This window comes from Thunnus thynnus, chromosome 8 (assembly GCF_963924715.1).
Source record: "Thunnus thynnus chromosome 8, fThuThy2.1, whole genome shotgun sequence".
Lineage (NCBI taxonomy): Eukaryota > Metazoa > Chordata > Actinopteri > Scombriformes > Scombridae > Thunnus > Thunnus thynnus.
In genome coordinates, this window is record NC_089524.1 from 8011387 (window position 1) to 8082287 (window position 70901).

The 70901-nt window shown below is 38.9% G+C and overlaps 2 protein-coding genes across 6 annotated transcripts; one reads left to right on the top strand and one right to left on the bottom strand.

The window, feature by feature from the left end:
• Nucleotides 1-32066: 32066 nt before the first annotated feature.
• On the top strand, nucleotides 32067-35780 carry dnajc19 (DnaJ (Hsp40) homolog, subfamily C, member 19). Its single transcript, XM_067596316.1, has 6 exons — nucleotides 32067-32202; nucleotides 33354-33405; nucleotides 34388-34461; nucleotides 34762-34841; nucleotides 35032-35102; nucleotides 35363-35780. The coding sequence occupies exons 1-6, from the start codon at nucleotides 32200-32202 to the stop codon at nucleotides 35431-35433; spliced, it is 351 nt and encodes a 116-aa protein (XP_067452417.1). The 5' UTR covers nucleotides 32067-32199; the 3' UTR covers nucleotides 35434-35780.
• A 545-nt stretch (nucleotides 35781-36325) lies between these two features.
• On the bottom strand, nucleotides 36326-48916 carry fxr1 (FMR1 autosomal homolog 1). Of its 5 annotated transcripts, XM_067596311.1 has the most exons (19): nucleotides 48768-48916; nucleotides 46096-46148; nucleotides 45892-45985; nucleotides 45715-45786; nucleotides 45401-45549; nucleotides 45073-45166; nucleotides 44744-44860; nucleotides 44280-44450; nucleotides 43956-44034; nucleotides 43620-43729; nucleotides 43361-43447; nucleotides 42102-42233; nucleotides 41666-41900; nucleotides 41368-41461; nucleotides 41081-41208; nucleotides 40790-40999; nucleotides 40476-40553; nucleotides 39611-39693; nucleotides 36326-37877 (listed from the first exon to the last, which is right to left on the bottom strand). In XM_067596311.1, the coding sequence occupies exons 1-19, from the start codon at nucleotides 48816-48818 to the stop codon at nucleotides 37689-37691; spliced, it is 2226 nt and encodes a 741-aa protein (XP_067452412.1). In that variant the 5' UTR covers nucleotides 48819-48916; the 3' UTR covers nucleotides 36326-37688. The 5 variants fall into 5 exon arrangements, with proteins under 5 accessions (XP_067452412.1, XP_067452415.1, XP_067452414.1 ...); XM_067596314.1 differs by lacking the exon at nucleotides 42102-42233 and having other exon boundaries at nucleotides 48768-48915; XM_067596313.1 differs by lacking the exon at nucleotides 42102-42233 and having other exon boundaries at nucleotides 43361-43453; nucleotides 48768-48915.
• Between the last annotated feature and the right edge of the window lie 21985 nt (nucleotides 48917-70901).

Below are 70901 nucleotides of genomic sequence, written 5' to 3' on the forward strand. Positions count from 1 at the left end.
CAAAACATCAAATAAGAAAATATCCTTTGAAAGAATGGTGTTCAGTGCTCCAGTAGAGTTTCATAGACTTGAAGAATCTATACTAATGAGCACTGAAGCTGTTCTGGAGGCTCGAGGTGGCCGAACAACTGCTAAGGCTACGTTCACAATACACGCTGAAATGGCCCAAATCTGATTTGGTGACTCAGAAGTGTGAACAAACCAAATCAGTTTGTTTTCATATCAGATCTGAGCCACTTGCATATGTGCTCTTAGATCTTTATGTTATGCAGACGTTGCCTGTCGTCATCATTTAGTGTCGGCACCTCACGGTCTGGTAAAATAAACACGGAGGAGAGCGACAACAGCAACTGGGGTTGATGGAGAGATGAAGAAGTTTCATATTTGTTGGATATTTATGGAGAAGCTTCTATTCAAGCTAAAGAACTCACTGTAACCGAACGCTTGCACAGCCACGTCATCCATGTTTATGATTTGACTGTCCCACAAATTACGTTATTGTTGTTATTCTTGAAGCACGCAGGTTACATTTCAGTTGAATCTCTGGCAGTTTAGGACAACGGTGTTCACGCCAGAGCGAGACAAACGTCACTTACAAACATGAACCATCAACACTTCATGATTGTTTCTCCTGTACTTTGCCACTGATCTGTATGTAAGTGGAGTATTTGTATGATACGTTCCCTTGTGTTTTCTTCTTGGTGTGAATGTAAATCTGTTGTCTACATGTCATCCTCTGGTTTAAAACTGAACATTATGTGTTTTGTTGTAGTCCATCGCCGGATAAAAATGATTTAAATCCAACTCGGTGAAATAAATTTAAAGCTTTATATTTTTAAAGAACCTAAAATCACAAAAGTTTCCCAAACCACTGCTGAAATGAGTGTTGTTACAGAGATCTAAGTTTCAAGGTTAATTTGACAGGACCATGGACGCAAATCAACACTATCACTGACGGAGAAATTAAGGAGTTGTACTGGATATCTATTCATACATCTGTTCCTATGTGCGCCAATCATGTCAATTTGTGTGTTTATATGTTTTTTCACAGCACTTGCCTGCAGCATCCCGGCTCAAGGCCAAACGCTGAATAGCACATATGAGACTTCTTCGTCAAGCCTCGCCGCTAGCCAATAGCAACACAACTCCACTGACCTTGTCTGCAAGGCCGCTACGCTCGCTGAGGCCCCTTCAAAAACTTCCCCATCTCCATCAAGTGGGCTTTAAAATCTGCTTTACTAAGAGGACCTGCTTCACTGGCAACATCATTTTTGGAGATGATAAAAAAAAGGGAAAATTTCTTTCAGTGTTGGAGTGGATTTATTAAATGAGACTAGTAAGGGAAAATTCAACATAATCAGTATGTTATTGGTTGTAGTACAGTCGTTTAAAAATCAGCCACGATCATTAAAGCAACGGATACAAAAAGGGATTGAACACAGAGCTGTGGTGTTGGTCTAAACAGTGAGGTTATCTGTAAAAGTAGAGAGTTAGATCTTTCCAAAATGTAGGTTCTGTCAAACATTTAGCTCTGTCAACCCTAAAAAAACTTTAAAGCTGGGACATCAAATGTAACGCCCCTCATTGCCAAACTTTCACCTTGTAAATTCAGGTGGAATCGAATAATCAAACTTGACAAAGAGGAAGATATTTGACATTACACAAAAACATGGCGGCACCCAGAGAACAAACTTTCTGTCAATGGAAAACAATAACATTACATTTTAAAATATTAAAAAGCAATTCTAAAACTACTTTCAGACACTGGTTAATCATAGAACTTCTACTGTAAGTAAGTATGTGCACCCAAAAACACTTGCAACTTCATTGACATCACAGTTGACTTGAGTTTGTTAATGATCAATTGAGAACAAATAAGTCTCTAAAAGAATAACTGAAGCCTTTTCATACAAAAATCAAAAGCCAACTGGTTAAACAGAAGATTTTTCTTCTACAGAAAAAATTATTTAAAAAGAAAATTTATAATGCTGCTTAAAACACAACCCTATGCTGGCTGTTTATTGACGTTCAACAGTATGTAGGTCTAATATTTTTGTTTTCCTTGCTTTTGTCAGTTGTCAACTTCTTCTGTAAATTAGATATCTATGTAACATTTAATCTCCACATGTCAAAGTTCATTTGGTGGTACATTTCTGTTCTGTCTCAGGATTCACCTACAAGACTCATCCGATGTGATGTGGAAACATCAAGTTTTCACAATCATAGACATAAAAAAGTGTGCGTCATAGTTCATAGTTGGTTATACACCATGGGGCATCTCTCCTGATTGGCTCCTAACAATCGTCCGAAGAGTCGATCACATTGGACGGCAGTAGAAGAGGTGGTACCAGCGTCTGGTTCAAAGTCTGTTTAGTTTTCTACATTAAGTGCCAAAGCTGAGATCGTCCGAGCAGGGAACAGAAACTAGAACAAGAAAAGTCACTTTTATAGTTCAGTAATTTCGAGACTCAATGTGTAAAAGTTTTAGACGGTCATGTTGTTATCTTGTGTTTCTCTTTGCAAAAACATTTTCAACTGATGAATCGACTTTTGGCTGAAAGCACACTGACAAAAACTTCACTGAAGCATCTTCAGCCATTGAAACCAGCATTTTTTCTCTTTAGGGCCTAATTTAATCTTCCAGGTGTCCACCTCTGGGTGCCGAGCCATGTGTTTGAAACCCACTTTCGTACTGTATAAGGGTGACGGCCTTGGACTCGCAAGGCCACTGGGTCTATCTGATAATTGACTGTCAAATAAAGGGCTGTTCCTCTCTGGAGTCCTCTCTGACACCCACATCAATCTGTCTTCACTTAGAGGAGGCCTAGCCGAGCCCTGCGCACCCCCCCTCCTTCCCTGCACCCTGCCATTCATCCATCTACCACTTCATCCCTCGCACCCCTCCCTCTTCCCTCTACACCCAATTATCTGTCCATCTATCTATCTATCTATTGGCCCTGACCATTTATCCCTCAGCCTCTCTCCCTCCTTCGCTCTATCCCATCAACACCACTTCTCTTGACGTGCTAACAGCTGTTTGACAGTAATGGCTCTAAAAGCAGAGCAGGGTGCCAGTCGATGTGTGTGTGTGTGTATGTGTGTGTGTCTTCGCATGTGTGTGTGTATAAGACAAGCGGGAGGCCTTGGGGCCTCAAGAGGCTTGCACACACGCCGCCATCAACGACAACTTGAGGCTCATACACACATGCAGACACCTGCGCGCTCATACACGCATACACACGTGTTCCAAATCAATATTAGGTGTAGCTCTATTCAACCTCACAGCTGGCATGTCATTGCGAGTACTATTTCTTAGTAGAAATGATGAAAAATGCACTCTCATATAAAAGGCAAAAAAAAAAAAAAAACTATTTATTGCACTGTCAACGTGTTTTGCTGAACTATCACTGTAATTGCACTCAGATGAAGGACGAGAGCTGAAAAACAGAAATACATGAAGCCTGTGCGTTTAGAAGTAGTTTTTGGTCAGTAGTAATGAACTGCTTTGTGCAAAAACAGTATAAACTTTTCTAAAAAAAAAACGATTTCTTGCAAGTAAAATTAAAAACGTCACCGTCTTTCTTCATGACGTGAAATGCAATAACATCACATTATTTACATCTCCTTGCATGTGTTTGTGTTTTTATGTATGCATGTGTGTGTGTGTGTGTGTGTGTGTGTGTGTATTCTTGCATGTGTGTGTGTGTGTGTGTGTGTGTGTGTTCACCCCCAGTCATTTGTCCCTCCCTTCCCCTCGCTGTGCATTGTGATGCTGTCAGCTTGCTGTTTGATGGATGGCAGACGATTACATGAGGCCTCGTCCACTGGCTCATCATCTGCACCATTAGTTATAGATCCACACACACACACACACACACACATACACACTTCTGCTCCTGCTTATCCACCAGGCATCTTTAAGGCAACACACACACACACACACACAAAGAGACAGCAATGCTTTTGTTTGATAATTCAATATTTGTTCACTTTTCTTTGTGTCTTTTTTGCCTGTTCTTCATTTTAATCCCAAACTCTCACTTAATGCAGTACTATATATCTCATCTTTAACATCTGATTTTATTTCTACAGAACTAAAACCAAAAATAAAAGTGCAAATATGAACGAGAGCCATAAAGAAGTAAAAGCAAAGACAAGATAACCAACTTTACAAAGGAACATAGAGGAGGACTAAAGGTATATTAAAACAGGTTTTTTTAAAGTAAAGCGTATAAATATACATCAGAGGATATGGCTCATTTCCCTTTCTGTTCTCCCCTTTTCCTTGATTCTCCATCCAATTCACCACTCAGATTAAATGTATGCCCATTATGGATAATCCGCCGTCCACATTGTTGTTTGAGTGTCGAGTGCAGCAGCACTCAGTTTCCCAGAGCGGAGTTTCAATAACACGCGACAATAAACTATGAAAGAGAGAGAACATGAGAGACAGTGTCATGGTGTATGTCTCTGTGTGTGTGTGTGTGTGTGTGTGTGTGTGTGTGTGTGTGTGTGTAAATGAGGGTAAAATGAGAAACAGAAAGGACGTGAAAACTCCTTCTTGATCAAAATTTCACTAATATGTGATTTCAGATAATGGTGGAGGAGGGCAGAGTGTGATGGTTTAATCAGACACTGAAAAGACACAAATAAACTGCAACAAGAAACACCACAGATCAATGAGACAAATATATAAACAATCAGGAAATGAAGCATTTCACTATATGCAAAGTTTAGATGTTATTATGTGATTCAGCTTTTTATTACAGTATATTACATACGTCATGTGATGGTTATTTATGCTTCAAATATTATTTTAGACAATTTAAGGTTAAGAAAACATCTTTTTATTCTAAATTTCCGACTGTTTTGTCATGAAACATCATGTTAAATATGACAGATACATCTACTTTAAAGAAAAAAAAAGAAGGAAGTTGATAAAATGAGATGATTTTGTTGAACAAAAATGAATGAATTATCTGTGTCATAGTTCTATTTGATTCATGGTTTGTATTATTTATGAAAATAAATCAGCATTTTGATGTTTCTTTGTTGCTGCAATGTGCTCTTATCACATTAAACCTGTAGGGGATTTTAACATCATAGGACTGTGTCGGTTATGAAGGCTGTGGACAACATGCAGTGACTACTGTTCATCAGTGTCAGCATGGCAGTGAGCTGAGATGTGTGAATCAAGGTGATGCTACAGTTAAAACAACAGAAGCAAGAAGTAAGAACAAGTACAGTAAACCTCAGTGTTTCATTGCCAGACAATAACTCCATCTAACTGCTACATAGGAAGGATATTGTTGAGTTTAAAGTGCATGAGACAAAAGTTGAAATCAAGTTTGTCTGTGAGAATGAACTCATTTGGCCACAGATGAATGTAATCACATCTAGATTTTAGCTGCATTTACCTGCTTTGTCCTTTCTTGAAAGAAACATTAGGTGTCCTTTGACACCAGAGGTCGTCACGAGGTCGAAATCATAATGAAGGTTTAATGATTTCTTGAATTGCATGACCTCTTTTTTTCCATTTGCTATCTATCGACACACTGATGTGACTGAACAGACTATGACCATCATAGTTGTCAAGGTAAAGAAAACTAAAAACTTGAATAAACAGTGTCCGTGGTTGGGTAATGTGTTTGTTTTTTTCTTTTGTAATGAGCAAAACAGTATCTATGCAAAGAATCTGCAGAGGACTGAATGCACTAGAGTCGAGCGATGACATAAATAGTGATCATTTTATAGTCATCTACGTCTTCTGTTCTTTTTGCTCCTGCCAGTTCAGAAGGGAGACAATAGCGGGATACTGGCCTCATTTAAAAACAAAATATGAAGAGTCTACCCATGAAACAACAGTCAAACAGCTTCTGTGACATCAAGAATGCCAGCAAAACTGTGAAATGTCTTGTAAATGCAGTCTAACATACGTGAGTGGCTGTATGGAGTCTTTATGAAATACAGTCATACTACGGCACCTTTCAAGAGGCTGAAGAAATACAAGTTTAATTTTCTAATAGAATATGCAGGAGATGTGAAGCTGTGATACCATGCACATGAAAAAAAATAAATTTTCAATTCAAATTCCCCACCGAGCACACAGCAGACATTCTTTTATTCCTACAACAAAGCTCCAACATTGATGACAATTTCTGATTCAGTATCTCAGTGACAAAAAGTCTTGTTGGAGTATCCAGAAGGATTCTCTGTTCATGATGAACACGATAGGATTTAACTCAGTTTGTAAAATCCTGATATCTTTGTGATAATTCACTGACTGACTGTAAAGGCTCCAGGATCTCCTCAAGCTATTTGCTGTAAATTAGAAGCACTTCTACACATAAAGAGGATTACGGACTATATACCTGGAAGTCTGCCTGATTCTTCTTCTACAGATAAAAGATAAAACATCTTCTATACTTGTTGAACCATGTAATGTATAAAGAATATAAAGAAAGATAGAAACTGCATGTCTTGAAGAGGAAAAAGCAGCTATGGCTGAAATAACTGAAGGTTTAATCTCCGCTGCATCAACTATTCAACTAATCAGTTATTCAATCACCAGATAATTAATCTGCAACTGTTTAGATAATTGATTCATTGTTTAAGTCATTTGTTTAAAGCAAAAATTAATTCTTTGGTTCAAGCTTCTCCAACGTGAGAATTTGCTGATAGTGATTGTTTTGCAACAAATTATTATCTTCATTAATGATGAATCTGTTATGTATTTTCTTGATTAATCATTTTGTCTATAAAATGTCAGAAAATAGTGAAAAATGCCCGTTAATGAAAAGCTTAAAATCTTCAAATTCGAGAAGCAATTTTTATCATTTTTGCTTTAAAAAAATAAAATAAAACAATTGTTTGATTATAAAAATATTTGCCAAGTAATTTCCTGTTGATTGAAGGTGAAATATGAAGGTAAAATACAACACTGACACTTTATAGATTAAATGATTAATCATAAAAATAATGCATATAATCAATAAGAATCGATAATGAAAACAGCACTAGTTTAATTTGTTATTAGTACAATCAAGAGACCTCTGTCAAGACTAAAATGATAGATTTCAGCCATTACTACAACTCTCTGACAGAATAAATCTTTTCCTTCAGTACAGCTAACTTTAATATTTCCCTCTCCTCCTTTTAGGCGCAAGACAACTTCTGATTTCTGATCAACTACTGGAGCTGTGAGCTGCCCTGCTGGATCTAACCGGGAGGTTTAACAGCTTGACTGTCCCTTGTTCCTCTCCTCTCCGTCCACTAATGCAGCTCTTAACACTCTCATCACCCCTCGCTATAACCCTCATTAGCTTATCAGGACAAGACAAAAGGGAATATTAACAGTGCCTAGCCTGCTCGAGGGCCAAGCTGAGGTGTCACATCTAGATACCGTGCGAGAGTCTCCCGTCCTCGTCCGCTGATACAACTCCGTAAGCCTCTCATTGCCTTATCATCTTAAGACAATACCGCTCTGATTCCTACTCTGCTACCTGAGAGTCAGTGTATTTACCCAGATATCCACTGGTCATCCATTACATACGGCACCTCACACTCAAATACACGGCCACCAAACTTCACCTTAACCCCTCTGTATCCTCATTACCTTATCTCAGGAAGACAAGGCAGAGCGGAGGTAGCTTTAGTTAGCTTAAGGTCTGATTGACTTTGCTAGCTTTTGGATTAGCAGTACAGCTAACGCAGCTCCCGGGCCAAGGTGAGGGCTGTCTTAATGCAGCAGCTTTGGGGTAGAAAGCTGCCTAATTTCAGCTTCTATCGCTGCTAGCAGGGCTTGAGGAGGCTTCCTGAGAGCCACGCGGAGCGGCGGCTAAGACAAAGTAGTGCAAGGTTAATCCCAGCAGTGGAGAAGTCAGAAGGTATTAGTGGATATTTAAATGAAGGGACCAATACACACCTGTTTAAAAGCTCAGTGTGTGTGAAAATACATTATACAGTAGGTTTTCAAATATGCAAACACACACACACACACACGAACACAAAATCAAGTAACAAAGTAACTGTGCAGCACAGTATATATTTGTATTAAATCAGGATTTATTTGAGGGAGAAGGAGAGTGTAGAAATGTAACTTTGGGGAACAAGAACCAACTTCAAGAGAACAAGCTCTGCTCAGCCTGGTATCACCAAACGGCAATTTCTTAAGTCGTTTTGCATGTTATGGCTACGCTTTTTTTGCTTTTTGTGTGTCATTTCACACCATTTAGGTCATAAATTCAGTGGCCAAAAACGACCTATAGTTACCTTTGAGTGACAGGGGAAGTGACGCATTTCAGATGACAGGCATCTTACTGCCGTTGAACCAAATCCGATAGCACATCGGGACATTTTTACTGCATTGTACTGATCATTTGAACCCAAACTATGATCTTTCCCAACACTGACCAAGTGCTTTTGTGCCTAAACCTAACCAACGGCATTAAACGACTATGAAAAGCTTAAAATGCGTAGACATGATAAAATGTCCTCAAAAGTGTTATGCTATTTATACGCCATCCCATCATGTTGCAGCCCTGCCAGCGTACATTCAGAGGAAAATTACATTTTGATGGTGTTTTGCTTTGCAGTGTAATTTTCCTGTATTTTAAGGCCACTTACTAGTGTGCTACTGTTTGTGTTGTTTCTCTTAATTTTGCCAACTCTCACAGAAATGTAAAGACAAAAATCAATTTTAATAAACAGGCTGGTTACTTTAATACACACCACACACTCTTTCTCAATGTGACCTGCCAAACCCAAAAGTTGCTCACTTAAGGGAACAAAAATGTTCCATGCTCAACTGATTTGCAACAAATTGAGCATTTTGAAAATTATAGAAAATTGAGAGAAATAATGAATATGTTAAATAAGTATTCTTAGTATGTTTGTCCACGTGGCTGATAAATCATTCAGGTCAGGGAAAGGTCAACTTCTTGTTGTTGTGGCCTTCCGTCCAAACTAAGTCAACATTTTTCACCCCAAATCCAAAGAGGATAAAATTATTGCCAACAGTGTTCTTACTCTGTAGTGAAATATGATGATTGAGCCTTAACATATGACTGAGAACTTCCACGTAGCAGCAATTTCAGAAAACAATTTCAGTGTCGAAGTATGGGATGTCAATATGCAAACAGAAGAAAGTCTATTCTTTCTCGTCTTTTTCTATATGCTGGCAGACGACTCTACTGATTTTATTACGTGTCTCAATGAAACTGCTCAGGTATTACTGTCAGTCTTGGAGAAAAGGTTGCGATTATTCCCTTCAATCATCTCAGTATTATGCAGTCACACAGCAGAATGTTAAAAATCCACACAATTTTTTTTTTTTCTTGACAAACCAAACAAATGAGGAAGAAGAAACCGCTTCCTTAATGTTTGAGTGTTTCAGTTTTGGCAACAGAAAACAATCTGTTAAAATACTACTGTGTGCAGAATCCAGGTCCAATATTAACAATTCCTTTAAATCTACCTGCACTAATATGGTCATGGCTTCTACGTGCAAACCCCATCCAAAAACAGACACACATCAGCATATTCAAACATCTTTCTGATAAGCATATTGTCCTCTTTTCACTGCACAAGCCCATGCACACAGCCTACACAAACACCCCCCCCCCCCCCCCACACACACACTCCTCGTGTGGAGTAAGCAGAGGAATCAGAGTTCATAGGTTAAGTACAGAAGCTGTCCAAATCAGTAGGTCAGCTGGCAGACAGAGGAAATGACGGGCTTAGTGACTGGCTGCTGCTGCTGCTAATGACTGCCTGTACGCCGCTAGCTGGGTGGAAGGAGAGCCTGACTGACAGATGCACACACACACACACACACACGCAGGTGCACTCACACACACACCCACAGATTACAGATGAAATCAGCCCTCGGCCTCTCCTGTTCGATGAGCTTTAATTGATGGTGAGACCCGACCATCCAGTCCTGAGCGGCGTAGACCCCGCCCACCACTTTAACAGCCCATTAGTGGTTATTAAAGGGTCCTCGGGGAGCTGTACGGGTCACATCACACTGCTAACCTAGCAGAGATTAATAACCCATGAGATTTAATAGAGACGTCGCCGCTATGGTCAAATTCAAAATAATGTGTGACACTGAGCAGGGTGAAAAGTAAGATGATGTTTATTTTGATACCGCCAGTCATGCTTGATGTTTACTGGTCCAATAGCTGCATGAATGCCCATTTGATCTTTTTGTCGTATTGATGATGATACCATAGGATGACATGATAAATGATGAAATGCTGGTTAGGAAAAAAAATGGTCATTAGCTTGTAAAATATTATTAAAAAAAAACAACATTTATTACAAATAGTTCCTGATGTACACTATAAGGAAATATAGTCTGTTGTTGTTTGAAAAGAACCTAAATTATCGACATATAGTCTCATGAAAACCATTAGCTTTATTAACAGGCAGGTTTTAAGGTCTCCCTGAAGAGAAAAAGCTTTGTGTGTTATGTGACGGTTGTTAAGTCACGTTTTATTGATTATTATAGGACTGCAACTAACTAACTTGACATATCAGAAAATAGTGAAAATGCTGTTATAATTTTCAAGAGTCAAAGGTTACAGTCTTTAAACAAAGAAAGGCACTAAATCATCAAATTAGAAGAGCTGAAAACAAACAAATATTTGACATTTTTGCTTTAAAATAATAACTGAAAAGATGAAAATAGTTCCAGATTTATTTCCTGTCCATCAACTAAGTGTTGCAGCTCTAGATGCTGGTCTAGTAAAATGTTTCCGATCACTTCTTCTGGTTGGATAATTATTAAAAAACCTTTTCTGTGTTTTATGAAGGGAACCTTTTTTGTGAGTGATTTTATTGTAGAGCTTTGGACAGAAGCCAGTTCTTTGTCTACGGTAATGGTCCATGTGAGCCGGGCACCTGGTATGTGCATGAAACAAAAAAATAACATGACTTAGTAACTTTTGAACAGTACGTTAAACTAATGTTTCTTTCAAAGAACTATTACTATATTACTACTAATAAATGTATAAAAAATAAAGTCAAGAAAAATCTTGAATGCAAGAACAGTGCAGTAAGCAGGAAGCTCCTTTTTTAAAAAATAGTAAAAATTAGTGCAAGAGATACGGTATGAGCCTTCAGATGCTCATTTTGAAAGTTAAATGTATGAAAAGGACAAATTTAAAAAGCTAAAAATGTAAATAAACGTAAATAAACTTAAAATAAACTTTTTCTACATGTTCAAAATTGTTTTTCGCTCTTAAATAAAGATGCAAGAATTGTGACTGTATATGATTTTTTAAAAATGAGAAAGTGATGCATCCCTGTCTGTTCTCACTCTTTCTCTCTCTCTCACACACACACACACACACACACACACACACACACACACACACACACACACACACCTGGTTTGGGGAGCGAGGGGTTGAGCGGTTTGTTGGTAACAATCAAAGCAGCGATGCATGCCGTGTGACTAAGTGACTGTAACCCTCCAGACAGACCGGGACCCTGCCTGTTAGTGTGTGGCAACACCAAGATAGCTCATTACCCAAATCTGTTCCAATTGAATTTTAACCAGCGTATTTGTTCCAGTGCAAATTCTGACATTTCAATATGCCAACAGAGAAATCAGCTCATTTGAATGTGGCTCGCTTGTTTATTGTTGCCTGAATAGAAAAAAAAAAACAGAGGAGGAGGGAAAGTGTGTGTGAAACTTTCCTGATAGAGTGACTGAGTAAACACAAGTAATATGAGATCAGCTTCCCCAACATGGAGCGCATGAAGACGAGCTGTATGTCCATATATTAAAAAGGGAATATCTAACATAAAATACAATTATATTCCTATAGCTTTTATAGCACAGGTATGTCTTCAAATCATACTCAAACTTAAATCTGATAAGCTGCTTTTCTACTGCAGGTAACCATAGCAACAGTACATTACCAGTTAACTCACCGGTGAAACTAACACAACTCTGGGTTAAACTGACCACAAACTTGTAAGTAATAATACACTCTGAGGTGTCCTGATGTGCAAAAAATAACTAACAAGGCAGCGGTGAAGATGATCACGACGTCACACAGCGGAGTGCCGTTTCCTTGGATGAGTTCATTATTTTTAACTATACACCAGGACAGCTCAGAGTTAAAGAGTACAGTCTAGACCTGCTCCATGTGAAAAGTTCCCTGAGGTGACTTTTCTTGTGATTTAGCGCTATATAAATAAAACTGAATTGAATAGAGTATATTATCATGCTTACACCGCGGCCACTTACCGACAGAAAACAGGGTTGGCTGTGTTCACATTGTACTTACGCAATGTTTTAAAATCTTAATGTGTCCGTTTCAGTGAAAGTTAAAGCAGCATCAAGCAGAGATGTTGTTGCTCTGATTACCTGATGTACTTTATATTGTATTTATATATATATATATAAACAGCCAATGTATCTAAAATCCCTTCTGCAGTACAGACAAATTCCCTGCTGTTATGGTCAGATCTGAATTAAGTTTTTATCTCTTATTGTTGTATTCTAATGTGTTTGCTGCTGATTTACTCCTGTTCTTACCCTGTTACCATTGTACCCCTATCTCTTTTTTCATTTTACATTTTAACAGCTGTCATAATGTTTGTTTTTGCTTTGCAACACTTTTTTTGTCCTTTGTAAACAGGGCACCCATGCAAAAGAGTGATTCTACTCTTATTGGACCACCCTGTATAAATAAAGGTGGAATTAATTAATTAAATAACCGACACCTGCCTGTCAATCAGAAAAAGGTTACGTGGCCACGACATAAGCTACTTTTAAACACAGCTTTCACGTTCATTGCTCTGATAAGTGTCCATGCTGTAAGTGTGATAAGTCACTCTGAGTTGACAATGGATGTATTAAGAGGAACTGGATACCAGACTCAAAGATAGGGTCCAGTCATTCTATGAGAGTTGCTCAGCGGCGCATGAAGCCAAAGAATTGACTTCCCACTGTTACAGTAAGAAACTATCCAGATGTTGCTCACGCTTCCTGATTGTTGGGCCCATAGTGCATGCACACTAGAGACTTCCACTGGCCGAGCCAGCTAGCTTCCAGCTCTCTGCTCACTTGAATGGGGATAAAATAATTTAATTGTGCGTCTCTTCTAGACTTTCCAAATGTTATCGGACCCAGTGGATCAAATTCTGATAGTACAATGAATTATTATGTGGGGATTATGACGCTCAGAAAAATGTATTCACCTTTTTACAGCTGCTCCTTTTCCAATGATTGTGTGTGATAAAAATTGCTTTTTGGGCCAGTGTGCATCACGTGACAAACCCAAAAGTTGTAATTACACGATTTGGCCACTATGTCAAACTGGCCTCACAGCCCGACGTTGCTCCTGGGGGTTTGAAATCGACATTTATTATTTTCGTATTTTAGGACACTTTGTAGTGCATTAATGCTTGTAAACATGTTGTCCTGCTCAGTTTTCATTTGTGAATTCGACCCTGTCTCTCTGTAACCTCAGCAGGAGAGTGACACACTGTAGTGACATCTACATAAAAAATCCTGGAGCTGCTCCATAGACAATAAACAAGACTACATCTCTGTTAAACTGTATTTAAGCACAGTGGTGCTCTGAGCTGAATGCTAACATCAGCATGCTAACATGCTCACAATGAAAATAGTAGCATGTTTAGCGGGTATCATTTTTACCATTTTAGTTAAGCATGTTAGCATGCCACCATTTGTTAAGTAGTACTAAACACAAAGCACAAGTGAGCCTGATGGGAATAACATTAGTTTGGCAGGTTGTTAGTGATAACCAAACAGTTGGACAGGTCAGAGGTTCACCAACGTCATTAGAATACATTGTCTGGGAACCATACATGGATTTATAAAATTTGGTGCCAATCCATTAAGTAGATGTTGAAATATTTCCCCTGAAGAGTGAAACCTGCTGGTGGTGCTAGAGGAAAAGTCAGTGGATCACCAAAGTTATTAGAAGGTGTCCTCTAGGGAATTTGAACATGTGTACAAAATTTTGTAGCAATCCATCCAGTAACTGTTTAGATATTTCAGTCTGGACCATGGTGGACGGACCAACCAACCAACAGACCACTATGAAAGCATCCTTGATGATTTTACTGAGATATGGATACATTTCTTATTACCATCTAGAAGCCCTACATTCAGAGAGATGTACTATTAGACATAATATTTAAAACAAAAGTGCTACAAACTCAGTGACTACTTCACTGTCAGTCGGCAAACCCAGTTGATTAAGTAATTAATGCTCTTATTTCCAGCTCAGTTTGAAGTGTGTCATAGAAGAAATCACATGTTGACGCAGTATCATCATAAGCAATGTGGTTTTGTCATAAAAAAGACCACAATCCTCACTTTTAGATGAAAAAACCTCTTTACTTCTTTAGTCCACCTACTTCCCTGCATTACCTACATCCTCTTCAGTTAGGGATTTCCTGCATCCCAGAACAGTTTTCAGCAACCCTGCGAGAAGGTGTCTGCTTTAAGTTCCTGTACATTTTTTGGCTCCAATAATACACTGTAGCTTTACTGAAATGTGTTAAAGTGGCATCTACATTTCACATGTTCTTTGATAATGAAAATATGTCACCAAATAGCGAAGAGGATCAAGTAATAAAAACAACATCCTCAATACCTTGTTAATGGATCACCACTGTAGATTCTTATCCAAAGCAACGTTTGTAGAATGAGAAGGTAAAACTGATGAAGCTCTCCCATGAGTGACTTGACAACTTTTAAGAAAATATTCATGCAGTTCTGAATAGTCTGACAAATTGTCTGGGCCACACGGCACAGGAAGTAAAAACCGTACTGTAACTGTAACACTCTGTCTCATTACAGGCACACACGTCACAACAAGTCACGAGACGTTCTCGATCATGATGCTGACCTAAACAAAATATGACAACAAGCAAGCTTTGCATTATGCTGGCATCTGTGAATGATACCTCACAAGTACTGCAGAAATACTGATATCAGATAGATTTTTAAGAGTCTCACACTGTTGTAGCACCACATGTGACATGTGACATGTGACATCATTTGCCAAGTTGGAATAAATTTGATCCTGTTGACACATTTATTGTCTTTGGCTGTTTAACTGTGATGAAAATGATTCCCATCTCCAGTTGTGTAGCCAAGAAAGACAAACTCCATCACAGAGTCCTGTTGCACAAACATCTCCAAATTAAAAAAAACTATATAACTATAAAAATAAAAAAAAAACAGGTATAAAGTGTAAAAAGTGTTACACTACCAAGCAAGGAAAGCATCAAAACTATTAACACATACACATACTGTGTAAGAAAGCAAATCAAAATTTTAAAATATATCAATTTCATTCTTGATTTTAAGTAACAAGACAAATCTTCTACTGAAACTACCTTAATTTGATGCTGACGTTTCAGATTGCATATGAGATGTACAATAAGTAAAGAGGGGAGAGCAAATGACTGTAAGTTATATAAGAGATACACAGAGAAACAAGTGAGATTTAGCAACAGATAGTGTGAAAGAGATATCGATAAAAGCAGACTGAAAGAGTGTGTGTAAAAGAAACAATATATATCTGTAATATCTGTAATAACTCACCAGTCTGTGCACCGCAGGAAGAGACTTCAGGTAGCAGTCCATCCACTGTAAACCAGGAACTAGTCTGCAGGCCAGACACAGACACAACGGACATCTAAATAAACTTTAACGACATGTTGTCAGAGCTCATTTAAAACCATTACAATTCCAAAAAGTACTGCCACTGATTTATAACAACATAACTCGACCTCACATGGCGCACTCTGCATGTAACAAATTGTCGTTGCTCTGACAACATCTCAGGTGAGCTCAGCAAATGACCTGCTTCAAGGTGGCATGGAGTGTCTGTTTATTATATTTAGTTACTTTAGTTATTCTGAGTCAACAAGTCGGTTTGCTGTTATTCCAAATGGTCTGACCTGTAATCCACTACAGCGGTCTGCCCAGGTGTCACTCAGGTAGGTTTGATAATCCAGCAGATCCGTGCAGGTAAACGCTGAGCATCCTTCAGCGTTCAGGTGCTTTACTCCGAGACGTGAAAACAGAAGAGCAGAGGATGAAAACAGTCTGCTGAAATCCTCTTCCTGCCCCCTCGTAATCCTTCCAACACAATGATCCCTGCGTTTTCATCTTTTCTCCAGACTCCTACGGAGGTGTCGCACCTCTGAAAGCGAGGCCGTCCGGACCCACCTGCAACGGCACGACAGGTAAGAAGAGATCAGAAGCCCTCGGGCGTCAGTGAAACCATTCTTTCATCCCTCTTCTCTCCTCAGCAACGACAACTCTGTCTGTTCCTCGGAGTGTCTCTGCCAAGAGTAGCCGGGCACCGCCGTCCTGTTTTGCCGCTCTTTGCCAAACACACAAACACACACACATACACGCACATACAGAGGAGAGTGTTGTGTTTTTTTTTTTTTTTTCAGCAGCCGAGCTAACCCTGAGCCAGGGCCCGGTCTGCCTTTGAGATGCTCTCTAGCCCACAAACACAAGACGGCTTTCATTATCTTGCCTGTCGCAGCACAAGGCCTAGCTTCTAAAAGCTACTGATTTCTTTCTTCCCTTAGCCCCCTGCACAAAGGGAGGGCATTTTGTAAATTACTTGCTCGTTTCAGACCAACAAAAGGTACTTTCATTGAACCCTCCTCTCCCCCCCCCCCACTGCTCTCCCTCTATCCTCCCGCCATTTGATTTTGCTCAAATTTGATTACAAGGCTTGAAAAAGGAGGGGAAGAAAAGAGAAGAGGAAATAAGAAAGCCCCACAGATGGCGTGTTCATTCAGTGCTGTGAATGGCTTTATATGGGCTGCCTTTATACATGTGGCAATCCAAAGATGCTTCAGCCGCTCCGCTAAAAAAAGAACTTGACAAAATTATTGGTTTGGCGGCTTTCTTACACAACTGACACGGGGGGAACTCTGAGAAAGAAAAGCCTGCCTGCCTTCCTTTTCTCTTTCTTTCTTTCGCTCTCCTTGTCTCTGTACCTCACACTCTCTCTCTGGGTCGCACACCTTGATCAAAACAAACTAAATGAGGTGTTTGATTGTGAAAGAAAGAGTGTGTTTTCTTGCACGTGTGTGTTGTCATATTAATAACCACCTGCCCTGGGCCGACACTAAGCCACATTCCACATGGCAACAAAGTCACATATTCAGCAGAACGGACAGGAAGGGGATTAATAAAACGAGAAACACTCTGACCACTAGATTTGATAACACACACATACACAAATACATTCAGCTCCAATCAAACGGCTCAGATTGAACTCGAAAACATTAGCCAACACAAAGCGTAGACCGTTCTGTTCTCTCACAGGCTATAATCCTGTTTCCACAATGGACCACTCACTCTGCACTTGTTTTCCTCAGGAGGATAATTATAGGTCTATAGACACACACAGCTCTCTTGCCGTCTCTCTAAACACACACACACACACACATACACACACGCAGCAGCAGCAGCAGCATAGCTTATACAGAGTGAACTATGACTTGTTATCCCATTACCAGAATAATCACACACACTACAGTCCACCTGGATGAAAAGGTGCTCTAAGACCTGGCATGACCACTCTGGTCAGAGACACTAATGGAGAGGAGTCAGATAATTCCTGGATCCACTGACCAGACCAGTGGAGTCCAGGTCGTAGGCTGTGTCATTCCATCAGCGTGATGAAATGGTAGCTGTTAGATATGTCCGTCTTTCTTTCGCAGACAGAATTTCAATCATTGTCGATTTCGATTGTACTGCAGCCTCCTCGCTGTTTTTCTTTCTGTCTTATGTAAAGTGAAAGTGAATCACACGCTGAGCGGCTGTTGATTGTTCCACAGCTCAGAAGTGAATAACTGGGACAACGCCAATAAGCCACTTGCATAGCAAAGAGTGAAAGAATAGGATGTTACACCTGTCTGACACCAGCAATTTGTTCAGTTTATTGGAGCTGTAATGAAGTCTTTCATATCAAAAATTAGGATTGATGCTGTAAGATTTATTCTGTGCCACAGCAGTGTGGTATATTGCTAACATCTTTTTATTGTGTGCTCATAGTTGAGTAAACTCTTTTCATAATTAATTTAACTAATTTTGAAGTCACTGTCAGTAAGAAATAGTCTTTCAAGAAGAGAGTTATGACAGGTTGTTTGATTTGATTTAAAGATTGGGATAGTGTGCAGTTTTAAACATTAAAGATGCACTGCACTGGAGTTAGCTCAAAGCTAATATGCATCTGTAGTCCCCCACAATCAAAACATACAACAGCATGGTACAATAACTAAACTTGTGACTTGAACGCATCATCAGAAGCCAAACACAGAGAGCAACCTTAAAGAAGTGTGGAGGGCCATAATTTTTCTTTTTCTTGTGTTACTTAAAAGGATAACGCTGGTGTTACTTGATATACTACAGCAATGATTAATGTTGCAGCTCCATAAAATTGGTGGACTAAAAAAGACGGGGAAAAAAAAGAACCGTGAAAAATGAAAGCAGCCAAGGCTCAAAATTCCTGACTTTAGTATAAGTCAAACTCAAAAACACTGAAGACTACATTTCCCATAATGCAACTTGATAGCGTCTTTTATTACACTGTGTTTGGTAGATGTCCACATCTTTCATTCACCACAGCCCCGAGTTGATGAGGATTCATTATAAATTTGTTGTCTCTAACCCCGAAATAACCTAGATTGCATCATCCAAGGGATGATAAGGGTGGGATTTAAGAGCAGCAGGTTTGTTCTGGCTTAAAATGCTGGATCACACAAATGAATATACAGTTTAAGCCACATTAAGTATGTACAGCTTTATTTAGCAAAACTCCCTTTATTTTTCCTTAAAAAACACGTCACTGAATTATGTGAACGTCTAACAGATAAAAACATTACAGCTTAAAGAGTTTTGGACTTTTACATATAAATGAACATCTGTTACATTCAAGCCCTTGCCAAATGAGTTAACACATCGCTGATTAAGCCTATCACTAACTGTTAACCCAACAATCATGTTGCCTAATGTTCTCTGGACAGTAAAATGGATTATATAACTCCCTCATCAGCGCTGGTCACTGGTTGACATGCCAGAGCTGTCTACATTGAACTGAGACGTGTACTTTTCTGTCTAAATGCACTTTAATGCACCGTGCTGCTAACTGCTCGTTCTTTTTTTTTGGTTTTGTTTTTTTCTCTTGGAATTCCTATATGTTTTTATCATTTTTTTAAAGGGAATCTGTTGTTGTTGCACTGCTGTGGACTGGGAGACACAGTATTTGGTTTTTTTGTGTATGCAAATACACAAGAAAATGACAATAAACTAAATCTTGAATCTTGAATAAATCTGTCTGTATTTCGCAGTATGCAGTTTTTAAATCTAGTGTCTGTGGTGACATTCCCGCTCTGGCACACCAGTAGTTACCTCAACCAGCATAGACCGGTTTACCTTGCAATCTGACGAAGGCAAACCAATCAGGAGCACCAGTCGGGATGCCAAACATGATGTAATTTGTACCATTTAGATTCCCAGTATGTGGTCAGTTTATCCAAATAACACCTATTTGGAAATTGCTCTGTTGTTTCCTGTGACCACAGAGCATGTGTTTAGCCCTCTGCTAACTTTAATGACGAGAAAATAATTTAATCGAGCGACTCTTCTAGACTTTCCAAATGTTATCAGACTGAATGGATCAGATTCTGATAGGGAAACGAGTCATTACGAGAGGGTTGTGAAGCTCAAAACAATTTATCTACCATTTTACAGCCGCAACAGCAGTGACGGACAGCGGAGCCTATGACGTAAGTAAGCGTCGACGCTGTTATTGTAATTCCTCTCACTGCCAGAGAGGGGAGACAAAAGTTCCGCACTTCACGTTTTAAGTTATTGCAGTTGTTGAAATTGAGAGGAAAACTGAACGCACCTGAACTCATTTGAAGGTAATTCACTACCACAGGGGGATATTGTTTTAATACAACAAATTCACAGGCTGCACACGTCAACCTAAACCCCCCCACACACCACCGCGCACTCAGACACACACAGAGCTTCGGAGAGCAGAGATATAAAGCTGTAAAACGCTGACAGGGCAGAACAGCAGCTCTCACAGCTTCCATATCTACCGCTTTAGAGATATTAGTACAACCAGCCATCATCACCAGCCATCCCACACTACATTTTCCCTCCAACCTGCCTGACCGAGGCTCACCACAGTGCAGTATGAACACACTTTCCCAGAGATGCTGTTTTTTTTTTTTTTTTTATATATATATATATATGAGGACAATTTGATTCTGTTATTACTGATGAGGGCAGAGATTCCCTCAGTGGTCAGAGAACATTCATAATCAGCAGTTAGGTCTCCATCCGCAAACCTGAAGTAATTATTGTCTCAAGATAAAAACGGAAAGCAGGGGGTGAAGATTTTTTTTTTTTTTTAAAGGAGAAAATAAACTAGAGATAGAAATGACCTTAATATTATTTCTCTCTCTGGGTATTTCCAATAAGAGTATTCCATCGGAGGGTTTGATAAAAGGATTATGCGACCAGCTTTATGCGGCTGGAGTCAAATCTGGATATGGAAGGAGAGCTGTTTGATTGAATAATTCTTGTTTCCTTTCTGCCAAGCTAGCAGTCCTCTTTGGGGGGAAAGTAAAAAATCAGCATTATGCCAGATTTATACATGTGCTGTGACTGTCTGTAGAAGTCATTCTGTAGGTAAGACCACCAACCTGCCCGTCTGCATGTTTGACTGTTTGCATGTCTGTCTGGGGGAATGTAAAAACATACTCTGACGCCAAAAGGAATAAACAGTTATCCAACAAATTCTGTTTGTATCCCTGGTTGCCAACTACATTTTGAAGAAGCTTCCTCATATGTCACATTGTATAGGTGTGAACTGGCCAATATTGCTTCTTTGGTCTCCTTCTCAGCAGCATCTAACCAACTATAGTTATTTAGAAATACTGAGGTCATGAGTGTCTTCCTTACCCTTATTTCTTTTTATTATTTTGATTTTTAATATTTCGTATATTGTGTTAAATGCTTTCTGTTCATTATATTTCCCAGCGTGAAAGTCTGAATGCTGTTTCCAAATTGTCTCGCCATGAATAAAATTCTAGTGGAGAAAGTCTTTCAGTTTTGTGTTTTTGAATGTCATTTAACTCTGTAAATGCACTTAAGTACTGCTACCTTTAACAAAAACTTCCAGAGGTGTGCAGGATAATGAAGGTTATTATCACAACCTCAAACTAAACTTAAGTAAAGGTTTAAAAAGGTTACCCCCTACCAAAAATACCCCTCCAACTAAAGCAAAAACTCAAATAAAACTCGATATTTTCAACTAAATTGAACAAAAAAAATGAAATGATGAAGAAAAAAAAGCACAAAGAGAACTAATCTAACAGTTACTCACATCAGTTGTTTTCCAGATCAGGATTGGTTGGTTGATGTTTGGCATTGAAGCTGAGCAAAAAAACCAAATTCCACTTATGAATAGATTTTGATTTAAACAGCTAAAATAACAAAGCAAATATTCATCTGCTGTTATCAGGCATCGTAAGCAGGCAGAGCAGACAGCCGTTTAGGCATTTGACCTCTGAGTTTAGTTATCATAACAGGGTTGCGACCCCGCGACCTGCAGTCATTACCGCCGTCTCCTCCAATCAGCCCTCCAAAGCTGTGATAAAGCCCCCCGGGACGGCACAGGCTGCTGGAAATAGAGGTGACATTAGATTTATGTATGTGTGTTATTGTGCACACACGGCCCCTGTGTGTATCACTGCTGTCGTGTTTTTATACTTGCGAGGACCAACACACGGTAACAGATGAAGAAACCTCACCGAAGTGAGTGACGTTTTGATGCTTTTGTCGTGTGCTTGGTTTAGGATCAGCACTTTGGTTCAGAGTTAAGAATGGAGATGAAGTGCAGGCTGAGAACGGAGTCACTGAGGATAGTTGGGGGTTAAAGCTGGGCTTAGGGTAAATGGTTACTATGCTAGCTGACAGGGAGAGTAGTAGGATGGTTTGAGTATGATAAAGTTGGGGTTAAAGCATCAAACAGCATTATATTTCAGTGGATCAAATGTTAAATCAAGAATTTAGGTTCAAAATATCACTGAAATCCATTTGAAGGAACATGAACCTCAAGTCCAAACATTGACAGATTCCAATCCACGACATCGTTTGGGGGCATTTTAACCTTTATTTAAAAGTGTCTAGTTAAAGTCAAGTTAAAGTTGTTAAAAGCTAAAGTTAATAGAAAGTAGTTTGACCACATAAACATACTGTTAAGAGGGGCGTCTGTCCAGAATGGGACCTGATGCAGTAACTCCCAAATGACACTCAAAAATACCAATAAACACACTGTATGATTTAACAATATGGATTTTTGTATGTATTAGAATTTGCAGGTCATTGTAATTTGCCAGTAAAGTGAATGCTGTATGTATGAGATGATGTGAGCTGGTTTTCTTATTTGAAAAAAACAAAAATATCACATTTTGAGTGCTGCTGTTTGATGACATTAACACATCCAGTCTGTCTGAGAGACTTCCTGTTTATCAGCACTCAGTGGTGTAAGATCAAAAACCTCTGGAACTAGATTTATTGAGTAACGTTTTAAAGACGAGGCTTTAAGGCTGAATCCGATAAAATCGACAGAGAATTACTCAAGAGAGGGTTTGATTAAATAACGAGCCTCGAATAAGAAATGTGTTGCGCAACATCCTTCCTAAATGTTTTACTGATAGAAATAAACACCCTCAAGTTGTATTACCAAGAGTTCATTGTTCATCTATTTAAGACCAACAAAAACAGACACACAGAAACCTTCATTGCAGTTGAAATCATTCTAATGTGTAGTTTTAACAGTGTGTCTCAAATATAAAAGTATAGTATGACTGTACAGAGTTTGTATTGTTTTAAATTGTTGCTCAGGGCTGATAGAGACTAAATATTTGGTGGGTACTTGTAAGGTAAAATTCAATCCCAAGGTGATGGACCAAATGTCTTTTTTGGGACCCTGACTAAAAAAAAAGAAAAGCTGCATGGCACCAGCAACCACTGTCTTTACCTGACAAATTAATTAATTATGTTTATTTGCAATTCAAACAGATGTACACTAGTGCAGTGCTGTTCAAAACATGCCTGTTTCTCAATACCTAGAGAGAACAGTGCTCGTCTCCTAAACACCTCGTATGCAGACTATCAGTAGATGCTACAATTTACTGATGCCCTTTCAATGCCTCATACAGGCTATGGGTAGACGCGACAATTTACTGATGTTCCTGATGTTCCCTAAATGCCTCACACGCAGAATACCTGAAGACTATGATTTTGAGTTGAGCTGAAGTTGATCGGATGAACTGTAGTGCCCGTTCAAAACATGCCTGACACATCCTGTACTATGTCTTCAACACATATACAAAAGTTCCACACATGAGGAACAGAAATAGTTCTTAGCACTATGGATGTAATCCCATCTCTGACCACAAAGTGAGTTGCAACAGCAGAGTGGTGCTGTCCAGGTAAGAAGTAAATTGGATGAACGGTTCTCAAGATATGCGAAGGACAAACAAACGGACAGACAGAGATTCCCTGCTTCATATAGAGAGATACACTTGCATTAAACAGAGTAAACTAGACTAAAATTATTTCACTGATGTCATGATATCACCACTAGAACTGCAACTAACGATTATTTTCATTATCGATTAATCTTTTAGTAGTTGCTTGGTCCATAAGATGTCAGAAAGCCCAAGATGCCTCCTAAAATGTTTTGTTTTGCCTTGACCAACAGTCCACAACTCAAAGATGTTCAGTACAGACGACAAAAGAATCCAGGAAATACTCAGATTTAAGATGCTGGAACCAGCTTGTTTTATGACATTTTGTCTTAAAGGTGCAGTGTGTAGAATTTAGTGGCATCTAGCAGAATGCGCTTTGCAGAAATGGAATATAATGTTTATAAGTATGTTTTAATTAGTGTATATTCCCATGAAAATAAGAATTATTGTGTTTTTGTTACCTTAGAATGAGACCTTTATATCTATATAGGGAACGGGTCCTCTTCCACGGAGGCCGCCATGTTTCTACAGTAGCTCAGAACAGACGAACCAAACACTGACTCTAGAGAGGACCTTTCACGGCCACCGTAGGTTCTCCTACATGCTTGGAGGGGAGGAGGAGGATTACTCAAATGATTAATTTTCAGTCAATCTACTGATCGATTAATCAACTAATTGTTGTAACTCTAATTGTGAATATACTCCCCTCCGTTTCACACACCAACAATTCCTCCAGTTTATCTGTCTTGCATTGCAGGTAACTGGAACCGAAAGTAACTTTTGAACCAGTTTTAAAGAAAACATTGGAGATTCTTGTTGGCCCAGCAGGAGGAGAAATACTGAGGGCCTGTTGCTTCTATTGGCCAAAGAACCAGAGTCTGGTTACCATCCCTCCTACTGCAGGTTAATCTGTCATAACAAGTACAGTGATGCACCTGTACACTGCTCTTCAATAAAGGCATCCACCAAATGTCTAGACATGTGAATAAAAAGATGCCCTGAGCATGATCATTAACTGTCGACACCAAGAGCTAAACTCAAGCATCAGTAAACATCAAGTGACAAATCAGATTTGACAGATTCAAATACAAATTTAAAAAAGAAACATACAATTTTTGACATTGTTCAACATCATATATATATGAAGTAAGCAGAAATACATTGTTTTATTAAATGTTTATCATAATGTCTTTGTTTAAGCTTTTAGGCAGCTCTTTAATGTTGATGATAATGTTTTTGCCTCCTGCAAGATCAAATATAAAATGTACTCTTTCACATATGGAAAAAGATGCTCATGGTGACTAACATGTCACTGATGTCAGCACTTTTGAGGCTACAGGAGACAAAATAGTCACTCCAGAAAGAGTTTTAAATACTGTTCATTGACGTTGCCTGTAATGTGCAGATAAGAGCACAAGATGATGTTCATTCTTTCTCAACAACAACAAAACTGCTCTTCATCTTTCACCTTCAGTTACAACATCAGAATGAATGCAAACAGCTGGAGTCCATATTGTTTCTTTCACAGACACTCCACATATTATGTGTGTGTGTTTTTACTTCCTTGAAGAGCAACACTTAAAAATTTGGAAGTAATTGTTTGTATGACGAGGTAACAAACCTCACTGCTACACTTATGTAACCAGATCAGTCAGCATCTTAAGAATCCAGAAACGATGGTGTAAACTGATGAAAATATGACTTAAAAGAAAAAAGCTGTATAAATAAATAAAATGTAATAAATAAAATAAATGCTCCAGACTGAAAAGAATTCCCTAAACATGTCAAAGGTGGTAAAGAAAGTATGAGCATGTGTCAAAAAGCCAACAGGAGCACTTCACCTATTGGCAGAAACGAGTCGTTCTCATTAATTCACTCCAAAAATGATTGGTCAGGAAAATAATCCACCGACAAGAGGTCACAGCACCGTCCATCAAAAACCTGACTGACACAAACTAGTGCTCATTTTATTCACATTACACCAGCAGGAGAGAGTTCAAGGGTTTTATTACTTCCATCACTTGTTTGCTCTTAAATTAAAGGGAAAGTGTTTCGTAATCCTTGCGAACAGGAATGACGACAGCTTCACCAAACTGCCTTGACTGTCAACACCTGACGATGAGTACGAATCCTCAGTTACTGAGTCACCACAACTCTTCATCAACTAATGGAAAAACTTTTTATCATCAGATAAATGTTATTGAAGACAAAAGTGCAAAAGCTCACTTTTCATATCAAAGCATGCTGGTCACCTCTGTCCACGTACGTTTCAGCCTCCTCAGTGCACAATACAAATGCAAAGTCCAACTGCAACTCACAAAACACAATCAAATGCAGCGCTGCATGCATCAAAAACTTAATATCATCCCCTTTCATCACCTCCAGACAGCCTCCAAGTCTACCTTCAGAGTAGAATAAAACCCCCTCAGTCCCTAAAGTAACTTATTATCATTCCTAATCACTCCTCAGCATCATAAACAATCTCACAACTTTTTTTTTTTTTTTTTTATATTCATCCGTCTCTGTTTATGCAGTTCCCAGAAGGCATTGCCTTTTAGACTCTCCCTCTCCGGCGGGCAAAAAAATGTCGGGGAAAACAAATAACGGCAGAAAACAAAACAAAACAAAGTCTCTTGAAATACCTTTGCTGATGCCCAGAGGAAGGCGCTGGACAGACAGATGAGCAGATAGGTTTCCTCTGTCCTCCTCTCTCAGGCTGCCTCCTCTCTCGGCGTGCTGTGGAGAGTGACTGCTCACAGCCCGCCTGGCATATCTAATTAGAGCCAAGCTGTTGCCACTATCGGGCAGAGGATCTACCTCTCCAATCTCTCCTGACTCAATCTTCCCCATCTCTGATTTTCTTTTATATTTATGCTGGAATATTTAATTGTAGACAAAAGGTTACTCTGGGCTCTATTCATCGCACACAGGCAGAATAATCTCCTTTAAAAGGCTTGACATTTCAGGCTTTTCAAAAGGGGCTGAAAAAATTATATCCCTGCTTTTGTTAATCAATGAAGTAGAACTCCCCTGAACAAAAGAATTAAATTGCTTGGTTGGGTTAATAAAACACACAGAAATAGCTGCTTCCTGTGGGCTTTTGTGCCTGCCACTGGCTCCCCTCATATGCAACCAGCACTGTAATTCCATATGATTTGGGGGGCAAAACTCTCATTTCTCCACACAGTTGGCTTTTTAAATCCTATTGAATGAGCAGTCTGTGAGGCTGGCTGATTGGGACCTCTTGCCTGAGCCTGACTGCCTGGCTAGCATGAACAGGCTCTCTCTCCATTTAAATATGACTTCCACTAAGGAGAGACAGCAGGTCCACTACAATTTACAATTTCTATACTGCCCCTGCCTCGGAAAAACATTGTAATTATGCAAATGATAGGGGCAATAATTAGGCCCTTCACTGTCCCATTGTGTTAGCTGCTGTCATGTTTCGGTCCAATGGTAGGAGAGAGACGCGGCGGGGCACGTTCAGTTTTAAATTGCTCCCTACAGACAGCCTGCAGATGTTCACAGCATCTTCGTTCTTATAACTAGCCATCGCTCCGAGCCAGGGTGCCTCTATATGAGATGCTCTAGCTGCAGACTCTGCTTTCCCTGTGGGCTGTGAGCTGCCTGTTAGCTGGATGCCACCGGAGCATACGGCTATTGTTTTATCCAGAGGCCTGCTGGTGTGTGTTACACTCTGCTGTATCCACAACACACTGTTTCACCAGCAAACACTTCTTGTATATGTGCCATTTAAAGAAGTTCACTACAGATGAAAGGCCTCCCTCTGTGTGCTGTACTATGATAATTACTTATCGAGCAACAATCCAAGCTTCTCAAATGTGAGGGTTTGGCATTTTTCACTATGGCATACATTGATAATGAAAATCACCATTAGTCATGACACTATGTAACTGCATGTAATAAAACAAAAGACTAGAACAACCTGATGTAATGTTTACTGGCCATTTACTAACATCAGGTAGAAGATGCTCAAGTGGAACTATCTTGTCCTCAAAGTACAACAAAAAATCAAGATGCGAACCGCGGCCTCGACAACTAACATTACACTACAGCTGCTACACTTTCAGAGTTTGTTCTCTCACATCAGCTTCATTACTGTCAGTTTTAGTTCCATCCTGTAAGCCTGGCTAACCATCAAGGTCACGACCACTCCATTGAATAGATTCTTTATAATCTTTTAGGACGTAGCTTTGAAATGTTCATTCCTTCCCAGCAAGCGCTGATGTGGTGATTCGAAGGCCAAAAGATGTTGAGACATTTTGATGAAAAACTGGTCTTAATTTGGTTTAAGAGTGAGGGGTTTTTTTATGTCATATTGTTTCAACAGAATGCCAATGACTGTATTTTAATGTGTACCTTATATCAGGACTTGAAATTGAAATACATTCAAATGCTGTTGAAGAAAGTTATAACATATAAAACCTAAAATCTTAAAACTTTTGCTTGTCGAACCAAATTTGACCTGAAATCTCACTTATTTAATCCTTACAGAGTTGTCAACCAAGTTACTTACTGTACTGTACTGTACTGGTGTAATTCTGACCATGTGTTACTGCCTCCTGTTGAGAGTGTGCAGCTTTCTCACCAGTCCTGAGGACTAACCTATAAATGAACTTAGTCAGTAAAAACATTTTGGCCAACCACCTAACACTATCAGACATGGGCCATGGGGCCAAATCACAAATTAATGGCTTTCATTAATTGCATTTATTTGTGAGTACTGAGCTTGGACAAAGCATGTTTAGTTTATGCAACAAATATCTAAGATGTGATATCCACATGTCTAGGATTTAATTCCCAAGAATGCCAAGACATAGACCTACCAAGACCATCCATCTCAACAAGACAATTAGTCTCATATTCAGCTTTATATTTATCATAAAACAAAAGAAAATTCTGCCAGTATTCCCAGTACAGTAAATCTCTACTGGATCACATAGGTCATGTGGCTTTTTGTCAACTTTCAAGAACCTAAAACATACGTATTTGGGTCCTGTGTTGTGTCACCATCACATAAGGGTGTTGAGGGTCCCATATGTTACAGTTTTCTGATGTTTTATTTGAAGTCTTGACATCTATGAGAAGATATTTTTGTAGTTTTAAGTACCAAATACCATCTCAATATAGTTTTAGATCTCCTCTCTTAAGCTTCTCTCTGGATCTCTACGAAGAACAAGCTGTTTTGTGTCTCGATGCCCCTCTCTTCTGATTGGCTGTTTTCTGAGTGACACAGCCCAGGCCAACCACAGGTAACAGATTTTAGCCTAGCATGTAGCTAGGTAAAACCAGGGGTTTGGGTAAATGGCTGCATTCATATCACTCCTTTATCTAAAGTGCTTTACAGTTTGCCACTTATTTCCATTCACACACACACCAATGGATGCAAACTACAATGCAAGGTGCTGCTGGCCTGACCATCAGGAGCAATTTTGGGTTCAGTGTCTTATCCAAGGACATTTCGACATGTGGTGAGAAAGGAGCTGAGGATCAGACCGCCAAACCTGTGATTAGTGGTCGACCCGCTCCACCTCCTGCACCACAGGCGCCCCCATATTGGAGTTGTCATCGCTTACAAAGTGCCATATAGTGCTGTATCAACAGTACTAACATATTGTGTGATGCTAAACCTTGTTTGTGATCATTTCACAACATTTAATGTACATGGAGCGCAGTGTGTAGAAGGTAACAGAAAGAGTGACTAGTACTGGTCAGCTTATCCTTATCAGGAAATAACTGCTTAAAATGTTATAAAATGATAAAGTCTAAAAATGTTGATGATCCATTTAAACGTTACAATTACTACACAATCTTGAATGGATACAATCAGACACATTTGACAATATGTTTGTGCATTTCTCAAACTTTATCATGACTGAAGGGAGGAAAGTCTGTTCCAAAAAGCAGGTTTTAGGTGTAATTTGAATATATCTGCTGAGTAAAGGAAATTATATGCTACTGCGAAAATATCACATATGCCTTTAAATATAAAAAGTTGTGTGACATTTTTCATTTTGTAAAGCATACAGGTGAGGAAACCAGGACTCTTTCATAGTTTTAATTAAAAATATGCAGACATACACATTGGTTAAAATCAACCAACCACTCACCTACACAACCCTTTCAACCTTTCAGAGTGTATTCCTTGCAGCTTCCCTCTTGTTCCTGTGACAAAAAAAAAAATCAAAAGCATTACACAACAGCAGTGGTGGAAGAAGTACTCAGATTCTTTACTTAAGTAACTTAAGTAAAGTTAATTTACTAGCTGTAGCTTTGATTTCCTCTTAGCTGCGGTAGTTTCATTCCAACATCAACTATCGAGCTAGCACAAGAGGGCATAAATGCGTTTTCAGCTCATGTGAGAGAAGTTATATCCACCCCTTTGATGTAGTTAGTGTAGTAAATACTACCATTAACAGTCTAATGCATGGTGGCTTTGTTTAAATTACAACTAAATTACATACAGGCAGAGTATATCTGTGAATGTGAGGTAGCATTACATTAATTAGCATTTAGATTGACCTCCAGAAACCCACAGCAAGCAAAATGTTAGCTTTCAAGTCGACACCATTAAGTAAAGGAATTAAAATAAGGTTGTTGAATTACCACAGCAAGGCAAATTCAAATTTCAAGTTCATGTCAACTTCAAACTTCCTCCCGCATTCATTAGTTGGACTAGCAAACTCTTTCTGAAGGGAGATGGAGGGATTTATTTATTTATTTTTTACTTTACTGAGGACATGAATGAATATGAGTTAAAATTAACTAAAAATGAACCAAAAAATAATAAAGAGTAAAAATAATGAATAACAAAATAAACAGTCTTTACGTAGCCTAACGACAGCAACATATAAACAAATAAGAGGAACAAAAAGAGGAAACACAGTGCCAGGGAATTCAATTATGACAACATTAAATATAAGTTAAAAGAAAAAAATCGGTAGATAGATTGTGCAGGAAACTATTTACATTCAATAAAGACAAACTAATACATAGGAGGAGGGAAAAATCAAGTAACATTGGTAAATAATGTCATACGTTTTAAAAATTGTTTGGTTCTTTGTTGCTTTTTTATTTTGCAGCTTGACTAGAGAGTCAGTCACCCTTGACAGTGAAGACAGTAAAGTTTCGTGTTTTCGTTGAAAACAACAACTTGGTCTTTGTCCTCAATATTATGGTGTTATTGGTGAAGTTTTTTTAGATACTTTAAGACTAAACTCAGTTTGAACCATTGGAAGACTGAGCTAAAACTCTTGAGTAAGCACTGAAACTTATTAAAGACAAGAAAGCTCTTCAGTTGTTTTCATTACAAGATATGTTTAAGTTAATTTGAGATAGCCTTATTTTTAGTGTTTTGTTATTATTATCTATGTGCCTGGATGTTTGTATCATTGACTGTTAAAAATAATAGACGTAGCCACCGTGACGTCGCCCATTGGTTTGTGGACTCCCGTTTTGATGCCTCGAGTTTGCATTTTGACCGTCGCCATCTTGGATTTTTGGAGCCAGAAGCACGGATGTATTATCTTATAATACATCATCCATGGCCAGAGATTACCATATTTGAACGAGAGGATGGAGCTGACCCTAACGCTACCTGCTAGCTCGGTTAGCACAGTGCATTTAACTTATGGTCTATGGTTAACTGTGATAATGCTGATGCTAATTGTCGCTGGCGAAAAACAGGTTTAAAACCATTTAAACAAAAATGCACTTACCGGAAACACTCGGAACGTCCGACTTTTTGGAGGGTATTTAAGGACAACCGACCAAAGGCGACCAAAATGTTGTAATTAACTTTCATGAACTGAAAACACATTGAAATAGCGACGGCTACGGCTACGGTGACGCCTATACTACTATACGCCATGGTTACGTTACGTAACCAACGTTGTCGCCATGGTGGGTGGCACCAAACGGTAGCACCCACCTGTCACTCAAAGCGGCCAGGCCCTTAATTATGCATAAGTTTAAGCCTTAATAAAATTTAAACGGGTGTCCTATAGAGACCAAAACTGTTTTTGTACCGGGCTGTAAACATGTTTATTTCTGCTGTAAAGTTGGGCATTTTAATATGAGGGCTTATGGGGAATGACTCGCTTTTGGAACAAGTGGCAAGTGTCCCTTTAAGGAACTGGAGTTTTTGGCACTTCCGCGTTGACTTATTTTTTCAGCTCCAGTGGTTGCAGCTTGGTTTCTATCATGCTCTCAATTTAAAAAAATAAAAATAAAAAAATTATGAGGCGACTTTCAAGCTAAAAAAAAAAAGCTTGTCTAGAGATAGAGATAATAGAGCTCAATATAAATTAGAAATGAGGTTGAGGAGGTTTGGTTTTCTATTGGTCAGTTTCATTTTATGTATATGGAATTTGCAAAAAAATTAAATAGTTGGATTAAAAAGCTAATATTCTTGTCTTTTGAGTTGTTTTCAGTCGGTTTGACAGTTTGATCGTAAAAGGGACCAACGTGTGTCAAGGTTTTACGACAGTTGTGCACTATTTCCGGCACAAACATATGAACGTCAGAGCGGTGAAAACATGAGAGGTCAAAAGTTAATATCCTGATTTTAATAGTAACGGAGCATAATTCAAAGACATGGTAGGTCTGGTTTGTTACTTACTGACTAGAAGGGCTGTGTTAAAACGGTTCACACTCACGACTTGGATGTAAACTTCGATAACATTAAGGCTAAATGGCTAAGCTAACTTTAGCTCGGCTGAAATGTGCATGACCGAATGACACGACGTGACTAAACTGAAGCTAATGTTTGACTTTTATTAGCCAGCTAACCAACGTTAACACGCTACATGAGCCACAATAGGGGACTGAAATCAACGTGGCTCGTCTGAATCCGCTTTGTGTTTTGTAGTCTGCTACAGTTTAGGTAGTAGTGTGCATTTGTTTACATTGCTGCAACACTCAGGGACACAAATGAGATTCATTCGCAGAGTACAAGGAATTCAGTGTGGTCCAGATTTTATCAGAAAAAGAAATGAACATCAATAAACATAATAGTATAAGAAAGAGAGAGACTGTAACTTACAAAGATTCTGTGTAGTGGGGGTGGACAATGTGCATGCATGATAAAAACTATGAGTGTGCAAAAAAGCAGAATATAAATACAAGTATAAATACTATGTGCATGCATATTGACATGATAAAAACTATGTGTGTGCAAAAAAACAGAACATAAATATAAGTATTAAGACTATGCATTCATATTGACATGATAAAAACAGTGTGTGTGCATAAAAGCAGAATATAAATACAAGTATAAAGACTTTGTGCTTGCTTATTGCCCTAAGGTTGTTTTCTACTCAACAGGAAATTAAACAGCAGCCTTTTGGTATGAAAACAGTGTCCCATTCTCATTTTTTTACCTTGATGAATGTTAAGAGTTTGATGGATGCATTTATTGTAAAATGATAGAAATATGTTCCTAAGAACTTTTTACTCTTAGCGGTGAAGAATAAAAAGTTCTGCAGACAGCAACAGAGCATCATTTTTTCATTGTATTTGTACAATGGACGCAATGTCACTGTCCTTGTGTGTGTCTGAGTATTAACAGGATATATATGTATGTATAGTTAATCAAAAAATAAAATCTATATACAGCTACACAGTGCAGGACAGACACAGTATGCACAGTATGAATTTGAATGAGATATGGAGGTGAAGTGTCAGGCAGCTAGGAGTGAAGTTATCAGGGATTTTTTTCTCATCCTCACTTCCTGCCTCTGTCTCTTTAGGCCAGTTCCATGGTGGCAGTGGGGCTGGCTCTGGCTGCAGCCGGATTTGCAGGTAAGCAACTCCTGTAAAAGCTTACTTAGGGAAGGAAGAAGTTCATTATGTAACTGACACGCTGACAGGTTGGTTAATCGCCTTGATAGAGAATCCTCAGCCGTGTTCATCAAGTTGGCACAACCGGGCCAAAATTGTGTCTAATGTGTTGATACTGTCTGAGGTGAAGTAATGAGTCTAAATGAGAATTTAACAGCAAGAAATGCTTCTCTGATATGAGAAATTTAAGAAAGCAAAGCAAAGTAGAGCTGCGATGATTCGTCAATTAAGCAATTAGTTGCCAACTATTAAATTAATCAGCAGGTGTTCCAGTTCAAGATGAGACCAGACTTTACTCTGGATGTCAGTTATGTTAGTTTATCTCCACCAACTTACGCCCAGCGGAGACAAAAATTGCAATAAAGGCATAAAATATGGAGAGTGATAGAAATACAAGAAAAGGACAAAATTGGCAAAGGAAAATCTGTAAACTAGAAAACGCCAAACATTGACAAAACCTGTCACATTAGTGTTACAGACTGCAGCATGTAAAACAATCACACAGTTATCATCATAGCAAAGAAATCTACCAACAGTCCATCACAAAACCTTTCAATAGTTTTCTAGAACATAGTTATAAGTCTTAATACCGATAACTTTCAGTAGAATCATATCATGATGATTATATATTACCAGTTATTTCCTCATTTCTGTTGTTGAAATGAATGATGTGAAGAGTTTTGTCTGATGTAATAACAGAAGAATGCAGTTCATTACATTGAACATCAGTTGGACTACTTCAAATGTGAATTTTGCATACATTTTCTACAATGTACTATATATACTGATATTGTAGAAATAGTATGAATATCATGATACTGAATTACACCATATCACCCAACCTTACCACTAACATATAGTCCTAACATATAGCATCTGCGTTAAAATGGCAAACATTTCTATCAACTAAGTTAATGTGGATTTATCCTCCTTTACCCACCAGGTCGCTATGCCATGCAGGCCTTCAAGCAGATGGAGCCTCAGGTGAAACAGGCCCTTCAGAGCTTCCCCACGGCGGTAAGAAGGACAGAAGGAAACATTCATACTATCACATTCACTATCTCTCTAAACAGCAGTCATAAATGTGTTTTTAATTTCTCAAACAACACAAGATACATCTTTATCTCCAGCTTAACATTCAAAAAGCAATTTGTTAGAATACACCAGAGATTCAAGCAGCTTGTCTTTACTGTTCTCTTCAGTAATTCACCACACATCTCACATTCCTCCGAACCTACATTTCTTGTCACATCTGAGGTGTGTACTGGTGTTAGCGGATCGCTTCTGATTCGTGGTCATCTGTGTTTGTTGTTGCAGAGTTTTGGAGGAGGTTACTATAAAGGTGGATTTGAAACAAAGATGAACAAGAGAGAAGCTGCGCTGGTTTTAGGTATCAGGTATGTTGACACTCTTGTCACACTAGTATCTCCCTTCACCGTCCTTCACTCTGCACCTCCAGAGTGACGTAGACTCAAGAATTAGGTCCTGTGCTGCTATTTCCTCTCTCATTCACTATAGCAGAAAATGGGGCTACTACTAATTACAATAATAATTCACTAATAACTGATCTATTGCTCCTTCCTCCAGTCCCACAGCCAACAGGAATAAGATCAGAGAAGCCCACAGGAAACTGATGATCCTAAACCACCCAGATAGAGGTAAGTCTATCTACCATACACTCCCTTTATCTACTTTGGTACAAACTTTACCTTCCTGGTTAGACACACCTTGTTGCTCAAAGTCCAGAGTGTACTTTATAAAGAAAGTATGGTGAGGGGTGCAGCTGTCTCTTTCAGTAGCTTTTAAAGGGGGCAGTGAAGCATACATCCAGCATGATTACAAAGACTGAGTTTTGTAGTTTAGCGAAACATAATGAAATTTAACCTGTTGTTGTGTGTGTGTGTGTGTAATCTCACAGGTGGATCTCCCTACCTAGCAGCGAAGATAAATGAAGCGAAAGATCTGATAGAAGGCCAGGCAAAGAAATAGAAGTAAAGATGTTGATGAACCCAACGATTTCACACCGCTCTTATTCAAGCTGTTGCACTGACTGACTTGAGCGAACACCAGGAGTTTTCTAACTGATTGTTCTCAAATAAATCACACTGTACACATTGTTCCTGGAACTTAACCTCATTGTTATGTCATATTGTAGTTAAATTATGAGTGCTATGTGGGAATTATTGCCTTAAGGTGGTTTTCTACTCAACAGGAACTTTGAATATCATCCTTTTGGTTTGAAAACGGTGTCCTGTAAGAGTTCTGTAAAATGCTGTGATATGTTTTGGGGATTATTTCCACTTATCGTGAAAAATAAAAAATTCTGCAGACCACAACAGAGCACTTTTTTTTTGTTCACTGTATTTGTACGATGTCCTTCAGAGAGCCACACGTTGTTCAGTTTTAGATCTACATGGAAGATCAAGTTTATTTAAGAACTACCTGCATACAAAACATATTGCACATCAACCAACCAGAACGATCCTTTTAAAAAAAAAAAAAAAAAAAAAAAAAAAAAACATACTGTAGTCGACCCAACAAAAACACTTGGGATGTCACAACTGTCAGTAGTCCAAATTGTCATTTGTCTCAAAGAAGAAGAAAAAAAAACCCCAGGTAACGCATGTTTTAGTGTCAAGAAAAAGAAGTTTCTTTTGTTTGTTTGTTTTTTTAAATACTGTACATTTTTTAAAAATAAATAAACCAAATAAATCTCCTTCCTTAGTGGAACAGTCGTGACCAGTTTCCAGCCAGCCGGTCTGTGGAAGAACCATGAAAATGACATCATCGTCACCTGGGCTTGGTTTTCTAGAAACATCTCAACACCAGGGTAGTCTTTACTCGTTGCTTCTTATTGGTCAAACAGGATTTTTGCAGTAGGCATGTAAAGGGTGTTAATCCTTAAGATTAAAAAAAAAAACAAAATCATGCTTTGACTCTCTTGATTTGAATGGATGTCTGGGAAGAAACAGCCTTCCCATCATCCTTCCTGTTAAATTGGATGAAAACTGCCCAATGGTTCGCTTTAAGATGTTTCCAGGAAACCCAGCACTGATGGCTACATCTCTTGTCCAGCACTACACAGTAACAGGCCAGTTTCCAGACCAAACTACAATTAACTCTTAAACAGAAAAAGGTTATGTTTCAGTGCAAAGAAAACAACTTTCCTATTGTTTCTTTTCCAGACACGCAGTAATAACATTTCTTCTATGACCGAAGTGGTTGCATATTGAAAAACAGAAAGCAGCTAACGTCAAACTCCTCAACAGATATATAAAGAATAACTGGACTCATTTTTCCCCACAAACATTAAGAACAGACACACCTGATTTTAAAAAGATATGCCTCTGAAATCCTTTTAGGGTCTTTCAGTGTTTGCCTCCGCCTGCTTACAGTGCCATAAGGGAACATTTAGCACAAAAAAAAAAAAGACAGCTCATCTGGTTCAACTGTGGCAGGCGAGGGCGACCGAGTAACACAGAAATAAGTGAAAAGATTTCAGATAGTGTGCAGAGCCAGGCAACAACATGTTGAAACTACTCTCAAGGCACAACAGCTGATCACATGTATGTCAAACATACTTGGGTTTCCAACAAACCTATCTGCACTGTGGTACTGTTCATGCAGAACAATTAAAGTACAAACTACTTCAGATGCACAAAACATCCTGAAAAAATGTGGAAGCTTCTTTTCTGTGTCCACCTGGTAAAAGACAGACTTTTTTTTTTGTTTGTTTTAAAACCCTGCTATGATATTATTTTTTTTTTTTTACCAATAAAAAAGATCTGCTGCATTCATACCACAGTATGGGTTTGAGTGAAATCCCTGTCTACATTGTATAAATACTGCATTCAGTCCATCCTCTCCCTGAGCTCTCAATGAAGAGTGGACTGAAAAGTAGTTTAGAGATGTCTGTAAGTCTGTGTGTGTGTGTTTGACTATCTTTGGCAAGCTCATACAGGAAGAACTATTGTAAAAAAAAAAAAAAAAAAAGAAAAAAGAAATGGTAACATGAATAGTTGGACAGAACACGTGTAAAGGGGAGGTTAAGGTACAGACCTCTGAAACTTACGGAGTGGAACAGGTTTCAAATATTTCTAAAGTAAAAAAGAACAGTGCATGTTGTATTTAAATGTTAAGATTCACTTTTGAGGCTGCTCAAGAGACAAGGGGATTTTATCAAGCGCAGCCAGAGAAGTTGAAATATTTGAAACCCATTTCCTTTGCCGGGGGGGGGGGGCCTACTAGGAGAGTCCGTTAACAACAGGTTGCGGGTTAGAATCCCCCGTGTGGGAGTCTGTGGCGGGCGTCTCGGTGGAAGACTTGGCGGCGTTGCTGTCCTCGTTATCGGCGGCAGCGTTGCTGTTGGTAGAGCCGTTGGTGGCTGTCGGGGTAGGCTGCGGGCTGTGCTCAGCAATGGCATCCACCTGACCCTGAACAGAAAGGAGGGACAAACGGAGCAGAGTGGAGAAAATAATGCACTTGGAATATATTCAAACAAGTTCACCACTAAGAGGGAAAAATATTTTATATACAGTGGTCCAAATGTCTGAGACCACATTGAAAATCTCTAATATTTTCATGTAAACCTGGAAATAATCAGAAAGTTTGAGGATTCAGAAACATTTAAAAACAGAGGAAGTTATGATATGTAAAATGAAGAGGAAATGTTTTAAGATTCTGCACTATTTCTAGGTCAGCAATCAAATTTAAGTAAATTTATGGCATTGACCAACGTAACTCCTTTGTCAGATGTTCTTGAGTTGTATCCCTTCCACTGAAGCGTGTGTTCAGATGACACTCAGGTGGATTTGATCTCATCAACTTGCAGCCATTGTTCACCTGTTATAAATACGGCTGTGCCTCAAGTTTCCAGCAGATCATTGCTTACTGAGTAGCATTGTGATAGTGGGAAACTTGGTGTCAGAACTAAGTGAGAGTGTCAGAAGTCAAATTGTTATTTTAAGCAAAGAAGGGCTTTCTCAGCGTCAAATCATGACTAGACTAAAGGTTTTTAAAAGGGGGCAGTGCTGGAGCTCTAAAACGCTTTGTAGAAACTGGATCAGTTGTATCCAAAGCACGATCAGACAGATCAAAAGTGATCACACCATCAGAAGATCAATACATCAAGCAAAAGAAGGCTGCCTTGTAGTGGTCTCAGGGGACGAGTAGCAGTTTTTAAAAACACTTCTCAGGAGGGGAAACAAGGGGGGTAGGCTCAGAAACGCTCAGGGTAGGCTAAGAAATACCAGCATTTCACAGTGGATGACTGAAAAAAAAATATACTGATGAATCAAAGTTTGAGATTTATGGTAGTAACAGAAGGATGGATGTAAGGACACAAACAGGAGAGAGAATGATACTGCAGTGTATCAAACCAACAGTGTAACATGGTGGTGGGAATATTCAAGTAAACGGTCATTGGACTGCATTTATATAGCACCTTTCTAGTCTTCCAACCACTCAAAGCGCTGTACACTACATGCTACATTCACACACATTCATACGCTAACGGCAGAGGCTGCCATGCAAGGTGTCTACTCATCATTCATCAGTTGGACACCTGCACCCTGACCAAGGAGAGGTACCACTCCATTCTTCAGAGACAAGCTCTACCCTCTGGTTTGCATCTTTGTGTAGAAGGATTCATACTGCAGAAGGATAATAACCCCAAACACACCTCAAAACTTTGCAAGAACTACTTGAAGACCAACGAGTCCTGACTGTCACGGATTTTCCTCTACAGTCACCTGACCTCAAACCCCATTGGACATTTATGGCGGCACTTGAAGACTGAGAAAGCCAAGTCTTCTGTGACATCACAAGAAGCTCTTCAGATCAATGTGAAATCATGCTGAGATAACATGGGTCATCAGTATGTGCACAAACTTGTGGAGCCCATGCCAGCTCGAGTGCATGTTCTCATTAAAGGGGAGGGGGACATAAAAAGGGACACACACCAAATACTAAGATATTCTGAAATGTAAGTACATTTTTCACTCAAATTGTTAAGCTGATATTATCATTTGTATTGAAAAATGATAATATTACATTCGAAACAAACGCAAAATAGAAGTATCTTGACTAGTGGTCTCAGACCTTTGGACCCCACATGTTAATTGTGGCCTGCCAACAGTTTGTTGACACGTAACATTTAAATACTAACCACATCTTTGTTTTTCTTGGGGTCCTTGGTTGTCATCTGCCTGCTCTGAGACTCAGCCCGGGATATGTAGTCAGCCACTGTCACTGTACAGACGAGACGTTAGAGAAGAGAAAACCACTGGTCATGACAGTGTCTGCTTCCTTTTAAATAGTGAAGAGAAGCAAAAATGCTGAGTTTGTCCCAGATGTCGTTCAGAACTTGATCCCAAAGTCAATCACACTCCTCAGATCTCTTTTCTGAGAGCACATCGATTCAATGGTGTAGCGTTGCGATGAAAAACAGACAGTGATGGAAGTAGTAATGTGGAGAAAACAAATCACCTTGAAAAGCAGGCATATCAGTTCAGTTAAAGCAGATCCACTCCATTCAACCGACTACAGAGCATTTTTTTTACTGGTGTATACTGGCCTAACTGGCTTCCAACACCTGATTGTCCATTTAGAACAACATCACAGAAAAATAAGTTAGTCAGGCTTAGTAACAAACACCACACAAACAAGGACTGCCACTAGAGTAAATGGCAGCCTGACAACACAAAAACAAAGTCGTAGCTGATCTATTAGTGAATGAGTAACGCACCTGTGAAATAATACACGAGAAAAGGAAGACAGAAACGTTCCATTATCACAGCCAGACAGTGTAGGCCAGTCAGCAAAAACAGCCACATTCAATCATATAGCAAATGTCAATAAAACAAGCAACACTCCATTACATGTAGTTAAATAGATCTAAATGTTTTTTTTATGATTTAGTATGTTGTTGTGGGGGACAAAAAACAAACACCAGGCCTGGTGCACAACCTTTTAGCTTAAGCCATTAGGAGCACTGACCAGGGGGAGGCGACACTAGCAGTTGCCATGGTTACCTGGCTGCCTCTCTTCAGGCAGGCGGATGCGGCGACGTCTACTACGGTTACGACGCTGAGGTTGAGGTTCAGAGTCATCTAGGGGTGTTGGGTCATCACAGAGAGAGGGATTTGGGACTTAAGGTGGCATTTAAAACCAGGGACCTGTCTTTAGTCTGTGCTGGCTCCTTTTACATTTAAAAATGGCAGCCCTGACAGCCAAACACTTATCCTTTCGACAATACAACATGACAGACTTTCCTACTAAAATATTGTGCTGTTTGAGTTTGTATGTGCATGAAGAAGTCTTGAATCAGATCATGTGACTTCCATACCTATTCCATTTTCACTCATTGAGGCGTTATCCGACTCGCTCATGCCATCCATCAGTGTGGCGTCCTCATCTGTTCTACGTCGTCGAGATCTTCGGCGACGGTTGGTGGGCAGGTTTGACTCACTGGCATCTGTATCAGCTGTCTGGTCTGTCTCAGTGTTTGTCTCCAAGACTCCATAGGCATTGCTATCGTCATGATCCCGAGGCCCTGCTGCAGAGTTATAGTTCATTAAAAACTACTATTATGACAAGAAAGGTGTGTCTGTGTTTCCATGTTAATAATGAATTTTACCAGAGCTGTTGTTGTATCCTCCTCTTCCTCCTCTTCCCCGTCCTCCAGGCCCTCCTCGGCCTCTGCCGGGACCTGGCCTCCTGCGACCATCTCTTTGTGGACGCTGGCCTCTCTCTCTCTCCCTCTCCCTGAAAGTCAATCAGTCAGTCAATCAGTCAGTCGGTCAAAGCATCCATCAATCAAAATCTCACAGACACCCTCATTGAAGATTATAGAAAACAAAAACAGCTTCCACTGAAAAATGCAACAACTTGTATATCTTTGGGTTTTATTATAAAACAATTCACCTGTCCTGGTCCTCTGCAGCCAGAGACCAGTCACTGAGTTCATCCCTGCGCTCAGAATCAGTCTCAGAGGCATTGGACTGCTCTGAGTTGGTGCCTAGAAGAATCAAACAGACACACCAGAGGACAGAGAGACAGAAAGGTTAGAAGAAAATGGACAAGAGCTCAATTACTATACCCTCCTGTTAGAAGTGGGACAAATATTAAATGTGGCAATTCAATGGATAGTACAGTCTCACTCAGGAGAATTTTCAAAGATATCTAGCAGAAGATTTGTTTTCACAATATCTGAGGTGCCTACCGTATCCAGTGCTGTAGCTGTGGCCTCTGCGCCCACGGCCTCGACCGTTGTAGGAGCGGCTGGGATGTGAAGAGGACGAGGAGGCATTGGCACTGCCGTCAGTATTAAAACCTCCTCCTCTCTCTCCTCTCTCTCCCCTCTCTCCCCTCTCTCTGTCGGCCGGTCGGTGACCCTGGGTGATCTGACGTAGCTGTTCATCGATCTGCATCCGCTCCATGCGTAGCTGTTCAACCTCCTAGAGAGGGGGAAAAAAGAAATTTGAGATACAAGACAGATCGAATGAAAGACGATACGGCAACAGAAAAAGCAATAAGCAGAAAATAAAAATCCGATGTGGTCATAATTCTTCAGTGTTTCAGAAAAATTAAGCAAAATCTCTGAGAAACTTTCTTGAGAGGGTCATCACTGGATTCACATGCATACTCATCATACACACATCTACATCACATCCTGTGTGCCTTGTGTTGCTTATTCTCAATCTTGCTAGGCTGCTTCCTTGTGTATAATCCACAATCTGCTTCAGCTCTTCCTCTAGCTGCTGGCCCTCGGCAAGAAGCTCCACCATGTCCTACACACACACAGTGCAAAACAAAACGCACACAAAGCACCGACGCAGCACAGAACATGCAAACAGCACAGGACACACACATAACATACACAGTGCAAAATGTATACACAGCAAAATACACACTGCAGAAAAGCCAAGTAATATCTGTGAAGATTATGTGTTAATAAATTATGTGGAATTCACGTGCATTGCAATCACAATGACTACTCTAATCTAACAATGTTTCATAGAGGTATTACATTTCAAGTCAGTTCTTTCAGCTCCATATTTGATTTCCAGCATTGCTTACACTCCTCTGCTTGTGTCGTGAGTTTTACCTTATCATCCCTAATCTGACTGTGACTGGTTGAGCTGTTTGCCTCCCACTGGAATAAATGTTTCAAAAATGTTTTGTTTTTTTTCTCCTCAGTGTTGCGACAAAGCTGCTTTGAGTGTTGTGTGAGTTGAGCCTGATGGAATCTGATGCTTCTCGTCTTATGATCAATTTAGTTATTTTATAACAGCCTAAATAATAACAACACTATTTAAATATACTATATGTCTTTGGGTCTTTTTCCAAAAAGTTTCATATATTTTTTCATAAAAGTGTTTATTATAATGTGAGTAGAGGTGTCTTTACTTCAGGCAGACCCCTCTATAAAACACTGTGGGAAACCTTGATCATTTCTATGAGCTGCATATATACATATAGTGGATATTTATGCATTTTGTACGAGGTATCCAAATGTGTTTAATACACAGTTACTTCCTGGTTTTAAAGGGATCACTTTCACAGCACAAAATCAATGTGTGTTACTGTTTACACCTTGCAATGCTCATTAAGTTCTGCTAGTAAATGTTAGTTAGACCTTATTAAATTATTACATGTGTCTGCAGGAAATGCTGGTTTGTTCAGGAGGTGCATTAAAAGGCAGCCTGGAATGGTTGTAAATTGAAGCATGAAGTTAAAGCAAAGGATTGTCAAAAACACGCATAAACATGCAGAACATGCAGGCTCTTTTTTCATCAATTCAGTAAACACGCACGCACACACACACACACACACACACACACACACACACACACACACACACACACACACACACACACACACACACACACACACACACACACAGAGGAGTCCTTACATTGAGGTAAGAGATGTGGTACTCCAGCAAGACCTGAACGTTGCCAATACTCTCCTTAGTACCGACAAAGGTAAAGGGGACCATTCCCTGTGTCAACAAAACAAAAAAAAACACAACGCAAAAGTTAGTATGGGACAATCACTGACTGAACCAAGAGGTGAGACGATGAGTAGATCATTTTTTAAAAAACACGCAAACAAAAAGCGGTGACACTCATGAGTACGTGTTGGACTGTAACGTGTTGCAGTAGCAGGCTTACTTCTTGTCGGGGCTGCTTGTTGTCATTGTCACCTTCTATCCTGACCCTCACCACGCCAGACTTGTCCACAATCTCCTGAATGACTTTACCATTCTTACCAATCACTTTGCCTAGGGACACAAAGCAGAGAAAAGACGAGAAGGTGACTGATAACGAGTAAACAAAACAGCAGTTAGTTAGTCTTCCTCTTAAGTTATGCTAATATGATAGCAGTATATATAACCGTCTTGCAATGTGTTGCGTATAATTGCCAAAATAGAACCTCAGTATCAGTTGCCCTGCACCCAACCAGATATTTGTGGGATTTGAAGGTATAAATTGTTCATGTCTACATACCAACATGGTTCCTTGGCACCTGGACAGAATCCTCCACAAACTCCAGATAGTTTCTGGCCTTCTTTACAGCCTCTGCTGTCTGAAACACAACATGAAGCAACTTTATCAACTGTACATTCAGCTAACACACTGGCATGTTCCACAGTCAGCTTAAGAATCCTAACAAAATATTGGTAAAATCCACTGAAAATAAAACCATTATAAGATCTACAAGAATGCAATGTGTACAGTTTCTCTCATACACATATCTTCATGTGTTCATACACTTTCAAGGTCATACACACACTCATGGTTTCACTAACACTTGGGCACATACCACCTTACCTCTCCATAAATCCTGAAAGTGCCAGTCTCCTCATCCAGCTCAATGGCAGTGACACCTGGAACTTTCCGTGCTTGCTGGATGTTGCTGCCGTGGCTGCCGATGGCCAGGCCCATCAGATCCGGTCTCACCATAAACTCCTCCTGGAAGGATGACACCAGCTGTCTGGAGTTCTGCACAAACACGAGAGGTTAATCTTCATTTTGCTATCAATAAACTTTTTTACATTCCAATTACTTGCAAAAACTGACATATAAAAGCGATTGAAATTTCCTGTAGTACTAATAGAAAAGTATATTAATCTCTTGTTGGTCATGACTACTATCCACCCTTCACGTTACCACGGTGACTAACTGACTCTTACAATACTGCAGGTACCAACTGTCCCCCTTCCGAGAGTAATAAGGTTCCTCTGTGATCTCCGGGTCACCACAGTGACTAGACCATGTTCATGTTACAAACTGACCTCCAGGTGTTTGGTAGCCTCCTGGTTGCGTGACATCAGCAACAGCTTGGTCCTAAGGCTGCGCAGGTGCATGTCACTCAGCAAAGACACACGCTTCACTGTCGACTCATTGGTGGACTACACACACACACACAAAAAAAACAAAAGAAAGATTAGCAGTGTCCTTGTTGGTGACTATTAGAAAGACAGAAACAGCAGAGTCATCCACCATACAAAGATACTAAGTAAGACTGAACTGTAACACATCATGCACTACTACTGATACATTTATACATTTCCAAAAGTCACCACAGGACAGTGACACAGCATCAATAGAGCAAATCAGTTACCACAATCACAAGTTGGCTGGTCTCAGGGCAGTATGAGATGCGACAGGCTCCAACGGCTTTCTTAAAATCCTTATGGGCGTTCTCATTCTGGCACCTGAAATATACAAACAATTTAGTATTTTAAGCAGCTAAAACTTAATGTAAACAGCTGAGTTAGGATTGGGGCTGGAGACATCTGAAAAGATCTGCAAAGCTCTCAAAGTAAGAACAATATCTTATATCTGCAATACAAAATCTACATATGCATGTTATCATTAATTGTGAAGAGGACAAGCACATGAATTTAACATTGATACTAATGATATTACTGTAAAGCTGCTGTACATACGCTTCTTGTAGATCCTGAGGAATGGGGACACTGCACTTGTGAAAGGAGTTCTTGGTGATTGCCTTGTTAGTATTGACTGGACGCAGACGCTCAAAGGTGACTATCTCGTTGTAGGTGGCGTCGCAGGCTGCGTACTCAATCACATAGAACTGAAAAGACATACAGGTTCAGTGTATAAATAAAACAACCTACAGACACTGAAATTAATGTATTTTTGCATGTTATTGTGATTACGAGGCAAAGCAGATTTCTACTAGCGCTTAATAAAAACAAAAGTGTCGTATAAACGTTTCTGCCTGAGGAGCAATACTCACATCTCCTTTCATCATGCGGACTTTAGCCAGCCACCAACCACAAGGCTCCTGTTCATTGGCTCTGGAGAGGATCTGACCAGAGAGTAAGACAGAGAGAAAGAGTAAGAAACTAACAGGGAGGGACCACGTACATAGAAAAATAGACAGAGAAAAGACAGATGTGTGCTTCCTCCTCACCTCCACCTCCTCGCCCTCTCCGATCTCCTTCTTGGCATCAGCGGGTGGTGGCATTCTGACATCATTGAAGGGCACCTGGCGTTCCGGCTGCCAACTGAGAAGAAATTCACATTAAATCAACCCGGTTAAAGCTCTTACACCGGACCGGATCAGCAAAACCTGAAATCAACCTACTGGAAGACAGGTGGAAGAAAAAAAACTCACTTGTTCTCAAAGGCAATGGTGAGAGAGTCATCGTGGATATCTTTGATAAAGCCCTGCAGGAAAGAAACACAGACAGGAGTAAGAGCCAAGAACATCAGAGCAAACTCCAGTAAGCAGCCACCAACCGTACAGGACAAAAAGGATAAAGAAATAGTTGACATGGATTTTTCAAGAAAGTTCTTAACTGTGAGATGGATTTAAAAACATTAAGAGTTGTGCATAATAAGCACATTTTTAATGTACAGTAGCTCATTAACAGGTTTAGTACAGCAACTAACGTTTATTTTCATTATCGATTCATCTGCTGGTTATTTTCTCAATTAATCGTTTTATCTATAAAACATCAGAAAATAGTGAAAATTGTTGATTAGTGTTTCCCAAAGCCCAAGGTGACATCCTGACCAACAGTCCACGACTCAAAAATATTTACTTTACTATGACAGAGAGGACTAAAGAAACCAGAAAATATTCACATTTGAGAAGCTGGAATCGTAGAATTTAGATATTTTTTATTAATCATTTATCAAAATAGTTGGTGAATAATTTTATGTCAGTCAGTTATAATCAGTAAACCAGTTGTAATCAGTTAATCAAGTCATCGTTGCAGCTCTACAGCAATGTGAATTGCACATTTGTTTGTCACAACATAATTATAACTAATTGTAGTCATGGGCAAGGTGGAAAAATTGTTCCGTTGTTGCTGCCAAGATGTTGTTTCAGGAAACAGACATTGGTATTGAGTTTTCACAAACAACATTACATTCATCTTCCACATTAATTCAGCAGTGGAATAACAGGTCGTAAGAAATGTAGATATCTCAAAACCTGGGCAAATAAACCAAACCTATCTACATGGCTAGATAGGTAGATAGATGAAGGGCGTAATGTGTACAGCTGCGATGATTAGTCATTTAATCTATTAGTTGATCAACATGAAATTAATGTGGCAACTATTTTGATGATCATTTTCGTCATTTTTGAAGGAAAAATGCCAAACATTTGCCGGTTACCGCTTCTCAAATGTGACAATTTGAAGCTTTTATGTATCATACATGATAATAAACTGAATATAATTTGGATTTTGGACTGCTGTTAAGACAAAACAAGACATTTCAAGACGTCACCTCGGGCTCTAAGAAATTATAACAGGCACTTATCATTATTTTCTGACATAGAAAATGACTGTATTGAAAATAATTGTTAGTTGCAGCAGTGAACGCTGTGTCTTAAGTCTGTCTTAAAACAACAGTCAGGAGTCCATATGAACACTAAGGGGTTTCCCTCGCTGTAATCATTCCTCTTATTCATACTGGCTATTAAAAGATCCCCTTCAAATGTGTTTTTAATGTAAGTGATGGGGGCCAAAATCCACAGTGTCCACAGTCATTTTGTGCAAAACTACATTTAAAAGTTTATCTGAAGCTTATATGAGGCTTCAGCAGTCTGAGTTAGTCGTATCAAGTGGATATCTAACACATTTACAGTCTTTTTAGTATCAAATTCCCTCTTTGTGTTTCCTCTGACAGCGTTTCCCTGAAGTTGAGCTGCAATGTTCATTTGGGCTTCTCACTATTGTTTTAAGACATATTTGAAAAATTGTGAACCCGTGCTTTAACCACAGGTACTCTGGAGCCCAAAAATCATGCATTTTTTCCCAATTTGGTGTAAAGGTATCCAGTTACATGTGCCGTAAACAGAACAACTGAATCACCTATCCTTGTTCTATAACCCAAGAGATTAAGCCTCAGGAACTGGCAAGCTGGGTGTTGGACAAAGTGACTCATGAGGGCAGGGTGGACAAAGAAAATCAGTGAAGCAAGGAGAGGTGAAAAGGTAGAAAAGTAGGAGTTCGTACAGCAGACGAGATGAGAGAAGGAGAGAGGAAACACACAGCTCGGGGATGGGAGGAAAGGAGACAGGGCTCTGGGCACCAGGTCTAGAAATAGCATTTAAGGTTTACGGTATCAGTGACCCTCCCTCCCTCTTCTCCTCTCTTCTCCTCTCTTGTCAGCTGGTCATGATTGACAAGGAACAGCTGGCTTACACATACAGAAAATAGCTTCGGCATGATCAAGTATCAAATAATAGACAGCGACAGACAGACGCTGAGCAGCTCAAACATCACAACCACAACTAGACACTGTGCTTCCATCATATCACATACTTCACAAAGCTTTATCGCCACATTATGGGTGATTAAAACATCTTCAATAGCACTAACACGACTCCAATAACCGAATAAATTATATGACGTAGAGCTACAGTCAGCTACGCAGCATAATCTTAGTTTAGTCACATATTTTGACATCAACTAGCAAGTTAGCTCACTTTTAGCTCGGAGAAGCTGCACCTAAACGTCGAGCAGGCTATTTGATAGTCTTTATCGGCTTCTACCTTCCTGTTATCTCTCACAACAGTATGTTTCTTCCACTCTGCGTAAAAGAGAGAAGTCGTTAAAAAAAACATAGGTGACAGCTGGCGGAAGATTCGAGAGCGGTGCTAGCTTAGCGAGCTAACTGTGGCTAGCACGGCTAATGCGAGCTAATAGCGAGAAGTTCGTGGGTTTAAAAGAACACTAAGAAATATTGCCACAGTCCATTTGGCTTCAGCTGACATACTGTGTCTTGTGACAGGCTGTCGGGCTTTGAGCTGGATGATAAGCCGGTATTTACCTTGTAATAAGCCCCGTTGGAGCCACGGACCTCCACCACCAGTTCTTCCATATTGGACACGCAAAGGATGTTGGGACGACAGGTGCTCCTTAAAGCATCAGGAAGTTTGAGGACTACAGAGGTGCAATTACTGAAGTATTCACATACAGCCATGTAAAAATACTCCACTACAAGTATAACTCCTGCATTAAAAATCCTACTTACGTAAATGTACGTTAAGTAAAATTATAATAACTTTAATTAGCACTTTTCAAAAACAAGTTACAAAGTGCTTTACAAAGACATAAAAACAAAAAGAGAAATTACCAGATAAATATTAATTAAAAGTGATGCAGTAATAACAAGTGAGGTATGAAAACACAGAGTAAAAATAAAAAGAATAACTGATTCAAGAGAAAGTAATTCTAAAAAAAAAAAAAGTGTGTTTTTAAGAGAGATTTAAAAGAGGAAACAGAGCTAGCCTGCCTGATCTCCTGCAGCAGGTTGTTCCAGAGTCACGGGGCCTTGGCTCTGAAGGCTCAGTCTCCTCTGGTCTTTAGCCTTGACCCAGGAATTACATACAGACCTCTGCGAAAGGCTCTCAGGCTGCATTCAGGCTTGTAAGTGGTTAATATGTCAGTGATATAATCAGGGGCCAACCCCAGACGTGCTTTAAAAATAATCATTAAAATTTTAAAATCAATTCTAAAACCTACAGGTAACCAGTGTAGGGAAATATATGACATCATCAGATTGTTAATTCTGCTCTATCTGTGTGTAAGCAGCATTTGACTGTTGTAGCAACTCGAGGTGGAGCAGTGGTTGCCAGATAAGTCTGAGGGGTCAAGAGATGATAAATGGGAGAGGAAAGAAGAAAAAACTCAGTTTTGATAGACAAATCTGTTTTCAGTTTTGGGAATTTTTCTCTAATCTTTGATATTTGGTGAAATATTAGATTATTTGAACATTTATTGAAATGAAACCAAAAGACAGGTTTAGAGGGAAAAACACTATTTGGTGGAGCTGTTAACAACTCATACATGTCTGCATACATACAAATTCCCTCTTTGTGTTTCCTCAGACAGTGTTTCCCTGTTGAGCTGCAGTGGAAGTATAATAACAAAAAGAGGGACTTTGGCACTAAAAAGATTTTTGCACAGAAGGAGGCTTGTGGATCGGATATGAAGGGATCTGCTAATGGTCAGTATGAACAGGAGGAATGATTATGTCAAGAAAAACCTATTTCAATGTTCATTTGTGCACTGGACAATTGTTTCAAGTCTGAATGTTTGAAAAACACATAAAATTGTTTAAAAAAAAAAAAAAATAAAATAATAATAAAAAAAAATTCCATTCACTGCATGATAAAACTTTTTTTTTTTTAACAAAGACAGTAGCTGATGGCTATCTGGATAGAAAACAGAGTTGCAACGTGGGAAAAGGGTTAAAAATATTTAGAACCGCAATGATAAGTTGATTAATCGTTTAGTTGTCAAACAATAAATTAATTGATTAAACATTTGGAGTCATTTTTTAAGAAAAAAATGTAAACATTCTCTGATTTCAGCTGAATGTGAATATTTTCTGGTTTCTTTAGTCTTCTGTTGCAGTAAACTGAATATCTTTGGGTGGTGGACTGTTGGTCGGGACAAAAGAGGACATTTGAGGATGTCATCTTGGGCTTTGAGAAACAGTGATTCACCATTTTCTGACATTTTATAGACCAAACAACTGATCGATTAATCAAGAAAATAATTAACAGATGAATCAAATATGAAAATAATCATAGCTATTATTATATTTTTCATCATTTAGCAGACGGAATGATAGAAGAGTCTTTGAGGGATCTGAAAATACCTTCAGAACAGCAGTAAAAGTTCTTGTATGACCCGACATCCCTAAGTATTCATAATTTAGAGAAATGGATGCTTGGCTCTGTAACTCAAATGTAACGTTTTAGGTGATATGTCAGAGACACGAACTGAGATACACAAAAATGTGATTTGGTCATTGTTACTTCACCTGGATGTTTAACCTTAATGATGCAGAATGATGTTCTGCCAAAGGTGTAAAGCTTTCTCTGTGCTCACCTGAGGAGATTATTTCAATCTTTATACACAGACTCTGAGAGGTGAGTCTGTTTCCAGTGTGTAAAGTACTTATTGCACCTGTTTTGAAAAAGCAATCTGTATGTTGTGCTCATCTCAAGAAGGAAAAAAATTCTCACCTGGAGACCCTCACCTCACTTCAGTGAAGAATTCTAGCTGCTCTGCTGTATTTCATAGCTGTGGATTCGGTCCAGTGAATTCTCACATGGCCACTGTAAATGCAAGTCACTTCAAAGTTATACTGAGGGATGACATTGGTCCTACGGTGAAGCAGTTCTGTCCTGATGAGAGTGCAGTCTTTCAGAATGATAGCAGCCGTATTTACAATCGTCACTGAAAGCACCAATGAGCGTGAAAGCAGTAGGAAACCAGCATGGATGTCAACCCAACTGGGCAACAATTATCAATAATATGAGAGATTCTGACACAGTGGCCGACAGTTTGTGACACAACCTTAATCAAGACACCAAATTAACACCGACTTCTTCTGATCCCTGCAGTACAGTTTCAGATACTTGCAGCATTTAAAATGAGGCTCACTGGAGTAGCTTGTGGATCAATGCCTTGTTAAAACATTTTTATTTTGATCTTCCTGTTATTTTGTCAGTGATGTACTATATATCTGGACTAATGTAATAAACTCAATTAGATTTTTTTCATAGTGATATTTTCAGCCATCAAGATGAGCCAGTTGGGACAGTTTACTAATGGTGTAAAGCTTTCTCTGTGCTCACCTGAGGAGATTATTTCAATCTTTATACACAGACTCTGAGAGGTGAGTCTGTTTCCAGTGTGTAAAGTACTTATTGCACCTGTTTTGAAAAAGCAATCTGTATGTTGTGCTCATCTCAAGAAGGAAAAAAATTCTCACCTGGAGACCCTCACCTCACTTCAGTGAAGAATTCTGGCTGCTCTGCTGTATTTCATAGCTGTGGATTCGGTCCAGTGAATTCTCACATGGCCACTGTAAATGCAAGTCACTTCAAAGTTATACTGAGGGATGACATTGGTCCTACGGTGAAGCAGTTCTGTCCTGATGAGAGTGCAGTCTTTCAGAATGATAGCAGCCGTATTTACAATCGTCACTGAAAGCACCAATGAGCGTGAAAGCAGTAGGAAACCAGCATGGATGTCAACCCAACTGGGCAACAATTATCAATAATATGAGAGATTCTGACACAGTGGCCGACAGTTTGTGACACAACCTTAATCAAGACACCAAATTAACACCGACTTCTTCTGATCCCTGCAGTACAGTTTCAGATACTTGCAGCATTTAAAATGAGGCTCACTGGAGTAGCTTGTGGATCAATGCCTTGTTAAAACATTTTTATTTTGATCTTCCTGTTATTATGTCTGTGATGTACTGTAGATCTGGACTAATGTAATAAACTCAATTAGATTTTTTTCATAGTGATATTTTCAGCCATCAAGATGAGCCAGTTGGGACAGTTTACTAATGGAAAACATATTCTTAATGTTAGAGGTCAGATTTATCATAATCATCTCATTAATCAATTTCTTCACACACTTTAAAGGATTTGGCTGAAGATTTTTCCATATTTTTCTTATCGTCAACAAATCTCATGTGCAGAGCCAAACCAACAATGAACCCATCCTACTTACTGTACAAGTATCGTGTGTGTATGCAAACCCTGATATATCGTATTCCTTTGTGTCATTAACATCTGTTGTTGTCCAAAAACTATTAAAAACAATGAGCCTTTGTACTAAAGTCTACTCTCTGGAGACTGAAAATGTGATCACTCGTATTAGTATTTTGAGCTGTTTCTAATGTGCTCAAACTCTTTGTGGTTCAGGAACATGTCACCCAGTGCAACAGTGTGGCTCACTGACGTGTTTTTAATCATTTTTAGAAAGCAACAGAGGTCTACAGCACAGAGGAATAACATATATCAGGCTTTGGATACATACGATACTCATAAGTAGATAAATTCATTGTTAGTTTGGCTCTGCACATGAGATTTGTTGACAATAAGAAAAATAAAGAAAATCACCAACTATACCGTATCTTCCCCCGTCCTGCACAGAGGAAATAAATAGGTTCAGTGTGAAAGCTCTAAGATACAAAGCAGCCATTTTAGGCTTAAACTTGCCAGACAGATTTTTTTAGACCAAAACTTCTTGACTGAAACACACCTTTACATCCAATGTACAGGTGGTATTAATATCAGAATTCCTTCATTCACTCATACATTTATTTATTAAACAGTATAGCTCATACAGTATGTTTCCAAAAACACAAAGTCAAGGAAAACGGTGTTACGCCAGAGGTTAAACACAACCAAAGGATCCCCTCATGTGTTGATCTTTTGGATCAATAAGCTGATATGTAGTTGGAGACTGATATTTCTTTTTTAGCCAGGTATATTGTTTACATTCATAAGATCTTGGGCAGGATTGCTTTGTGAGTGTGGACAAACACTAATTAGACTCTACATGGAGTGTAGTAGTCAGTCAAACACAGAGCAGGAACTGGCTCCTCTTTTACAAACAGCCACTGTGACACCTAGTGGCCAACAGTTATCCTCTTGGGGACTGTAGATATTTATTCTGATTTAGCACCACCATGAGACTGCACTGCAGCTACACCACAGAGTTCCATGTTGAAACAAACCTCAACAGGGTATATCAGAGCTGAAAATAACACTTAGACAATATCAGTGGTGTTTCATTTACTCACAAGAAATATTTTGTGCAATTTTAGGTTTGTTCAGTGTTTAAAAGTTGAGATAGGTCAGGTCGGGTTGAGACACAAAAACTGACCACACACCCAGTGATTATTGGTTTAGAAAAGTCATTCTAACTCCGAAATGGTCATAAAATCCAACATATCACTTACAATTACATGCTGAACATGTTCTAAAATGAATTAATCTGGAGGAAAAGGTAAACAAGAGAGTAGCCTGAATACCAGCATTTTTTTTAAATGACTGGAAAGTGCTGTCACAAAAAATCTATTATGTTTAATAATTTATGCTATCTGGTTCTTTGAAAGGTTTCATCAGTAAATAACTCTTTATTTTCAATGATTATTAATTGAAAAACACACAGCAGTGCTTATTTTTCATCTTTAAGTCAAACTCTCTTCAGTTATGTGTGTGAATATGTCTGTAATTTATATGATGAAAAGGTCTTTAAGGGAGTTTACTGAGTAGACTGTGAGTGTTCAACAGCTCAACAGGTGTATAATAATAGAGTAATAGACAAGGGTTTTGTTGAACGTGTTTAGTTAATATGAGGATGACTAATAATTTGGTATGAAGGAGGCATATGACAACAATATGATAGACAAACATTTACCAAGACATAACCCCTTCAACACTATTATTTTTACTTCTCTAAGACTTATGTATTTACTTATTAATCAATTCCATAGTGACCTCTTAGGGAGGTTTACTGACAAGGGAAACTGTGGGCAAATACAATTCAATATAGAAGAAAATGATAAGTAAATAAAACATTTAATAAAATAACAACTATGCCAATGGTAAATATTCAATATTGAATTATTTTAAAATATTTACATAAAAGTAGCCATTATAGCCATTAAGCATTATAAATATTATGTCAATATCATACCAAACACATGAAAAATGCACTTTGTTACAGTGATGCTGTATAACACAAAACAGGTAGATTTAAATAAAAAAATAATATTTTGTGAGTTATGTCTGAAACAAAGTTGTTCATATGTAATGAACAACTTGTTTGTTTTGTTTATTATCTTGTCAGCAGCAGCTACATCCCAGTCGTTGTCATTTAATACATAGCCACTGTAATATTAAATGCAATGAGAAATAAAACCAGTATACAGTTCAGTATTGAATCAATGCATGTAAAAAGCTTAAAAACATCCTCAGCAAAACTGCTGAACAACGGCTTAAAGTTGAATTATTACACAGCAAAAAAAAAAACATCTTTAAGGGTGTTTTGAGGTATCTTTTGATGTATTCTGACACTGTGAAGAGGCAGACATGAAGACAGCGTGTTCCTGCAGTGTTTCGTATTGTGTGCGTGCGTGTGCGTGTGTGTGTGTGTGTAGCATGGTGTGTTTGCAGCTCTGTGGTGAAAATATTCTGCTTGGTCTGAAGACATTACCACAGACCCTCACAGTCTGCCTGATAGTCTGTCCTCACGTTCTGATTTAAACCAGTTTACCAATTCCATTATGCTAAGCCCGAACACTGGTTGGGAAATGATGAACGATTATGTGAAACACATAATCTCCCTGCTGCACCATCATTGCAATATGACAGCCAAATTTCATTCATCCTATCCAATTTCTTCCTTATTTAAGGAAAGAAAATTACTGGTCCCAGTAATCAGATATGTAGCGAGGCTGTGTGCAAGAGTTAAGCCCACTCCCATTAGGCTTTCTGCCTTGCTCCTGCTGTAGACGAATACATGCACGCACACACACACACACACACACACACACACAGAGGAAGACAGATACACATGTTCCACATGTCTGACCCTCCTCAGTTCTCACATCCCCTTTCACCCGTTTCAAGGACTATTATTTGGCATTGATATATTCTGTACAACATCATCCGTTAGCGATGCCAGTTTGAAACACAGTGTCCTTTAAGTGGTTTAGAGAGGTGCAGACAGGCAGTTCTACCACACACACACTCCTCTTCTTCTCTTTGTGCTGAAAAAAAGCCCAGCACAAATGTTCTTTTTCCAAACAACAACACCATTTTTGAAATTAGGCTAAATTAGATAAGAATGCAATTTTGTCTTTTTTGGCCGTGATTATCCTCTGACAAAAATCAAATGTAATGACGAGACATTATTTGGCACCAATATTCAGTCCCCCCCTCTCTCTCTCTCTGTCTCTCCCTCTCTTTTTCTGTCTGTGTGGAGCAAAATCACCAGCGGGCTGCTATATTAAACACCATGTAATTTATTGCTAATACACTCTGGATATCATATAGTAGGTGTATTAAGCCTATGACTGTTTGTTCTCTCCCACACATGTCCAATTTCTCTCTCCTATCGGGAATGCATTATAGGTGTAATTGAAAATTAGTAGTACATCTTTTTTTTTTTTCGTGGGGTAATTTATCAGGCCTTATTGTTCCTGTGTGACACCTCCAGGGCCTGTTTCTAACAAGGAGCCTGGAGCACCGAGAGGCTTTCTGCTTGGCCAGGCCCTGCAGCGCTCTCTCTGCTTTGTCACTAATTGTGGCCTCCTCTCCACTGAATTGTTATTCGGGTAAAAGAGCTTGTTGGCTCGATGCAATGAAGCTGCCGGTGACGCTCTCACCATTATCAAAGATACTCTTGATCTTTTCAAAAGCAGGAAATAGATTTTTTTTTTTTTTTTTCCCAAGCCCCTGTTCAATCACACACAGGGTTGTGGGGGGGGGGGGGGGGGGGGGGGGGGGTACGAGGTGGAGGAGGGGGGTAGTAATTTGCAATGCGTCCATTAGTTCTTCATTAAAGCAAGATTAAATTGCACCTCAAATCACATCTGCCTTTTCTCGAGTAAAGGGTGACAGTTTTAGGGCCAAAACTAATTACTAGTGCCAATGAATGAGAGAGGAAAACAGGGCTGTTTTTACATGAGATAGTGTGGCCTGTCATTATATTCAGACTAATTCCACTCTGCCTGCTCTCTTAATGAGACCAGAACGTCCTCACATCTCTCTCTCTCTCTCTTTCTCTGTATCTGTGCACGCTCCAAATGTATAATTTTGATAGCACTTGGAGTTTGCATTAATTCATTTTTCTGCGAGACCTGCTACAAGTGCCAAATCTGTGATGTTTTGAATTATCAGAGAGAAAGAAAAGACAGACAGGCAGACAGACAGACAGCAAGAGGCAAAGAGACGGTTGCTGAAACAGCGAGGGTGGAGAATAAAAGTGAGACTAACTGTTTTCGTTCTTCATTATCTTCTTTGTCTAAAAGTTATGAGACGTAATGTTAAGAGACTGTATATCCTGTCATAAAAAAAAGTAACTTAAAAGTGAGAGAAATATCTTGAATTAAAACACAAACTTTGTGGCAGATGCAATAACGTGCGTTCACCATCAACATTTTGCTTTGTATGGATGAAGAATTTTCTGTTGTCTCAGCTCAATCAGAAAATGAAAGGAATTTAAAAGGAATACCCTAAACCATTTCAGATACTTACTTCTGTGTAAGTACTTGTATCACTTTCGAGAAATAGCATACCTACTGCATGTTTTAAAGACAAATCATGACCGTGCATATACTCTGGTAAACCTGATACAGGTTGGAATACCAGCAAGTCAAGTTTTTTTTTTATTTCTTTTGCATGCCATGAACCCAAAATACTGCATTAGTATAAAGCATTTTCTGTAAAGAGTTTTGCAGAAAGAAACTATGTTGTGAAAGGTGCAAACAATCTCAAGATGCTGTAACTCAAATAGAGATGAAACGTTTGATTGATTTGCTAACAAGCAGAAAATTAATCTGCATTTGTGACATTTTATAGACTAAATGATGAATTAATTGGGAAAATAACTGTTAGCTGCGGCACCCAAACTCACATTAAGATGATTGTTGCTTTTTGTAATTCTTTAAACCGGAACACATCGGCCCTTTGAGCAATCGTTCATGTCAGGTATGTTATGTTAACAGGAGCAGGACACGAGACAATCACATAAATCCACCTCAGTAGCATCATTTTAACTTAACATACAATATGTCTGGACTTCACTGCGTTTGTATCTCCTCTGTGTTGGTGTGGAAACATAATGAAAGTGGAAAAAGGCAGTGAAAGGATCTAACCAGAGCAGATTCTGACACTTGGGTGATCTGAATTGTGGGTATTGAAAGCAGTCTCACTGTCCTCATGCATTTAGCATCTAGGACACCATTAATGTTCTGTCTACACAATCAGCTTCACTGTTATTATTTACCTTTTCATGTACAGTTCACATGAATACAGCTGTTTTTTGCTTGTGCGTTTTCTGCAAGACACACAGTCTAAACTCACACACCAACACTGAAAACTCTCCCCAACAGCTCCATGGAAGTTTTTTAATGTGAGATGATGTCTGTAGCTGCAATTTGCATCACGTTAAAAAGCTGCATGCCAATACAAATATTAGGTCACCTACAGTTTATTCCTTTTTGTCTTTCAGATACAGAAAAGTTTGCATATTTAATTTGCAAAGTGTCCTGTTCTCTCAACCTGATGGGGGATATTTTTGAACGTACTGCATGTGGCCTATCTCCCCAGCTCCTCTCCTCTCGTCTCCTCTTTCTTCCTCTCCTCTCGGATCGACAGACAGACACACTTCTCCCATGCTTGAGGTTGAGGGTGGTTAGATTAGTCTAAGAGCTGAGAGCAGCCAAGTCTCACAAACAGGATTTAGCATGTTGTCTCACAGTGGCAGCCCTGCCTGGGATCACATGGTGCTGATGAGCCCTGGGGGCATAACATGCTTATGGCAGATACACTGCGATTTACAGAGACAGGAGAAGTGCAGAGTACACCAACTTAACATGTGTGCATTTGTTAACAGTGCACAAAGTTGAGATGTTGGCATCTTTAAATGAGTCAACAATGTTGTGAGGCTTTACCTCTTCGCTGTGTATAAATCTCTTAATGCACATTACAGGCTTTTCAGACTTGCCAGCTGATTAGCCCCTCTCAAGACGATTTTTGCCATCCTTAAAATATATTTTTTTTTACATACAGTGCATTTTTTTCTTCTTCGCAAGGTACCAAACCTCCTTTCCTTGCAAAAAAATATATATGCACTAGCACTAATTTTTTAAGCAGAGGAATCACCCCACTGGTTTCTGCTGAAGTGAGATTTGGCTGCAGAGACCGCACTGGTTCCAGAAATTCAAACCTCATACCATTCCAGGCTGGGCTTATCCTAAGCTTGTTAGTATGTGTGATGCTGGGACCGATAGGGACCTCTACATTACCATAACGCTGCTGAATTAACTATGATCTTCCACTGCACTGGGAGAAAAAAACTGGCCCACAGAAGTTTTGCAATATGCTGTGCAGGATATTATGATAACATGCTATAATAAATGTTTATAATCTACTTAGTGGAGGACCAGGGTTCAAATATGTTTCTATATTAGGCTTATTAATACTCCCGCAGATTTTCTGTTCCACCGTCGGGATGAGCGAATGAAATGTGCACACTAAACCAGAAATGTGAAAATAAAAGAGTGATAATTAATTAAACGGAGATTGTGTAGTGATACATCACACAACAGAGAGAGGGTCTGCAGTTTAAAGAAAAAGACAACAACACAGGTCTTAGCTACTATAGATGAGACTGAGGACACGTCCTTGTTATTGTCTATGAGAATTTGGATTTAAACTACCTGAGGAGTTTACATTCTACAATTAAACATAGACTTGGGGAGTTTCTTTATGCCTGTTTCCAGTATTTAGAGTCAATATTCTTACTTTTGGCTAATTTAAGCCTAAAAAAATACATTATTTGTATTTCTGCACCAGAATGACATCCTGACATTGTAGAGAGAGCTTTGAAACAGCATTTGGAGCATCATGTATGGAGGTCAAATTTACTGAACATATATATATATATATATATATATATATATATATATATATATATATATATATATATATATATATATATATATATATATATATGATTTAACAGTTAAATCAATATACAGAGTGAGGAAAAAAGACACATTTTAGTTGGCTAGTCAAACATTTCATGGGTGGGGTTGAGTTAAGTGATTCATATGTCTTGTGCATCATTTCAGACACATTTTGTTGAAAAAAAAAAAAGCCTGAAAAAAAGCCTGAAATTTGGCCTAATTGGTATTTTTTTAAAACTTTGGGACCTTGGTTCTTTGGGTTTGAACAATGTTTTGTCTGCACAGCATGAGCTTATAATGACTGATCAGTGACATGTAAAGGTTTAAGTGTTTGCCTCATTTTAAACATGCCACTCATATTACATCACAAAAGAGTCTCACTTCACCTCATGATCATTATTTTGGCTGTATATAAATGAATAAACAATCACCGGCGCAGCAGCTAAAAGTCCTCCTCTGACCTGCTCTGTTAATCTGACTGCTTGGGTGAATGTCTCTGTGGAAAACACCATAAGGCCTGTACACATTGGAGACGCATTAGACGATACCCTCCTAAAGTATCCTTATTATACCGCTCGTCTTATTTTGATAAACAGTAATTTGGTGTCATGGAGGACAGTGAGGAGTGAATGGGACTTGTCTGTCTATCTGTCTCTCTGCCATTCACACCGTTTCTCTGTTGGGTTAAGACTCCCCTCTCTCTCTCTCTCTCTCTCCCTCTCTCTTTCTGTGTGTTGACACATATACATATCACACAGCAGGATTAGCATGACGGTGACTGTAACAAACCTCGCTTTTGAAAAAAAAAAAAAAAAAAAAAGAAAGGAAAAAAGCACCCTATTCTATAGTGGAGGTGCCCAGCCAGAAAATAGCATACTTAGACAACAATGGCGTGGTAAGTACCTTAGCAAGGATCAGCGCTGGCAGAGTGAAACACATTACAAAACAATGGCTGACTGCCTGCCTGCTTGGCTGCTTGGCTGGCTGTCAGGGAGCTGTGGGGCTGCCATGAGCTGCCATGCTGATATTTGTCAGGGGAGAGAAAAGGAGACAGAGAGACACACATCATCATCTCGCTCTTCATCGCTGTAAACACTGGTGTGAGTGACTGGTCACAGCGAGTCTAATCCCGCCTGCAGACGCCATCTCCCATGATCCCCCCCCCCACCTTCTTCTGCAAAGTGATGTTGTTCCTCGACATGACAACAACACGCATGTATGTGGATGCAGAGGTGACAAGGAGGAGATATGGAAGGGCGGAATAAAAGTGTGGCTCGGTTAGATGTGGTTTGATCTTGAGCTTAACATGCTGCTTGGGTTTTGATTTTTTCTGTTAATATCCATAATAATAGTGTTTATACCCGTAATGCACTTTAACTTATAAAGATATAAAATCAGATACATACATTTAGATACTAAATACACACAAGAACAAAAAAAATGTGATGATAAATATTAGAGCTGTAGCGATTAGTAATCAATTCAGCAACTATTTTGATAATCAATTCATCATTTAAGTCATTTCTTAAACAAATATTCCTGGTTCTGGCTTCTCAAAAGAGAGGATTTGCTGCTTTTCATAGTTTTATATCATTATAAACTGAATATATTTGGGATTTGAACTGTTTGTCGGACAAAACAAGACATTTGTCACCTTAAACATTTTTCTCTTTTTGCTGATATTTTATAGACCAGGATCAATTAACGGAGAAAATAATCAGCAGATTAACTGATAATGAATATAATTATTAGACGCAGCCTTAGTGAATATATATAAGATAGCAGTAAACTATATAAGTTCTTGTTTAAATGATAGCAACAGTAAGACTAATAACACATTTTAGTGGGTTTTGAGGCCAGAATTGGATCAAGTAGAAACAGCTCCAAACATGCTGAAACAAAACTAGATTTAAAATCCAAAACAAATTAAAAACCATAGTCCTAATTTTTTTTAAAAAAAGGACAAATAATCCTGCGTTTGAATTATGCTAAAAATAACACAGAGAATATCCAGCAATTATTCCCTCCATATCATGCGTTCAAAATTACACATTTACATTCCAATATTTTGATATGATCTAAATCAGGAAGTCAAATATATTCCAGTTTTATTATTGGCCCAATAATGAGTAGAGATTGTTTAATGCCAGTTAAAAGAGGAAAAGGGCTTCTGTAAGTAGAAGGGGGGGGGGGGGCGTTACTAATGATATAAGAGCGAATGCTGGAGCATCTCCTGGAAATCTGGCAGAAATCCTAATGTCGCTCCTGTCCCCTTTTAATGCAAACCAAATGAGCCTGCACTGTAATAAGAAGCTTCCCAGAATTAGTTTCCGTTTGCAGAAAATTGCAAGAAAAAAAAAAAAAAACCCTAGTACTTTTATCTATGAATTTCACTCCAGCATAAGCAAAAAAAAAAAAAAAAAAAAAAAGGAAAAAAAAAAGGCAGACCCTCCTCTGACATTATTTGGATGACGTTCCATCAGTAGCAGCAGCAAGAAATAACATTGTGCAAATTCTATGCATGTTAATGATAAATAGGAATCCACCTGCTCACAGATAAAATGAGTTTAATTTCCCCCCCCCCACCCGTGCCCGTGTGCCTGCCTGGCCTTTTAGAAATTACTTATGCACAGCTATTATTAAAATAGGGCCAGAGCAAATGAGAAAGAAGCGCTATCTCTGGAGAGAGTGGCTGGGTTTAGACTGCTGCTGCTGCTGCTTCTGCAGCCAGGACTCTCTGCTTCACACAGTCAGCGTTTCTTTCTCACACACACACACACACACATGCAAACACACACACACACACACACACACACACACACACTGACTGAAGCACATGTATGCCTTTGCACACACACACATACACGCACACACCTCACCTCCTCTCAGCTCTTGTGGCAGCTCTGACACTGTGTTTACTAAATTAACCCAAATCCTTTTTTTGGTGGGAGTTTTATAGTGTAATGGAATTTGCAAGCTTTGTGAGAACATCTCTGTGAGTGTCTATCTGCGTGCGTGTGTGTATGCTAATATGCGCTTGTGTACCAGATGGAGTATGAATGTGTGTGTCTCAGAGTACATTTGTACACTCCAGCGTGCGTGCTTGTTTTGTATCCGAGTGTAATTTTGTTGTTGGAAAGAAATTTTCTTTGGATGTACAATGTGCTTGTCCCTGCATCTTCAGAGTAGCTGAGGATGTAACAATTCAATGCTGAAGGCTTGGAAAATATCAGTCATAAGTGGTGACTAGAATATTTATCTATGCATGGATAAAAAAAAAGTAGTGGATGGTGGAGGGGAGGGGGGGCAAAATTGGGAAAGGCGAAAGAGAAGGTAGGCCAGGTGTAAAAAGGATTTAAAAAGAGGTCAGAGCAGGAGTGTTTTTGCACAAAGGATACTGTATATTCTCTGCCACCTCTGCTCCATTAGCAAATCAACAGATTCCTCTCTTCTCTCTCTTTGGCCTTGAACACTTCCAGAACATTCATCCTTTTTATCCACACAAGCTGAAGGATGTTCTGATGGCTGGCTGTACAGCCTCTCTCCAACCTGAACTCCAGCCTCTTCATCATCGTTCTGATTCAATAATGAGTGGAGAAAAAAAAAAAAAAAAAAAAACAACATCCAAACTGGAACTCATTAGATGAAAAAAAAAAAAATCTAAATTGGAACTGAATTGAACACTCGAAGGTGACATCCTGACATTGTATGAAATTAAAAACTGCCTGGCTGCAAGGGAAAGACAGAAGAAAAGACAGAAGAGTAGGTTTGCACGCTGACAATGGTGCTGTCAAAACTCGCTGTTTTACGCTTTGTGCATTTTAGATTAAAAAAAAAAAAAAACACAATAAAAAAAAACAGTACGGTCCAGTACATCCAAAGTAAACTGCCTCTTGTGAAATTACATGAAATGAATAAAAGACATTATACCATTAAGCTGTAAGGAATAACTCAAGAGGATACACAGAACAATGTGGCTCCCTCACTTGTTTGCATTTTGTCTCGGGGCTTCCTGCTGTGTGTGTTCTTTCTAATGACTGCTCGCTGGGAGAAAAACGGCCTCTTGGGGATGTTAAGACTCTAATAAATGAGGTTCACTCTCCACTTCGTGCACTCTCAGGGCAGCAATTATGTCAAAACAGTGTTTATAGTTGTAACAGTAAAGAATATTTCTGTCCTGTGGAAATGGGCTTGACAGGTTTTCTTTATTCCCAAGGTCTGATGTTGAAATTACCGTGGCGCATTGTGATGATGTCACCACATAATGTTTCTAAATGATATACTATAGTTTACAAATACCGTGGTTATTATCATTACGGAGTGTGGGAACCGAACAAAAAACTCTGAAGACATATTATTGTGTTGACACACTTCACCATTTGATGCCTGCAGCATATAGTTTAATCTACATGCACATATATCCTGTACGTAAACTGGTATATTAGGATCAGTACTGTGTAGCAATCAATGGTGGATTTACTGCATAAAAGCTGGTCCAAATGAGTGAAAATTGCATGTTTTCATTTTTGGTTCATCTAAGAACCAAATTGATGGTTTTTAGGACTCAGGAAAAAGGACGATGAAGTCACAATATCTATAAATGGAGCTCATCGCATTTTGGGGGTGTAATTATAGAGCGTATAAATTCTCTTGGAAAAGGCACATAGCTAATGTAAAGACATAAGTGACTAAAGTATTGCACTCTAGAAAAAAGCTAAGTGCATGTATAAGGACCAAACGTACTTTGCACTTATTTTACCGTATTTATTGGCTGTGTGGGGCAACATGCGTACAATTAATATAAATCCATTGTGTGCATGACAGAAAAGAGAAATAACAATCATAAATAAGGTGGATTCAAAGTGAAATACCAACAGACAATCAAGTCACAGGTAATAAAAGGATAGTAATTAGCAGGATAGTAACAAGTAGAGTTTAGTTCAGATATTTGAGTATGTGGAGTCTAACTGTTGAATACTCAGGGGCATGATTTGTCCAGTTGTTCAACTAGATATTATTCAGTACAAAAAATATTTTTGAATTATATGAACTTAATGAGTAATCTTTATGTTTTGTCTCTTGTCATGTGTTTTAATGTGTGCATATGTCTTAAAAGGTTGTTGGCAAGTATTGGCAGGCAATTTATGTTGAGAAGTAGCATGGCATAGCTTATATTTATTATAAGCTATGCCATGCCATATATATATATTTATTTTATATATTTTTTGAATCTCCTACCATACCCTTTATTTCCTCTTTGTGTTATTAGTAAAGAGCCATGTGAAAAAGACTTGAGCGATAGTGATCATTTTTATAAATACAAGATGGAAAAAAACAGTTCTTGGGCTGTCAAAGCTATTGAGTTTCTAAATATTTTGTAGTAACTGATTTGATAAGGTATGACATTCAAATTCAATAAGTACATTCAATACTGGAATCAGTTTTCATAATGCTATTCAACCCCAACCCTGAACTAGTGTCCCAATTGGTTTTCTTGTTTCTATTAAAAGCTTTGTAACGTTATTATATCCCATAATTTGTAGAGTTACTATTGTATAAAATATTGCTATAGAAAAACATTTTGCTTTGTTGTTGGATTAACCCTCTAAAAGATCCCAGGACAAAAAGTCACAGTGGGCATCTATTGACCTATTGACGTTGACACTGGGCTCCTCTACAAGACAAACAGTCAAGACATCATCTGAGTTGGTGTATTGATATTGTGCTTTAGTGGTGTGTATTATAAAACAATTTTTCAATTACAGGGGCACTCCATTTATTTACGCGACAACTTCAGTTTACTTGACGCAGGCTGTGAAAACAGTTGTTATGTCTTCTGTGGCTCTGGAGCGAGCAAAGTCTGAAAAAATAACCTTGATGACGTCATCAGGCATATAAAGACTTTGGCTTTGAGACTCCAAATTTTTAGCAGAAAGAGTTACAAGCTGGGGGCACAGAGTTGGAAATGTGGGATCCAGTGTTCTGTGGCCTTGACCTACAGTATACTTGAGACCTCTGAGTCTCTGCTGATTCAGTTTTGAGTGTGATTGTTTCATGGTGGTTATGTTCCAGAGCAAAAACACGCTCCGACCCCCCACACACCTCTGCTAAACCCTGCAGCGGTGCACCACAACACCTGATTTGGTCTGAATACCACCAAATGCTGCCTACAAGTCAAAACCCAGGGCGTAAATCTGCTCTAAACTATCCATTTGCAATGTCGGCTCTACTTCCCCATTGAACTTACATCAGTTTGTTTGCACATGCCCACAAACGGCCATCCCTTCCACAGTCTTTGTTGCTAAGGTTGTTGCTAAAGTCGTTCCACTGATTGTTCACATAGTCCACTCGCATATTTCGGATTGGATTCGGGCTTGAACATACGCGGATGTATTTGAGAAGTTTCCATTTTGAGTAAAGAACGAGAAAAACAGGTGAAATCCTTCCACTATGACGGATATCTGCCGAGGGGCAGCTTCTGGAAGCTAACCAATCAGAACAGAGTGAGCTCAGAAGGGGTGCCTTAAAGAGACAGGAGCTAAAACAGCCTGTTTCAGACAGAGGCTGAACTGAGATGCTGCATAAAGAGCCAGTATAAGATAAATGAAGAGTTTTGTTGACTCTAAATCACGCAAAGATATTCCACTAGAGCCCCAGAATATAAATATAGACCTGGAAATGTGCATCATACATCCCCTTTAAATCCATCTCTTGTAAGTCCTCAAATTTAATGGAAGTGCAATACTAAATCGCTGAAGTGCCCCTTTAAAACAAATTACCACAAATAAATGACACATAATGAATATCTGGCCTTTGGGAGCCCTTGATTGTAAGGGGCCCCAGGGTACTGGCCTGGTTGGTAATCCAGCACTGAGCACATGCTGTAAAACTCAAAACTATCTGGATAAATACTTTAGTCCAGCAGGTCAGCAGGATAGTAACGCGGTGCCGTTTTCTTGATGAGCTGATGCCCCTCAAAGCTCCTCAGGACGACTTTTGGATGACTACAGAAATTATTTTAAAATTGTGGCTCCCCGTAGAAGAAGTTTGAGACTCTGCAGTATTGTGACAGCGCTGAGACGAGGGCCAGTGACAGCGACAGGGTGAGAGTCTGATTGAATGGCAGCAGAGAAGCGTACATCTTTAAATTCCTCATTATCCACTAACACACAGACACCACGTCTGCTCCTATTCCATTACTTACTCCTCTGTATTGTCATGCTCCGAGAATTCAATGTAGTACCTTTTATTGTAGAAAATGAAAAATGTCATTTTCCCCTTCTCTCACTCTCCCCCTCTCCTAACACTAATTTAAAATGTCTCATCTCCCTCTGCGTGTTCAACAGTCTGATTGCCTCAGTGCTGAAGAAAGAGGCCTAAGAGGAGGAATCCCCTCTCTTTGTGAAAAGGAGTCCAGGTGGGAGCTGAGGAGGAGGAGGAGGAGGAGGAGGAGGTGGTGGAGGAGAATGGAGTGGGATGATTCATGAAGGCGAGAATCTGCAGCTTCATCAGAGTCGGTCAAGCAGGACAGCTGCTGCTGCTGACCTCCCGAACTAGCGGAGAGACCCACACCTTCAAGGACTAAAGGTCTTTTTATTCTTTTCCCTCCAGCAGTCACTCTGCCCTCTCTCCCTCTGTCGTTCTTTCTTTTCTTTCTCCACCACTTTTTCACTCTCAGCTTATTGCAACAGCGCAGGGTCAGGACTTAACCTCCCTGAGAAATAAAGTCCTTCAGGTCTGCAGAAAAGGACAGTGATGAGGTGCCTGAAATGCAGCATACATGAATGTATGTTTATGAGCGTCCCTGGATGAATACGTTATCTGACAGAGTGGTAAACAGAAAGATAACTGTGGCCTCCATCAAAAAAACCAAAACAAAACAGCAACAGACACTAAAATAGTTGCACCAGTCTTTAGAAAAGCATATTTTTTCTTTCTCTGAAGGACCATATACTGATGACTTACACTGTAAATTAATTATTATGATATATATGAGACACATTCATTACTCTGACCTAAAAGTTGGGTCATCTGAATTCACACTGGTTTACCCATCACTATATATCAAATTCAAAACTATTCAAAACTATGTTTTTTTCTGTTTTGTGTATTTTCACTTTTTGAATCTGATACAAAATCATACCTGGTTCCTATAAATATGTTCTTTATATAAACCTAATGTTCTATATATTGGTACACATTCTTTATATTTACCTATTATGCTTTTGTTTTTATGTCATATTTCTTATTTAATCTTTTTATCTCGTAATTATATTTTACTTTAGTTACATACGTATATTTTAGCTTTTTAAACTACAAAAATGTGCAAAATGTTTCATTTTTAGTTTGTATATGGCCTTATAAAATGTATAATTGTATTTTGATATTTATTTTCCATTTAGTTTTGCCAATAAGATTACAACAAAAAAACAAAAACATCTTTTCCCTCAGTTTTTGCAGTTTGGTTTGCACCAAAAAGTTTAGCAAGAAAACTCATGAGAAGGGATTTTATTCCAGGGGATTTTTTTTAAAAATCATTATTTAGAGAGATCTGTTTCGGACAGGTGCCTGGAGACATACAGTGTCAGGGATTAAAGATATTTACTGACTCATAGTCCAGACTGTGAGTGTTTCAGGCTCATTCACAAATGTATCTAAACTTACATTTTTGTTTATCTGGCATTAAATACAAATACATTCATACAAAAGTATCCAGCTGCAGCAGCACAGATGGAGAGAAGACCTTTGTGTAATGTTCTCTTTCCTAAAAGTCTCCAGCTGGTCTCCACAGACACAGTGTTCCACTGCCCTCCAGTGGACAACAGCAGAACTGCAGGTCTGATGCATCTAGAGTGATGAAGAATTTCTTATTTTATTCAAACCTGAAATATGGGAAACATTTGGATTCAGCCACGGATTAGATCAAGCTGATCTTCCAGAAGGAGGTGGGGATCAGTGCCTTGCTCAAGGACACTTATATTAAACTTACTATAAATGTATTCTATTGGACCATAGAAATCTATTATCTAAGACCCTGTGATGCATGACAACTAGTTTAAGATGCTTCTGAATAGAGCATGCACTATTCTTGTTTTATGTTATATCACAAATATCTGAATTATGAAATATGATTTTTAAAATCGACCACTGGATGATCACAGTGAATTAACAATATTCTTTCTAGGTTTTGTGAAGGCAGTAATGAAACTATGAGACTAAAAGGTTGAGATTAAAATGAATAAGGCCTAGTTTCCAACTTTACTTACTTGTCTGTGTTAAAATTAATTAAATCAGAGCCACTGTTATGTATGTGCGTGAGGTGGGCCAACCTCTCTGCAAGGCAAAAGTAAAAGATATGAGAGTTTGTGGAGAGATGATTATTTCTGCTCTTTTGTCCTCTTTGCTGCGGAGTGAAAACCAAGGTTTGCTTTTTGGTTACTGAAGCCGAATTTGTGATTTTTTTTTTTTGTCTTCACAAAGAGGTTTCAATCAGTTGTTAATCATTCCCTTTAAAGCTTAAATATTAAGTTCTTGGTTCTTATTTTCAACAAATTTTATAGTTATTTTATTGGATATGGTCTGCAGGTTGATGAGAAAGGTCAACAAAATTCATGGTTGAAAAAAATTGGATGTACATTATTCATTACTCGTATTATTACTATTATGAGATGACATCAGTTTTCACTGTATTGTCATTTGGTTTTTTTTGTGTTCTCTATTTTCCTTCCTATCCAGTGTTTAACAGCTGTAACTGAAAGCACAGAGAAAAATCACACTACAATCCATAAACCGGTTATTTTTTGGACATAATAGCAGCAGAATAATCCATGTGCTCAGTGATGCGTCTTGCTGGGGACCAAAAACTCCTCCAGTTCCTCTTTATAGGACTAATGATGACCCGCGGAGTGAGCACTCAGCTGGACGACTCCAGGATCTCCTGTAGTCAGTATTTATAGAGATTAAGATGTCAGGCATCTGAGACAGAAAGGACAGGATCAGGAGTCTGTGTGTACAGTATTAGATGAAGAGGCTTCTTTGCTGCCTGTATATTAGTGGCTAATCTGCCCTAACAAGATAGACTGGGACATGTAGCCTCTCTGCTGCATCACTGATGATGGAAGCAGTAATGATGGAGGAGAGGTTGGCAGCTAAGCCTAAAGTAAGCTACTTTTGCACGGGGCGACGCACGGCTGGTCGCACTGCCACTGGTGTGTGTGTGTGTGTGTGTCCAGTTATTAAATCAAATATGTGACACCAAGTAGCTTAAAGCACCAATAAGCCATAAGGCCACTTTGGGTTTAATTTGCTAAGTTGAGGGATGAGAGACAACAAGATGTGTAAAGGCCATCGTATTTTTGGGCAACGTTGCTTTAGTTTGAAGATATGATGGATTTTAAGGAATGGAAACATACAGCTGGGTCGTGTTTTACTATTAAACCTAAATTGACTGGTTTTGTGGCCACTGGGGGCCAGTGCAAACAAGTTGAGAACACAATATTGACATATCATCACTTTTTACGCTCATTGTTAGTAAAGAATTGCTTTTTACACATAAAGCAGTTGTGGATCAACATTATGATTCATTTGGAGTTTAGTTTCTGGCTCGCTGGCAAATTTAAGTCCAATATTCACTCTCTTTTACCTGTTCTTGGGCTCTACCAACTCCCGAGAGAAAAGTCTGACTCTTTAACTGCTATACGCTCCACTATGTTCACCATAGTTCACCATTTGTAGTCTGGTGTTGAGCAGGTAGTGTACAGTGAGCTTTTTAGAGCTTTTTCACTGAACATTTGCTTTCACATTACACATTTTCATCTCATACAATGTTAAATGCATAAATATCAATTATGGCTGCATTAAGCAACAACTAAAATAGTCAAAGAAGTATGTCAGTATTTATAAAAGGTCAAAAAGCCCTTCATTATTGCTCCAACTCTAATTAAAGGTTCAGTTCATCCAAATCACAAAACAAGCGAAATGTTCTCACTTGACAAAACAATCTTTACTCAAGGTTCACTTACTGTTCTGAAGCTTCCCTAAAAGTGTATTGTGGGGTATGACAATGGAAGGTTTAACTATCTACAGTTTTATGACAGCTGAGAAAACTTCAACTGCTGATGAGTACCATGTGAAATGGTCGAAAGCTTAACCAGTTGTTTCCAAGGTCAACAATGAAATTTCAAGTTCAGTTTTCTCATTTATTTATCTTTCTAGGTCTATACTGTCCACTCCAATACAACAGAGGTCAACAGATTTTCATTTCTGTTGCTCACAGCATTGAAAAATGTTTTAAGTTCAGCAGGAATGCGTCTCTCCAGAAACCAGGTTCCAGACACTTTACATAATCCACAGAACTCATTTTTCAACAGTTTTCACTAAAAATACTGTCTATCAAAGAAAGAGTTCGTTCTTTATACAAAGTTGTGTCAGTGACAATGCTGTGAG

Excerpts from the sequence above, each read along its gene's own strand:
- dnajc19 (XM_067596316.1), top strand. Across the intron at positions 33,406-34,387 it reads GGCTGCAGCCGGATTTGCAG|GTCGCTATGCCATGCAGGCC; the intron begins GTAAGCAACTCC and ends TTTACCCACCAG. Across the intron at positions 34,842-35,031 it reads GCGCTGGTTTTAGGTATCAG|TCCCACAGCCAACAGGAATA; the intron begins GTATGTTGACAC and ends TCCTTCCTCCAG.
- fxr1 (XM_067596311.1), bottom strand. The coding sequence starts at position 48,818 with ATGGAAGAACTGGTGGTGGAGGTCCGTGGCTCCAACGGGGCTTATTAC. Across the intron at positions 44,861-45,072 it reads CCAGCCAACTTGTGATTGTG|TCCACCAATGAGTCGACAGT; the intron begins GTAACTGATTTG and ends GTGTGTGTGTAG. Across the intron at positions 44,451-44,743 it reads AGGCTACCAAACACCTGGAG|AACTCCAGACAGCTGGTGTC; the intron begins GTCAGTTTGTAA and ends GTGTTTGTGCAG.